This window comes from Protomyctophum bolini (genome assembly GCF_963924005.1).
Source record: "Protomyctophum bolini genome assembly, chromosome: 16".
Classification (NCBI taxonomy): Eukaryota; Metazoa; Chordata; class Actinopteri; order Myctophiformes; family Myctophidae; genus Protomyctophum; species Protomyctophum bolini.
The window spans coordinates 25,816,550-25,874,546 of record NC_137877.1 but is presented as its reverse complement, the minus strand read 5'-3'; the positions used below and the strand labels follow the sequence as shown (position 1 = coordinate 25,874,546).

The window sequence follows — 57,997 nt, the reverse complement described above, 5'->3', positions numbered from 1 at the left end:
ATCACTCCCACTTCTCACACACAGGCATGGACCAGAATTATATGGAGGTCTTCCTGGAGCCCTTTTCCCACTTTCACACATTACTGATTTATAATGAATTTATTAGTGGATTAAAAAATGCACAAATGGGTCTTGCACTGTCAATATCACATGAATATGAATGCAAAGTAGCGGTCCATGTGTGGACAGGCTACCTGTCGCCGTTGTGCATGGTGAGATGTGTGCAAACCGTGTAGTTTATCAGGAGAAGAATACCAAAGGATGCAACATTAATTTATTAGTGAATTCACCTCGCACCCTCACACACCTGCGTCCCTTGGCGACACCTGCATCACAGGCCACCGTTCTCACCGTTACCCCACTGGCATGCTTCCTCTAGCTAGCGCTGCAACACAACAAATTGTGCCCTATACAATTTGGCGCCGCTGACTGTGTGTGTGCGTGTTGCATCGTTTGGTAGTCTTCTCCTGATAAACTACACGGTTTGCACACATCTCACCATGCACCGCGGCGACAGGTAGCCTGTCCACACATGGACCGCTACTTTGCATTCATATTCATGTCATATTTACAGTACTACGGCCTTCACAGTGTGTGTGTGTGTGTGTGTGTGTGTGTGTGTGTGTGTGTGTGTGTGTGTGTGTGTGTGTGTGTGTGCCAGGAGGCGGTGTGTGTGTGTGTGTGTGTGCGCGCGCGCACAAAGTGACCTCACAATCTCCGATCATCTTAATATATTTATATACGCTCCAAAAAGCGTTCATATTTTGCGGGACAGACGGATGAGGAGCAGAAATTAAGTGCCAGCATATCGATCCATTTATCACCACGGAGAGCGCCCTGGATGAGGAGATACGAGTCATTCATGGGAGTCAATGACAAGCTAATAGTTGCACACAGCGTTAGCATACGGCAAGCGAAAAGCGAAATGCCAAAAAAACAAATAGGAATCATTCTGAATATTCTTATCTCGCCCCGTGTCGTTTGGACGTCGCTAGGACGTCCACAGACGAACGCACCTCTCGGTTCCAATCCTTATGACGTTTCCAGACGATTTATGTACTAAATGTGCGCGCGCGTGTGAGAGGCACGCTAAACTGTCAACACTTCCACAATAAGCAACAATATAGCTGACTGTCAAACATCATTGTCCAATGTTCTTTCAGAGCAGTGGTTCTCAAACATTATGCATACAGTATACACAGCACATAACCCAAAGTCTGCAAATACTTTGAGTGTGCATATCCCCGGGTATGGACTAGTACTGAAAAATGAACTAAACACTTGACAAGAAATGTATCACAATGGATGCATTTATTTGAATTACTTACTCTCTTTACCTCCATCTTCAGTGTTTTCTGTTGAACCTGTTACAGATAAAAGAATATATATTTTTAGCATGTGTCCCCAATGCAAGCTGAAGCTAATCAGCACAATCCACACAAATTACCTTTAGAAAAGACTTCTTCATCTTTGCCACGATATCCTGCAGCATTACACAAGAAGGATCAGTTGACATTCACTCATGAACATGACTCATTAATTCACTTTACAATGATGTATCATGATAAATGTACCTCTTCCAGAACCTTCTCTTTCACCTTCTGTTCCACCTAAAAAGACATGTCATGTCATTACACTTACATCAAATTTTTGCAGTTACACTAACATAGAATTAATTCAGGAATACATTTTAATTATTTCTTCCCTTTTCAGGCAAGTAGAGCACAGTTAAAGCACAAAGCTAAAAAATGAAACTGCACACATACAACTATTTTCAAATGCATATTTTTTTTCCCAAAGTGAAAAGAACAAGGAATATTGATTTTAGACAAAATAGAGAAGATTGATGGCAGTGAGCAAACATTGCAGCTGCCTGTTTGCTAGTTGATAGTCAACCATTCCACAACCATCCGCCTCCATAAACTCCTGCACAGGAAGCGCTCATCCGTTCGTAATTTCAGGTCACGAAAATGTTTTTAAATATCTTTTGACATATATTTTTGAATTTCCATTTCTGCTAAGAAGCAAGCTATAGGCTTCAACTAATTTCAATACAGGACTTATTTATGTTGCAATTGTGAATTGAAGTGGCGCAGGTGGGACATCAGAAGCATTTGTCAGTCTGTCTCGAGTCGGTGGTGCAATGCAGACACTTTTTTCCACAGTCAATTTTGATTCTACAAGCTTGTTGTGGAATTTTCCAGATAGAGCTGACTTTAACAAACTTTATACCAATATTTACTAACATTACCAGAGAACTTAAGTTGGATTTTTAATAAAAGTATACCTTGACGGAAGCCACCTCTGCCACCTCTGCCTCCTCTTCCTCCACCTCCAAACCCTGGGAAGAAAAAATAATACAATCAGTTCAATAGCAAATCATTTATGGACAATCCAGTGGCCCAGTTCATCTAGTTTAATCCACCTCTCTCCTTAGTTACCTTCTGTAGATCCTCCATCATCTCCATCACTTCGACCTCCTCTGCTGCCTCCTGTCAAGTACAAATATTACCGTCATAAGCTGTAAGAACCCGATTTTACTGTGTATACTTAACTTCTTCCTTGCTTTATATTTCCTTTCAATTTTCAATGTCTATTTTTGGTTGTGGCTCTTTTGGAGCGGGACGTTTGAGAGGTGGGAGGGGTGACATAAGAACCACTGATTTCAATGGCTGTCTTGTTAAAGCATGTTTTCACATGGATTTCTTTCAATAAGCTACTTCACCAGTATGAATTATATGTAGATCAGCCACAGCCCGTCTCACCTCTGCCTCCTCGTCCTCTTCTCTCTCCTTCTTCACTGTGTCAACAGTCAACACCAATAATACTACGAGTACTTACCATTCCCCTTCTCATCAGCTCCTGCAAAACAAGGGCAAAAGTTTAGCTATATTTAAGCTATCAATGTGTTGTGAAATAATGTCACCGACACATACAGTACACGTACACGTACAGTATGGGCTTCATGAGACTTGAAAATAGAATTCCAGAATAATGTAATCTTGATTCATTCATACATTACAAGCATGTATAAGGGTTTAATGGTTTGAGTAAAACTACCGGTACAATTAGTTAATGTTACTGTATGGTGAAAGCAGAGCTGTTTTGACAGGCTTGCACATAAAAATTTATGTTTAATTGATTAATTCTGAAATACACCTTTCTCTTTTGCATTCATGCGTGCATGAAGAGTTTTCTGCCTTTGGCAGTATCAAGTGAAGAAGGATAGTAAAGAGGGAGAGAGATGGGGAGACACACGCAGCAAAGGTCGTCATGAACGGGACTCGAACACATGACGCCCTGGCAGGCCAGAGCCCATGTAGCATGAGCCTGGGCCACTTGGCCAGCGGGCATCCCTTGGCAACTGTCTTTACTTATCATGCGCAGTAATATCGATAGTATACCACATATTTGTATGCAGCCCAAATGTGTTCTTACCCGAGTCGCTCCTAAATCCTCCTCCTCGTCCTCCTCTGCCTCTTCCTCTTCCTCCACGACCTGTATAAAACACAGGCAACCTCAATTTGGTAAATGACATCTAATGCTGGATGTTTATTGTTGTGCTTAAGTTATTAACTATGTGTGTTATTTGACATATTGTGAAACCTTAGTTAACGAAGCCTAACAGAACTGTAATTTTTATTCATGCGCAAGCGTCCAACGCAATTAACTTGCCCCTTGAGACAGTAGTTCAATGGTTTTGAAATGTGGGACCCCCCCCCCATCTTGCATTTACCATAAAGTCAGAGCAAAGTGTAAGACATTCAACTACCAAAGCAATTGAGCTGATTCAGACATCATGCAACTATTATCAGGCCCAGTACCAGTGGTGGAGAACAAATTTAAGGAATCACATTTCCCATAACATACTTACCTCTGTCATTGTCATCCCCTCCTCCAAATCCTCCTTTCCAGGAGCTCCCTAAAATAAACATACATACATCAGTCACCGTTATGAACATAATTCAACTGATAACAATATTATATTAAGTCTGTTGAGCCCACTGTTACATACATAAAGGTACACCATCAAGTCAATGGTAGCAATGTTCTTTTTTTATGACTACTTTAAACAGTAAATGGCAATATACTATATATGAGTGTTATAGCAAAGGGTTCATTTTCAGTCATAGTTAAAAGAACAGTCAGGATTTTGCTGTGTAGCTATGCATAAACCCAATAAAGTACAGAGGTACAGTTTCATACAAAAGGATGCTAAAAACGTCGATAAACCAAGAAAGCGTTACGCCAGGACTCTACGACTCTGTGTGTGTGTGTGTGTGTGTGTGTGTGGGGGGGGGGGGGGGGGGCGCTACTCCACTGGACTCTGCTCCTCGGCTACTCCACTGGACTCTGCTCCTCTGATGATCCACTGGACTCGGCTCCTCGGCTACTCCACTGGACTCTGCTCCTCCGCTAATCCACTGGACTCTGCTCCTCCGCTAATCCACTGGACTCGGCTCCTCCGCTAATCCACTGGACTCGGCTCCTCCGCTAATCCACTGGACTCGGCTCCTCCGCTAATCCACTGGACTCGGCTGGACTCTGCTAATCCACTGGACTCGGCTGGACTCTGCTAATCCACTGGACTCGGCTGGACTCTGCTAATCCACTGGACTCGGCTGGACTCTGCTAATCCACTGGACTCGGCTCCTCCGCTAATCCACTGGACTCGGCTCCTCCGCTAATCCACTGGACTCGGCTCCTCCGCTAATCCACTGGACTCGGCTCCTCCGCTAATCCACTGGACTCGGCTGGACTCTGCTAATCCACTGGACTCGGCTGGACTCTGCTAATCCACTGGACTCGGCTGGACTCTGCTAATCCACTGGACTCGGCTGGACTCTGCTAATCCACTGGACTCTGCTGGACTCTGCTAATCCACTGGACTCGGCTCCTCCGCTAATCCACTGGACTCGGCTCCTCCGCTAATCCACTGGACTCGGCTCCTCCGCTAATCCACTGGACTCGGCTCCTCCGCTAATCCACTGGACTCGGCTCCTCCGCTAATCCACTGGACTCGGCTGGACTCTGCTAATCCACTGGACTCGGCTGGACTCTGCTAATCCACTGGACTCGGCTGGACTCTGCTAATCCACTGGACTCGGCTGGACTCTGCTAATCCACTGGACTCGGCTCCTCCGCTAATCCACTGGACTCGGCTCCTCCGCTAATCCACTGGACTCGGCTCCTCCGCTAATCCACTGGACTCGGCTCCTCCGCTAATCCACTGGACTCGGCTCCTCCGTTAATCCACTGGACTCGGCTGGACTCTGCTAATCCACTGGACTCGGCTGGACTCTGCTAATCCACTGGACTCGGCTGGACTCTGCTAATCCACTGGACTCGGCTGGACTCTGCTAATCCACTGGACTCGGCTCCTCCGCTAATCCACTGGACTCGGCTCCTCCGCTAATCCACTGGACTCGGCTCCTCCGCTAATCCACTGGACTCGGCTCCTCCGCTAATCCGCTAATCCACTGGACTCGGCTCCTCCGCTAATCCACTGGACTCGGCTCCTCCGCTAATCCACTGGACTCGGCTGGACTCTGCTAATCCACTGGACTCGGCTGGACTCTGCTAATCCACTGGACTCGGCTGGACTCTGCTAATCCACTGGACTCGGCTGGACTCTGCTAATCCACTGGACTCGGCTAAACTCTGCTAATCCACTGGAATCGGCTCCTCCGCTAATCCACTAAGCTCGGCTCCTCCGCTAATCCACTGGACTCGGCTCCTCCGCTAATCCACTGGACTCGGCTCCTCCGCTAATCCACTGGACTCGGCTCCTCCGCTAATCCACTGGACTCGGCTGGACTCCGCTAATCCACTGGACTCGGCTGGACTCCGCTAATCCACTGGACTCGGCTGGACTCCGCTAATCCACTGGACTCGGCTGGACTCCGCTAATCCGATGGACTCGGCTGGACTCCGCTAATCCACTGGACTCGGCTGGACTCCGCTAATCCACTGGACTCGGCTGGACTCCGCTAATCCACTGGACTCGGCTGGACTCTGCTAATCCACTGGACTCGGCTCCTCCGCTAATCCACTGGACTCGGCTCCTCCGCTAATCCACTGGACTCGGCTCCTCCGCTAATCCACTGGACTCGGCTCCTCCGCTAATCCACTGGACTCGGCTCCTCCGCTAATCCACTGGACTCGGCTCCTCCGCTAATCCACTGGACTCGGCTACTCCGCTAATCCACTGGACTCGGCTCCTCCGCTAATCCACTGGACTCGGCTCCTCCGCTAATCCACTGGACTCGGCTGGACTCTGCTAATCCACTGGACTCGGCTGGACTCTGCTAATCCACTGGACTCGGCTCCTCCGCTAATCCACTGGACTCGGCTCCTCCGCTAATCCACTGGACTCGGCTCCTCCGCTAATCCACTGGACTCTGCTAATCCACTGGACTCGGCTGGACTCTGCTAATCCACTGGACTCGGCTGGACTCTGCTAATCCAATGGACTCGGCTGGACTCTGCTAATCCACTGGACTCGGCTGGACTCTGCTAATCCACTGGACTCGGCTCCTCCGCTAATCCACTGGACTCGGCTCCTCCGCTAATCCACTGGACTCGGCTGGACTCTGCTAATCCACTGGACTCGGCTCCTCCGCTAATCCACTGGACTCGGCTCCTCCGCTAATCCACTGGACTCGGCTCCTCCGCTAATCCACTGGACTCGGCTCCTCCGCTAATCCACTGGACTCGGCTCCTCCGCTAATCCACTGGACTCGGCTCCTCCGCTAATCCACTGGACACGGCTCCTCCGCTAATCCACTGGACTCGGCTCCTCCGCTAATCCACTGGACTCGGCTGGACTCTGCTAATCCACTGGACTCGGCTGGACTCTGCTAATCCACTGGACTCGGCTCCTCCGCTAATCCACTGGACTCGGCTCCTCCGCTAATCCACTGGACTCGGCTCCTCCGCTAATCCACTGGACTCGGCTCCTCCGCTAATCCACTGGACTCGGCTGGACTCTGCTAATCCACTGGACTCGGCTGGACTCTGCTAATCCGCTGGACTCTGCTAATCCACTCGATTCGGCTGGACTCTGCTAATCCACTGGACTCGGCTGGACTCTGCTAATCCACTGGACTCGGCTGGACTCTGCTAATCCACTGGACTCGGCTCCTCCGCTAATCCACTGGACTCGGCTCCTCCGCTAATCCACTGGACTCGGCTCCTCCGCTAATCCACTGGACTCGGCTCCTCCGCTAATCCACTGGACTCGGCTGGACTCTGCTAATCCACTGGACTCGGCTGGACTCTGCTAATCCACTGGACTCGGCTGGACTCTGCTAATCCACTGGACTCGGCTGGACTCTGCTAATCCACTGGACTCGGCTGGACTCTGCTAATCCACTGGACTCGGCTCCTCCGCTAATCCACTGGACTCGGCTGGACTCTGCTAATCCACTGGACTCGGCTGGACTCTGCTAATCCACTGGACTCGGCTGGACTCTGCTAATCCACTGGACTCGGCTGGACTCTGCTAATCCACTGGACTCGGCTGGACTCTGCTAATCCACTGGACTCGGCTCCTCCGCTAATCCACTGGACTCGGCTGGACTCTGCTAATTCACTGGACTCGGCTGGACTCTGCTAATCCACTGGACTCGGCTGGACTCTGCTAATCCACTGGACTCGGCTGGACTCTGCTAATCCACTGGACTCGGCTGGACTCTGCTAATCCACTGGACTCTGCTAATCCACTGGACTCGGCTGGACTCTGCTAATCCGCTGGACTCTGCTAATCCACTGGACTCGGCTGGACTCTGCTAATCCACTGGACTCGGCTCCTCCGCTAATCCACTGGACTCGGCTCCTCCGCTAATCCACTGGACTCGGCTCCTCCGCTAATCCACTGGACTCGGCTGGACTCTGCTAATCCACTGGACTCGGCTGGACTCTGCTAATTCACTGGACTCGGCTGGACTCTGCTAATCCACTGGACTCGGCTGGACTCTGCTAATCCACTGGACTCGGCTGGACTCTGCTAATCCACTGGACTCGGCTGGACTCTGCTAATCCACTGGACTCGGCTGGACTCCGCTAATCCACTGGACTCGGCTGGACTCCGCTAATCCACTGGACTCGGCTGGACTCCGCTAATCCACTGGACTCGGCTGGACTCCGCTAATCCACTGGACTCGGCTGGACTCCGCTAATCCACTGGACTCGGCTGGACTCCGCTAATCCACTGGACTCGGCTGGACTCTGCTAATCCACTGGACTCGGCTCCTCCGCTAATCCACTGGACTCGGCTCCTCCGCTAATCCACTGGACTCGGCTCCTCCGCTAATCCACTGGACTCGGCTCCTCCGCTAATCCACTGGACTCGGCTGGACTCTGCTAATCGACTGGACTCGGCTGGACTCTGCTAATCCACTGGACTCGGCTGGACTCTGCTAATCCACTGGACTCGGCTGGACTCTGCTAATCCACTGGACTCGGCTGGACTCTGCTAATCCACTGGACTCGGCTGGACTCTGCTAATCCACTGGACTCGGCTGGACTCTGCTAATCCACTGGACTCGGCTCCTCCGCTAATCCACTGGACTCGGCTCCTCCGCTAATCCACTGGACTCGGCTCCTCCGCTAATTCACTGGACTCGGCTGGACTCTGCTAATCCACTGGACTCGGCTGGACTCTGCTAATTCACTGGACTCGGCTGGACTCTGCTAATCCACTGGACTCGGCTGGACTCTGCTAATCCACTGGACTCGGCTGGACTCTGCTAATCCACTGGACTCGGCTGGACTCTGCTAATCCACTGGACTCGGCTGGACTCTGCTAATCCACTGGACTCGGCTGGACTCTGCTAATCCACTGGACTCGGCTGGACTCTGCTAATCCACTGGACTCGGCTCCTCCGCTAATCCACTGGACTCGGCTCCTCCGCTAATCCACTGGACTCGGCTTCTCCGCTAATCCACTGGACTCGGCTCCTCCGCTAATCCACTGGACTCGGCTCCTCCGCTAATCCACTGGACTCGGCTCCTCCGCTAATCCACTGGACTCGGCTCCTCCGCTAATCCACTGGACTCGGCTCCTCCGCTAATCCACTGGACTCGGCTCCTCCGCTAATCCACTGGACTCGGCTCCTCCGCTAATTCACTGGACTCGGCTGGACTCTGCTAATCCACTGGACTCGGCTGGACTCTGCTGGACTCTGCTAATCCACTGGACTCGGCTGGACTCTGCTAATCCACTGGACTCGGCTGGACTCTGCTAATCCACTGGACTCGGCTGGACTCTGCTAATCCACTGGACTCGGCTGGACTCTGCTAATCCACTGGACTCGGCTCCTCCGCTAATCCACTGGACTCGGCTCCTCCGCTAATCCACTGGACTCGGCTCCTCCGCTAATCCACTGGACTCGGCTCCTCCGCTAATCCACTGGACTCGGCTCCTCCGCTAATCCACTGGACTCGGCTGGACTCTGCTGGACTCTGCTAATCCACTGGACTCGGCTGGACTCTGCTAATCCACTGGACTCGGCTGGACTCTGCTAATCCACTGGACTCGGCTGGACTCTGCTAATCCACTGGACTCGGCTCCTCCGCTAATCCACTGGACTCGGCTGGACTCTGCTAATCCACTGGACTCGGCTGGACTCAGCTAATCCACTGGACTCGGCTGGACTCCGCTAATCCACTGGACTCGGCTGGACTCCGCTAATCCACTGGACTCGGCTCCTCCGCTAATCCACTGGACTCGGCTCCTCCGCTAATCCACTGGACTCGGCTCCTCCGCTAATCCACTGGACTCGGCTCCTCCGCTAATCCACTGGACTCGGCTCCTCCGCTAATCCACTGGACTCGGCTCCTCCGCTAATCCACTGGACTCGGCTGGACTCTGCTAATCCACTGGACTCGGCTGGACTCTGCTAATCCACTAGACTCGGCTGGACTCTGCTAATCCACTGGACTCGGCTGGACTCTGCTAATCCACTGGACTCGGCTGGACTCTGCTAATCCACTGGACTCGGCTGGACTCTGCTAATCCACTGGACTCGGCTGGACTCTGCTAATCCACTGGACTCTGCTCCTCCGCTAATCCACTGGACTCTGCTCCTCCGCTAATCCACTGGACTCTGCTCCTCCGCTAATCCACTGGACTCTGCTCCTCCGCTAATCCACTGGACTCGGCTCCTCCGCTAATCCACTGGACTCGGCTCCTCCGCTAATCCACTAGACTCGGCTCCTCCGCTAATCCACTAGACTCGGCTCCTCCGCTAATCCACTGGACTCGGCTCCTCCGCTAATCCACTGGACTCGGCTCCTCCGCTAATCCACTGGACTCGGCTCCTCCGCTAATCCACTGGACTCGGCTCCTCCGCTAATCCACTGGACTCGGCTCCTCCGCTAATCCACTGGACTCTGCTGATCCACTGGACTCGGCTGGACTCTGCTAATCCACTGGACTCGGCTGGACTCTGCTAATCCACTGGACTCTGCTGGACTCTGCTAATCCACTGGACTCGGCTCCTCCGCTAATCCACTGGACTCGGCTCCTCCGCTAATCCACTGGACTCGGCTCCTCCGCTAATCCACTGGACTCGGCTCCTCCGCTAATCCACTGGACTCTGCTGATCCACTGGACTCGGCTCCTCCGCTAATCCACTGGACTCGGCTCCTCCGCTAATCCACTGGACTCGGCTCCTCCGCTAATCCACTGGACTCGGCTCCTCCGCTAATCCACTGGACTCGGCTCCTCCGCTAATCCACAGGACTCGGCTGGACTCTGCTAATCCACTGGACTCGGCTCCTCCGCTAATCGACTGGACTCGGCTCCTCCGCTAATCCACTGGACTCGGCTCCTCTGCTAATCCACTGGACTCGGCTCCTCTGCTAATCCACTGGACTCGGCTCCTCTGCTAATCCACTGGACTCGGCTCCTCTGCTAATCCACTGGACTCTGCTAATCCACTGGACTCTGCTCCTCTGCTAATCCACTGGACTCTGCTCCTCTGCTAATCCACTGGACTCTGCGACTCTGCTAATCCACTGGACTCTGCTCCTCTGCTAATCCACTGGACTAAAAAACATTATTTAGCACCATGTTCGAATGCCCCCACCCCCATGTAAAAAATAGATAAAAATCACTAAAACGAAAGAACGCAGCAAATGAAAGAAAATGTACACTCATGTTTTACTTTCTCTAATAACCTACTGTAAAACATGAACCTTGGTTGAAAAAAGTTAAAGTAAAAGTATCAATAGTGCTGTATAGAAATACTGTTTCTGTGAATGTCCAGAATTTAAAATGTACTTCAGCAAAACTACAAAAGTATTGCCTATTGAAAAATAGCAGACCTAGAAGCTCGAAGCGCGGCACTCGGTGCCACGCTTCGAGCTTGTAGGTCTGCTATTTTTGAAAAATCATGAAAATGTGGTGCAAATCTTTTAATGTATATTATTTCAGAGCGAACGTTTTTAACTAAAATCTTTGCTTATGGGTGGGGGGGGGTTGTCACTGGAAAAACATATTTTCAGATCGGGGTCGGCGGCCAATTACATATATTTTTGGGGGTCCTTGGCATGAAAATGTTTGAGAACGACTGACATAGAAACATGGGCTTTTCAGAAAACTGTCAGGATTTAGAAGGCATTTGTAGTCCTCAGGTCTATGTGGTTAATGTATGTTTTGTAATAAATAATAAATAATCTGCAAAGTAACTAGTAACTAATGTTTTCAAATAAATGTAGTGGAGGTAAAAGTATAATATTTGGATCCGAGATGTAGTGGTTAGTACTAGTAGAAGTAAAAGATATTGGGGGAAAAACTCAAGTGCAACTACCTCAAAATGACCGGAAGTACTCAAATTCCCTCGAAAACTGTTTTTAACATTGTAGTAACCTTGCAAAAACATTGTAACGCTAATGACATTGTAACACTGTAATAACATGATTGTAACATTGTAACAACACACTCACCGGTCTGCCGGGTCCACAGGCCGGGGAGAGGCAGGGAGCCAAATCTGTACCTCTCCCCCCCGCTGTTCTGAGGAGGGTTCCAAGAGCAGCAGGCATCATTCTCCTGTAAAAACAAACAAAAAAAGTAAATATATTATAAAACTAGAACTGCACTCTGCCGAGTGCATACTTGCTTGTTGCACACTAGTAGGCCATAAATGGCCTACTAGTGCGCAAGCAGAGCACGCAAGTACTTTCGACCGCTGGAAACTATCACATCTCAGTATCTCTGTGAAGGAACGTTTGAAATGTATAATCATTACGTGTAACTATTTGTAACTACTTTTTTACAGAAAAATGAATCATTGATATGTGATGAAAAAAAAGGTATATAAACTGGTATATAAACTAAAATATATTATACAGTATAATTATTTTATTACTTATTGTAAATTGTCAATTGTTTTAAATGTATTTCATTTAGTACTATAGTGATATTAATACTAAATCATGATCAGAGTAATATGTGTCTCTAACTTCAATTTCTGTAATAATACTTTCAAATTTGTTGAAATATACATGATCTAAAATACTTCCGAAATCTGTAGTTGGATTTGTATCTCAGTGATGACGTAAGAGAAATGGTCATCTGTGTAATCTGGTCCCACCAGATACCACATTACGTCATCGTTGAGAGCTGGGACCAGAGTACACGGTGTGTATATGTATGACTAGCTCTCAGTGATGACGTAAGAGATATGGTCATCTGTGTAGTCTGGTCCCAGCAGACCAGGCACAGATTTACAAATTACAAATCACATTACAACTACATACAGAGTATGTAGTTGTAATTTGATTAGCAGTATACTGTGGTTACTTGGTTCCAAAAAGTGAAGCCAAGTTTTTTTCAACCGTAAGTCTGTGCCTGGTTTGCTGGGACCAGTTACAACATTACGTCATCGTTGAGAACTGGGACCAGAGTACATGGTGTGTATATGTATGACTAGCTCTCAGTGATGACGTAAGAGATATGGTCATCTGTGTAGTCTGGTCCCAGCAGACCAGGCACAGATTTACAAATTACAAATCACATTACAACTACATACAGAGTATGTAGTTGTAATTTGATTAGCAGTATACTGTGGTTACTTGGTTCCAAAAAGTGAAGCCAAGTTTTTTTCAACCGTAAGTCTGTGCCTGGTTTGCTGGGACCAGTTACAACATTACGTCATCGTTGAGAACTGGGACCAGAGTACATGGTGTGTATATGACGTAATGTTGTAACTTGTAACTAGTCCCAGCAAACCAGGCACAGACTTACGGTTGAAGAAAACTTGGCTTCACTTCGAAGAGACCAAGCGAAATGATTACTTGCGTGCTCTGCTTGCGCAAGTAAAGATCAGACCCGTCTGAAGTGAGTGGTACTGTACTGTACTGTACTGTACTGTACTGTACTGTACTGTACTGTACTGTACTGTACTGTACTGTACTGTACTGTACTGGGCAAGCACTCCTCCCTTGCCTGTGTGTCTGTGTATTAGGCTGTGCAACAGTGACACTTTGTGGTGAACAAACGCTATAACACTATATCGTGCTCGGACACAGGGATCCAGGAACACAGCCACACACATAGCCGTCTATAAAATCACACCCGTGTGAAGTGAGGGGCGCTCATCATCATCATCATTGTACATCATCAAGACTGGTGGTCCCTTAGTTGATCAAAATAACAATTCTTCTACATTCTCTAATTGTGTGGACTTTAAGTGATGCAGATATTTAACAATAATTTAACTCTTGAGAGCGTAAAATGATATTGGTATCATTTTACGCTCTCAAGAGTTAAAGATCTAATAAGGGTACATTTGGTTACCAACTCATTTAGCTGGGGACCCCCTCAAGGACCACTGGTGGTCCCCGGATCACTGGTTGAGACCTACAGTTTTAGATCATTACTACAAAACAACAACCACATTAAGCCCTATATACACTTCGGCCATTTGAAAATTGCTGATCTACAAGCATGCGATGCGACACATTGTGAGTTTGTAGATCTGCCATTTTTCAAAAATATTTGTATACAATTTATACATTTGATAACTTGTGTGAAATGGGACATTCTGCATAGTAATTGCGACCGTAGATTACTATGAAAACCTGCAAAACCCGTGGCTCCATCATGCCTTGTGACACAAGTAGTGAGGACAGAGCGATACGGAGGCTGCCATGACACTCCATATATAGGCATTGCATTGAGACTGGATTACCCAGAAGCCCTGAGAATTAAGCCATTTTAGACCAGAGGACGATTCTACGAATGCCTTCTAAATCCTGACAGTTTTTTGAAAAACCTATGTTTCTATGTCAGTGGTGTTTAACCTTTTTCACGTCAAGGACCCCCAGAATTATCTGTATTTGGCCGTGGACGCCCATCAGAAAATATGTTGTTCCAGGGACCAGGGACCAGCAAAGATTTGAGTTAAAAACGTTCGCCCGGAAAGAATATATATTCCAAATTTGCGCCACATTTTCAAGATCTTTCAAAAACAGCAGATCTACAAACTCGTAGCACGGCACCAAGTGCCGGGCTATGTGCTTGTAGATCTGCTATTTTTCAATATTTAGCTAAAGAATAACCTAATGCTTAATAACGAGTGCTTCCAAACTAACACTAAAAAAAAAAGAATCGGACACGTCTGAAGTGAGTCTGGCCTGTGTGTGTCTGTGTGTTAGGCTGTGCAACAGTGACACTTTTCTGTGCTCGGACACAGCCAGGGACACAGGGACAGACAGACCCAGGGAACCAGCTACACACAACTGTCTATAGGAGTGGTTGCGCCACTCAAAAATATCACAGCACAGTTTTTCTTGACAGAAAGTAGCTCATAACATGTTTACGGTGGATTTTTGGGAAACAAAAGCTTTTCAGATTGAAAGAGGATAATTCAAGCTTGCCCTACTACAGCTGCAATGTTGGTGAGTTTAACGTCGTTCAATACAAGCAGATCGTAAATGCAATTTGGACCAATGGGAAGTCAATGGAGGGCATTGCAACTCTACAGTCATCGCATGGTATTGTTAAGTGTTGCAAATTGTGGCTAAATGACTCTTAATCATGAAGGAATTTCCAAACTGATTCCACTATATTTCAAAGGCCCAATTAATTCCGAAATGAATTAAAAAAAAAGAATCAGACCCGTCTGAAGTGAGTGGTACGGTACTGTACTGTAAAAGCCATCCTCCCGTTAAACTTTCCGACAAACTCCGGTAAACTCCCGAATTGTACCATCACACCTGTATATTACCGTATATTAACTGTATATGCCTGCTAAATACAGTGCCCATAATTGCACGTTAACTCCTCTTTTCATGCAGTGTGACTCAGGGGGGTGTGTTGGCCGCAATTTGCAACTCAAATTGCAATTTGCAACGATTAATCACATTTGTTTAAATAATGTGATGAATCTAGAGTTGCAATACCCTCCATTGACTCCCCACTACAAATTGCTTTTGTGATCTGCTTGTATTAAAGGACGTTGAACTCAACATCATTGCAGCTGTAGGTTTTTATTAACAGGTCGTGCTGTAGCCCTGGTCCAGGGCTTACAGCGAGTCTCTCTCTGACGCCCTGTGGAAGTCCCTTCCGCAGCCCTCTGGTGATATTCTCACTCCCGTGCGCGGGTTTTCAAATCCCAGCAAATAAACAAAACGACGTAACTACTCACAGAAACAAAGCCTGCTAGACCTTGGTAAAAGTCTATTCTCGTAGCTGGGAAGCGTCTCAGGTCCCCAGTTTCTCTCTAAAATCATGTAAAATGCACTATTTTAATCATTAAATAAAATGAATCCAACCAGATCGGCGCAGGCAAAACCCGGAAATGCCATAGTAGAAGAAATGACTCTGCCCGGTGAATTCAGGGTAGATTGCGTTATTAAAATGTGCATTTTAGAGAGAAACTGGGGACCTGAGACGCTTCCCAGCTACGAGAATAGACTTTTACCAAGGTCTAGCAGGCTTTGTTTCGGTGAGTAGTTATGTCGTTTTGTTTATTTGCTGGGATTTGAAAACCTGCGCACGGGAGTGAGAATATCACCAGAGGGCTGCGGAAGGGACTTCCACAGGGCGTCAGAGAGAGACTCGCTGTAAGCCCTGGACCAGGGCTAGTCGTGCTGCTGCCTCCTGTATTATGTGCAAATGCGAAACAGGTGGTATGCAGGGCCGTTCACTGACTTCAACGAGTGCTTCCAAACACCAACACTTAAAAAAAGAATCACCTGCAGAGAATGTCTTGACAGAAAGTAGCTCATAACATGTTCTACGTCGTTTAATACAAGCAGGTTATTGCAACTCTTGATTCATCCCATTATTTAAAATTGCGAGTGTGTTCGTGCGCGTGTGTGGGCGCACGCATGCGCACGTCTCCAATCCAAATGTTGCACATTAAGCTATATCAACTGTGGACCCAGGGGGGGGGCGATTTGTATGAAATGTATACAAATAGCAGATCTACAAGCTCACAACATAGCCAAACAGCCACACACACACACACAACCAAACACACACAGCCCCACACACACAGCGCCACACACGCACACTAAAGTAACTAATGCAAACTAATGCATGTCAAACTGGGGGGTCCTTGAAATTAGACGGGTTGAGAATCACTATAGAGAGCCGTCAAAATATTCATATGGGGGTCCCTGGCATATCTTTTCAATTGGGGGTCTGCTGGCTAATTAGTGTCAATTTGGGGGTCCTTGGTATGAAAAAGTTTGGGAACCACTGATCTAATTAACTATTTGCGGCTACATCAAAGTGAAATTACACGCAATTCCATCAACTCCTTTAATGGTAGGCCTAAGTAGCTAATTAGCTAAGCCAGTCCACCATGCAGTGGTCCTTGAGGGTGGTTACTTCCAGGTGGTCCCCATGCAGCTATGGCGTTTAACCAAATGGACCCTTATTAGGGGGGACAGCACACTGCAGCTATGACATCTTTTTCACTGAAACAGTGTTTTTGTACATATGACAACTTTTTTTCTATATTTTTTTCTTTAAACTATTTCATGTCAAGGACCCCAAAAATGATATGTAATAGGCCTCCAAACCCAATGTGAAAATATGTTGTTCCAGGGACCCCCCAGAAGCAAATATTTGATTGAAAAATGTAATATATATTCCAAAATTGTGCCACGATTTTAAAAAAATAGCAGACCTACAAGCTCGTAGCGCGGCACCGCGCTATGAGCTTGTAGATCTGCTATTTGTCAATAGCTAAAAGTATAACATAATGCTTTAAACACCAAAAGGGGTTCCCACCCAGAATGGGTTAATCCAATGAATCGATTTAATTGATTATGAATGATTATCTATAATTTATAAAATAATCAATTAGTCCCTATTTTGGTTATGTAATTATCGACAAAAAACTTTAAACTTTGTTAATATAAATGTAAAATAACACTTATGGGGTTACCGGTAATCGATTCATGCATTTAATAAAGTATATATATACGAGTAAGACGCGCAAACGCGGGAAGCGAACGCAGCTCGTACATATTTGGGCTTTGGACGTATAGCTGCTTTGGGGACTCCTTATATGGTGCCCCTTTTTTGCCCATATATGGAGCTGAGTGGACCTGGCCCCTTTTGTGCCCATATATGGAGCTGAGTGGACCTGGCCCCTTTTGTGCCCATATATGGAGCTGAGTGATTGCTGATGCAACACACTCCATATTTGGATAGCGGGACAGACACACAGACAGACAGACAGACAGACACACACACAGACAGACAGACATGATCTGCTAGGTCTCATAGTAAGTGCTCACTGCGTTCGCAATAAACAAAATGCTTCAAATTATTATTATTATTTATTTTTTTACTTACATTTTTATCCCACGATTTTGTAACCCAGTTTTCTTTTTCACCCAGTGCCAATTATCTAATGTAATCCTGGGCGCTATACTTCCTCTGCCAACCTGGGGGGGGGCAGCGGACTGACCTCATGCCTCCTTCTATGCATGAGGAGTCCAAGCTGCTTCTTTTCACCGGACTTAGCGCGTGGAAGGGACACTATAGGAGCCGATCTACTATAGGCCATCACATCATGTATGTGCCATCATGCCATGTCTAACATTCCTGTTAGTGTGCTTTGTCACCAGTGTTGGGTGCGTTACTTTAAAAAAGTAATTAGTTATAGTTACTAGTTACTTCTCCAAAAAAGTAACTGAGTTAGTAACTGAATTACTCTATTGTAAAAGTAACTAGTTACTAGGAAAAGTAACTATTTAAGTAAAACAAAGTTGTGATATGTCTAAGAATTTGGATTGTTTTTGGGAGCAGGTTTCACAAGGTGCATAGAGTAGAACAGCATAGACGGGTACTTACAAGTTACAACTTACACATAGGCCCTAAGACATAACCTTTTGCCATGAGGGAGAAATAAACTTCAACTTCAATATATGTATTGCACTTCAATATAATATATTGAACCTCAACAGTAAACCAGGTGTAATTGCCTACACCAGTGGCTCTCAAACTTTTTGGACCTCAAAAGTCCAACAACTTCAGACAAGACAACTGGTAGACAATACTGTCTAATTAAAGACACAAATTGGCTCAGAACTTAAGACAACTGGTCAGTGGTCAGTCACACACACGCGCACACACACACACACACACACACACACACACACACACACACACACACACACACACACGCACACACACACACACACACACACACACACACACACACACACACACGAGAGGCCCTCCCCTGCATCTCTCTCTCTCTCTCTCTCTCTCTCTCTCTCTCCTGCAAGCATGCATGCAGTCAGGCTGTCAACAATAGCTTTAGCATTAGCATGGTCTGTGTAGCATCCTTAGAGTATGGTAGCATCACGCTTTCACAACTGACTGCTATGTTTGTTTTAAACCGTGTGAAGCCCAACACACACCGACGCGGCGCGTTGCCGCGCGGCACCGTCTGGAAAATATAACTGGTTCTATCGGCGCGCCAGGCGACGCGGCGCGGCGGACGGAGACGGTGTGTGTTTGGCTTCATGTTTGCAGCAGCAGCCCCATTGCGCACACGCACACACACACAGAGTCACAGACACACACACACACACACACACTGTCAGCCGGCCCGTGGTAACAGAAAGCTTGGGGACGCTTAACATAATAACGGAGCACATTTCATTGTCAGTAACGGTAACTGCGTTGTGACGATGACAATTGTAATTAATTAGATTACCCGTTACTGAAAAAAATAACGACGTTAGGTAGCGCCGTTTGTTTAAACGCCGTTATACCCAACACTGTTTGTCACCCCCTACAGACATGGCAGAGAGGACATAAATTACCTGGCCAACAGAGGGCCAGGTGTTGTTGATTGGAGGTTCACAGTTTTTTACGTCTGGTTTTTGTTCTACACCTCCTTCTATTCTAAGTTACAGTTTATATGCTAAAAGTATCTTTATTTTTGTTTTCAACTTGGATCAAATAAACCTTTTGAGTTCAACTTTAACTCTTCGCCTGGACATTCCTCATTTCCCTTTTTTGGTTAAGTTTGCTGCACAAAGCCAGTCAGTTAGAAAAAGGTACTCTCAGTCAACCACCACAAGGACAAAAGGTCTCTACAGACACGTTATTCCGACCAGTTCCTGTCCCCTCCATCAGGCGCCCCGGCTGGCCAGGGGGAGGTAGTTTTAGAGACCAGGATTAAGGCATGTTTTTGTGAGGGTATCTACCCTAGGGGACACGGGGAGAACATGCAAACTCCACACAGAAAGGCCCTATCGCCAACCCCCGCCTCGGGTATGGGCAGTAATTATTATTTTTTTAACAATCAATATAGTAATCGCTAAGAAAATAATTGATAGTTGCAACCACCATTACTGAATTGAAGGCTTCCTTTACCTTTCCTCTTTGAATCATATCCAACAGCCTTCCTGGAGTCCCGCACAACACGTTGCATCCCCTGCAGATGTCTCTGATTTGGTGTCCAGTTGCGATTCCACCATACACCACAACAGGACGCACACATGTCCTACACAGGTCAGATGAGAAAAATGTGTTCATTAATATACTACTATGGCATCATTGGTGTTTTAAGCCCACCACACACCGGCTGCGTCCGCCGCGCGGCGCCGCAAGAAGCAAGCTATAGGCTTCAACTGATTTCAATACAGGACTTATTTATGTTGCAATTGTGAGTCATTGACATGTTGGGATTCTACAAGCTTGTTGTGGAATTTTCCAGATAGAGCTGACTTTAACAAACTTTATACCAATATTTACTAACATTACCAGAGAACTTAAGTTGGATTTTTAATAAAAGTATACCTTGACGGAAGCCACCTCTGCCTCCTCTTCCTCCACCTCCAAACCCTGGGAAGAAAAAAATAATACAATCAGTTCAATAGCAAATCATTTATGGACAATCCAGTGGCCCAGTTCATCTAGTTTAATCCACCTCTCTCCTTAGTTACCTTCTGTAGATCCTCCATCATCTCCATCACTTCGACCTCCTCTGCTGCCTCCTGTCAAGTACAAATATTACCGTCATAAGCTGTAAGAACCCGATACATATTATTTTACTGTGTATACTTAACTTCTTCCTTGCTTTATATTTCCTTTCAATTTTCAATGTCTATTTTTGGTTGTGGCTCTTTTGGAGCGGGACGTTTGAGAGGTGGGAGGGGTGACATAAGAACCACTGATTTCAAGGGCAAAGGTTTAGCTATATTTAAGCTATCAATGTGTTGTGAAAATGTTACCGACACATGTACAGTATGGTAGGGCTTCATGAGACTTGAAAATAGAATTCCAGAATAATGTAATCTTGATTCATTCATACATTACAAGGGTATAAGGGTTTAATGGTTTGAGTAAAACTACCGGTACAATTAGTTAATGTTACTGTATGGTGAAAGCAGAGCTGTTTTGACAGGCTTGCACATTCAATTTACGTTTACTTGATTAATTCTGAAATACACCTTTCTCTTTTGCATTCATGCGTGCATGAAGAGTTTTCTGCCTTTGGCAGTATCAAGTGTAGATGGATAGTAAAGAGGGAGAGAGATGGGGAGACACACGCAGCAAAGGTCGTCATGAACGGGACTCGAACACATGACGCCCTGGCAGGCCAGAGCCCATGTAGCATGAGCCTGGGCCACTTGGCCAGCGGGCATCCCTTGGCAACTGTCTTTACTTATCATGCGCAGTAATATCGATAGTATACCACATATTTGTATGCAGCCCAAATGTGTTCTTACCCGAGTCGCTCCTAAATCCTCCTCCTCGTCCTCCTCTGCCTCTTCCTCTTCCTCCACGACCTGTATAAAACACAGGCAACCTCAATTTGGTAAATGACATCTAATGCTGGATGTTTATTGTTGTGCTTAAGTTATTAACTATGTGTTATTTGACATATCTGCACTGTGAAACTTTAGTTAACGAAGCCTAACAGAACTGTAATTTTTATTCATGCGCAAGCGTCCAACGCAATTAACTTGCCCCTTGAGACAGTAGTTCAATGGTTTTGAAATGTGGGAACCCCCCCCCCCCCCCATCTTGCATTTACCATAAAGTCAGAGCAAAGTGTAAGACATTCAACTACCAAAGCAATTGAGCCGATTCAGACATCATGCAATTATTATCAGGCCCAGTACCAGTGGTGGAGAACAAATTTAAGGAATCACATTTCCCATAACATATACCTCTGTCATTGTCATGTCATCCCCCTCCTCCTTTCCAGGAGCTCCCTAAAATACACATACATACATCACAGTCACCCTTATGAACATAATTCAACTGATAACAATATTGTCTGTTGAGCCCAGTTACATACATAAAGGTACACCATCAAGTCACTGGTAGCAATGTTCTTTTTTATGACTACTTTAAACAGTATATGGCAATATACTGTAAATGAGTGCTATAGCAAAGGGTTCATTTTCAGTCATAGTTAAAAGAACAGTCAGGATTTTGCTGTGTAGCTATGCATAAACCCACCACTGCTTGAAGCCTAGCTGGGGACTGCACCACCGGTGCTGGTTCCCTGTAAACATGGACACAGATTAAACCAAGAAAGCGTTGGGCATAGCTTGTTTCCATTGTGGACGTCCTGTGTCATTTTATCGAAATACTATGCAAAAAAGTTGGACGCAGTCACCCTCGAAGCATGTATTTATTGAACATAACCCAAACTAAAGACTTTTTTTTTTACTAGGGTAAAAGAAAATGTCGTGTAAAAGTCGCCACACGTGGTGCGTTGTCTCATTCAATCAGCCTCAATGATTACCCTACCGGGGCGGCCTCGGCGGTCTACCTAACATGTTCGTCGAAACCACGTTGGTTAGCTCCTCTCGGGACCCTCGCGGTTATACCTTTTCTGTATTTTGGACGGCGTTACCGAGAGCCCCGAAAGGGGCTACCAGTCCACGTTGGTTTGTGTTTAATATTTAGGCCTAAATCCATCCACATCGTATCATGACGACGGGTTCCGACTTTTAAACTTTGAACGTGCCGTGGTCATGGAACCTCTAAACATCGAAGTGTGCTCCTCCCCTCGCCTTACACATTATTATAATGTTAACTTAACATTGTGTTCTCACTCATGTATACATTCAGGTTTATTTTTTATTAAAAGTCGTGTTGCAGGCGGCCGACATTCTGCGGCCTGTCTATCATGACATCAAACAACTTTTACATTCACGTCCAAACAGTCAAACTCCGCACTAAAACCCTGCTGTTTTGTATCTACAGTAAGTATTTCGACACCAAGTCACGCATATTATAACACATACATTGACATAAATAAATTGTGCTCTTCGACTTTTCGCCGACCTTACCTCTTCAAAGTTGAGAAGAAAATGAAGGATGATTAGACTGCGTACCGAGCAGAAGCGATGATTGACAGGCTGATTGACCTGTGACAGGTAGCACAGAGCCTTTAGACCCGCCCTGCCACGCCCCTAAAATCGCGGATAATACTCCCATACCCCGGCCGGTGGGTAGCACCCTGATTGGTTAGAACCATAGAGTTAGAACGTCGCCAGGCAACGGGTGGTCACTTGTTTCGTTTTGTTTGTGAAGGGGGCGGGTGGAGGTTGGGGGTTTGAGGAGTTCGCTACCGACGCCAGGGTAGCGAATGGAGTTATTGGAGTAATGTATAGGTGTAGGTAGGTGTACCAATGCACCATCGTGTTTCTGAACTTTCATCTGTTCTGAAGAATGCACTGGAGCTTCTAGATTATCTTGCTAGGATGAGGATAATGATGATGACACACACGCACGCACATACACACACACACACTAGCAGCTGAGCTGAACCAAAGTAAGTGCAGATGGTGGTTTTGATTATTCAGAGGAAGATGCCTAATGTAAATGATGTAGTGTAGTGGAAAGTTGTTTCATAGACTGAAATCACTGTGGTTATGGTTAAACATCGGTATCTGTTCAGTGTTGGAGAAAATCTAAAATAAAGTTGGAATATTCTTTAGCAGCACTTCACTCCCCCTAGTGTCACAATAGTAGAAGGCATTGTGACCAGCTTGGAGGAGGGTGGATGTGTGAAACTGGAGTCATTAAAGTGAGGGGAGGAAAGTTGTAGCATGATAAATAAATAATGCTCTCATTACATCGCCAAAATACTAGTGTAAAATATAATATAAACCTTCCTTTCAAAATGTAATCTGTTTTTGTGGTAGCTGAAGCAAATGTGCTGCCTTGAAGAGGTCCAGAGTGGAAATGGGAAAGGGGTTTGGTTGATTGTAGTATGTATTAACAGTTTGCAGAATTACAGTACATTTCAACCACAACTCCATACAAAAACTGTTAACTGTGGGACGACACCATAAAGCATTACACTTGTTTAAAATAGGGTCCACCATTTTCAATTCATCAGAACATTTAGAGATGTACAAATATACACTTCTATATAGCCAAAAACAACAAAAATAGACTGAGGCGAAAAAAGGGTGGTGGGGGGGGGTTCAGATTTTACGGGGGGCAGTTTCGAATTGTAGCCGTCCGTAGGTGCCCTTTGAGAGAGGTTTTGAAGGAGTCAAGGGATTCGCAACCCCCTAAACCCTAATACCAGACGCATCAATGCATGTCCATGCATGGAATCTTCTGCACACCTACTATGCATCTGTAGTACACCAGATGCGCAGATATACCTGAATAACATATAACATATTACGGTGATAAATACCTCATTTACACAGATAAATGATCTAAATACCTGCTTCGGTTCTTCCACCAGAATTGTATAATGTTCTGATTTGAAAGTTTGTTTCATCAACAGTTACGTAGTTTGCATCAAAATACTAAAGAATGACTCTGATTCTTTTTTCTTTACCTTTACCAGGTTGTCGCCCAAACCGGTGACTCTTATTGGACACTCAAGTCTGAGTCCTGGAACACAAAACCTTGAGCCTTACCAAAGTGGAGCCATCCTGGACCTGTACCATGCTTTCACAGCCATGTCCCCCTCATCTATTCTGAACTCAAGTACCTGGTGTACTGAGAAGTTCTCCTTGAGAGATAAGTCAGACAACAACCTCAATCTTTCAACCTCTGTCAAACGCATGTTTGTTTTCCACACTTTAGCCAGCATGGGGTGCTTTGCAAAAGTCTAAAAGCCATGTATAAATTATATGATATATATTTTATAGTGTTTATTTTGTGGCAGTTTATTTAAATTTTTATGTTTTGGTAGCTTTTTTCACAGTAGCCATATTTATATTATAATATTTATTATATGTACCGTACTTAGTTTTGATTGATGCTGATTGATTGATTGATTGATTGATTCTTTATTGCAGACTCAGGGGAATCCATATCACAGTACAGAACAACACAATAGATAAAAATAATAATAATATAGAAAGAAATATACAATAAAAAGAGTTCCACCATATTCAGTTTCGAACATACAGACAAGTTCGCCAATGGTTCCACAGTCTGGAGGAGAACCTGACAGAACTACGTACCATGTTAGTGATTGATGTTTGATAAAATGTAATTTACACCATACTAGTCAATGTTGAATAGTCGAAATACACCACAATGTATTGCGCTCAACAAGTTGAAAATAATAAATTGTGAATGAGAAATAAGCCAATAAGTTGGAGATTTTGTAACCGTTTCCTTTTTTTCAGTTCTAGACTAATTCATGTAAACATGTAAATGGGAATATTATTCCAAATGTAGCTTAACCGTAACTACATCTAATATTTTAATAGAGGGTATGCGCGTGACATCATCATCAAACCCGGAAGTTACGCAGGAATGCCTACTGAGTGGCAAAAAACTACTTTCTAGCCTTGACAACCCATGAATCCAAACAGAAAAGGCCTAAAAGGCTATCTGATTGCGTTAAACAATGTTAAACTCACTTTGCATGTTGCTTTGCCACTCGATGTGCCATTCACATCTACTAAAATATACTGCTGTAGAAGTCAATTTTATGCTTTTAATATGTGGCTGAGTTTCACAGTAGCTGAAACCTTCTGAGACAAACTGTGGCTGGTTATTTAGTATTTGTTATTTGTTTGCTGCAACAAATACAGCATTGTATGTTATAAATATTGTAAGTCACCTCAGATACTTACGTTACAATAATAATCTGTCAGCTCAATGTGTTACACATTTATGTGATGATGTGATTTATGTCCCCTGTATGTGACAAATACAAATTATTTTGTATATCTCACCAACAGTTCTCATTACAAAGTACAATTATGTCACCTGTAGTTCAGATATTACTGTCTATTATAATAGGAATTAGGACATTTATTTTTTGTAAAATGTAATCTACTTTTTTTGGTTAGATGATTAACAACATCAAGTTAAGTTTTTCTACAGTTATTCTACAGTTATAGTTTTTCTACAGGTATAGCCTCCAAAGCAGCTTTCAATTCCTGTTTTAACAATACATTAAATTATTTAATTAATTAATTTAATTAATTTGATTGGGTAAAGCGTACAGTGGTTCTCAAACTTTAATTTCAAGGACCCCCATAACTGAGTGTACAAATGGAACCAGATGAACCAAATGAAACCTAACCCGGTCCATTTGGTTCCATTTGTACACTCTCAAGACAAGAAGTTAAAGACCTGTACACAAGGACACTTGGAGACCCTTCCAGTGAGCCAACATGCACAATAGCAGCAGCCTGACTCTGTTCGACCAGAATGGAACAGAGCCTTAATTAGAATCATCAGTGACACCTGAAGGAAGTAGGGAAGGGGCCCAAGTTATTTCCAAAATGGCGTGTGCATTATCAGTCCAACAAGTACAACAGGGACAACATAAACGAGAGGCGAATGCATTCCCAACTTGCATCGTACCCACTGGGTATTGTGGGTAATCTAACAAGAGGTGGCCTAAAACAGCAGTCGCGTTATAGAGGGCCATTTAGAGTCGTTTACAGGCTGTTGTCAGTGGAAGAGGCCAAGACAGCATTGTTCACGTGAAACCAACTTAAGCCTTCACTCTTTCTTTTTTTTTTTTTTACTTTAAATTTTATCCCACGATTTTGTAACCCAGTTTTCTTTTCACCCAGTGCCAATTATCTAATGTAATCCTGGGCGCTACACTTCCTCTGCCAACCTGGGGGGGCAGCGGACTGACCTCATGCCTCCTAAGCCTTCACTCTTTCATGGTGAAATCAAATCCAGATTTATAAAAGGAAAAAAAAGAAAGAAATGAAAGAAAAAAAACACATTAAAAGCATGGTAAGTCAGGGTCTAATAACGGCGTGACACCTCTGTTGATCTTGGACTCAATGACATATGGCTCCATATTTGGGTACGGTTTCAGCCTGATCGAACGCCATTGACCTCCATTTTAAAATGAACGTTAATTAGAAAAACTCTTGTGACAATAAAGATCTTATCTTATCAGGATGTAATAATGATAAATCAAACAGATGAATGACTATAGAGATCATTTGAACCGATTTGCATGATATTTGGATAAAATCTTAAGGAGTAATATCAAAACAATTGTCTGAGCTGCTCAGATACTATGCCACATATAAACTCTTGTCAACTATGCTGGGGATGGGTTTAATGGCTGCTCCTAGTTGCTCCTCAATGCCCTTGAGGTTGAAACGGTCATCATAAGTGATCAGGTTGATGGCAAGACCCAAATGTCCAAAACGGCCAGATCGGCCGATGCGATGAAGGTACGTTTCCCCCAGCTTGGGAAAGTCAAAGTTTATGACAACGTTGACAGATTGAATGTCGATTCCTCTCGTGAAGAGGTCAGTACAGACAAGATTCCGGCACAGGCCATTTCGGAAGTCATGGAACACGCGATTGCGGTGCTCCTGTCTCATTTTTGAATGAATGTAGAAACATGAGTAGCCCAGCTGGGAGATCTTCTTGGCCAAGAGCTCTACTCTGTGAGAGGAGTTGCAGAAGATTATGGACTGGTTTATCTGGAGCTTGGCAAACAAAGTGTTAAGGCAGTGAACCTTTTGCTTTTCAGACACGTAGACATAATATTGAGTTACCCCTTTCAGGGTAAGCTCCTCCATCAGGTTAATCTCATACGGTTTATGCAAATGAGAATTCATAAACCTCTGCGCACTGTTGGGGAAAGTTGCAGAGTAAAGAAGGATCTGTCTCTGTTTAGGCAGGAAGCGCAAAATGTCCTCCATCATCACCACAAAGTCCTGAGACAGGAGCTTGTCTGCCTCATCCAAGATGATCATTTGCACCTGGTTGACTTTGGCCACTCCCTTCTTGATCAGGTCCAAGATCCTCCCAGGGGTGGCGATGACCACATGTATCGTTTTGTCAAGTCTCATAATGTCATCACGTAGGTTGGTTCCACCTGTGGTTGACATGATCTTCACCCCACCCATATGTTTGCTGACCTGGATACAGATTTGGCTCACCTGCAGAGCCAGTTCTCTCGTAGGCACAATGGCCAGAGCCTGTATGCAGTTTTTCGTCAGGTCAATGCGTTCAAGTAAGGGAATAAGGTAGGCTCCGCTCTTTCCTGTGCCATTCTTGGCTCTGGCCATGATGTCCCTTCCTGACAGTGCAATGGGAATGCTCTCCTCCTGGATTGGGGATGGTTCTTCCCAGCCCATCTCAAAGATTCCCATAAGAAGCTCCCTCTTTAGGCAAAGATCTTCAAAATCATTGCCTCTAGTTGCGGTCACATCTGAGGTTTTAATTCTTGTGTCCTTTGGGAGGAGTTTCAAATATTTCTTCCAGTCATCTCTAGCCTTGACGGTGTTAGCTGAGGGGGCTGGCTGGCAGCTATCATTGTTAATTATGTTGGAGCCATTTATTTGTCTTAGTTGCTGGTATTGTGGACCTCCTCTACCTCTGCCTAGTACTCCAACAGGCTTAACGGTATGCTGACCATTCTGATTGGTCAAGCTCCAATTAACTGGGTTCTCAGTTCTGGCATTTACACAACGCATCTCCTCTAAAAGTGAGTTCAGTCCTCGGGAATACACAAGCTTCGACGAATGACCTTCCCTTTGGTAACAATTATCCAAAAGCAATGTATTTATTGTGTTTATTTCACTAATAGTTTTCAAGTACTGGCCAACCACCTAAATAAACAGTCTTGTTTAGTTTAAAGCCACCTTGTATTTCTTTCAGGTTGTTGTTTTTTACCCTCTGACTGCTGGAGTGTGCATTTAACTTTGTGAAGTTTATCAAGTTCAGTGCAATTTCTTTTGCTGACTTCAAAGAGGTCTGTGGAACAAAACTTAACTTATGACTATATCATCAATGATGTCACATGTTAACATCATTGCTGATGTCACTAAGGCCAAACCAACTGCAGGGAATCTTATTATCTCTGTCAGGCCGACAGTGGCTAAAACTGGATAAAACATTATGGCGGAATGGCGTGTGTCCTATGTGGATCTCAGATGTCATGTGGCCAGCCTGTGAGGTCAGTCGACTATGATTGCGAACGCAGTGAGCACTTACTATGAGACCTAGCAGATCATGTCTGTCTGTCTGTCTGTGTGTGTGTGTGTCCGTGTGTCCCCCCTTTGTGCCCATATATGGAGCTGAGTGATGTGTCTGTCTGTCCCGCTTTTGTGCCCATATATGGAGCTGAGTGATTTGTGTCACCATGACTCAGCCATAACCATATTAGGAGTCCCCAAAGCAGCTATACGTCCAAAACCCAAATATGTACGAGCTGCGTTCGCTTCCCGCGTTTGCGCGTCTTACTGGTGTATGTGAGTATGACTCAAACCTTTGCAATGTTTCAGCACAATCAGAGCTCCACTCACTTTCATTATGAAAAGTCAAATTATATATAAAACATGGACCTACAGGATCAAAGGTTTCAAGGCATACAAAGGTGGGTTTTGTGGATTGGTATCTGGTAGGCATCTTGGTTTATTTAATATTTAGTTCTGCTAGTGGAAGAAGTAGTATAAATACATTAAGCCTGGTGCATGTTGCGTTGTTAATCCTCTTGGCAGACAAATCATATCAAATTGTAATGAACTGTACTTTACTGTGCTTAATCAATCAAAACCAATTAAGGAGTAAGTCTTGCGGAAATTCAGTCGCAGAGAAAGTTTTAACGAAAAATTAATAAATGCTTAATAATTCGGTGATCCTTAAACAGATATTTTCGAGTTTCATATTTGTTTGTCATTAATCAGTCATTTGGAGTGCTTTGGCAGCCGTTTCACCATACATTCATGGCATAAAGACCACATGAAGACAATTCTTTACACAAGAACAGTTCTGAATTTAGTCTTCTTTTCCAATGTAGGTGGGATATTTCTTATCCAGAGCTAAATGATCCAGGCTGAAGAAAATGTCTTTCTTTCTTTCGATGGGACAAATAATGCACATTAATACACTGTTTCTGAAAATCACACACGCGAAGTGAGGGGCTCTCTTATTATCATATTCATACATCATCTCATTCCAGCCATTCACAATTAACGTCCTCACTTTTGTCTTCAATGTTTGTGTTTACACAAATACCCCAAACTGGCCATTCATTGTCAATGGCATTCAATGTTTGTGTTTGCACAAACACTCAAAACTGGCCATTCATTGTCAATGCTCAATGGCCTGTATAGCAATGTATGGCAATGTATTCAAACAAGATTATGTTGCTATATCCTACTGTACATAGCAACAAAAAGGCAAAAATTGGTTTCCCGTCTTGTATGGTAAAATCAGACCTGTCTGAAGTAAGTGGTGCAACAGCGCCCCTCTATTGTGTACGTGTACACGTACACAGAGAGACACGTACACAGAGAGACAGACATGTTATGGATAATTATCATCGCAGAGATGTTACTGAACATGATTAATACGTAACTTGATACAATAAAAATAATGCTCAAATAATTTTCTGAAAACATGCTCTACCAAACGGGTAGTGCAAGTTCAGTTTTCTTGCACGGTAAAATGATTTAATCTCCATCTGTTTAAACAGAAAGAAAGATCTATAGACCACCCATTCTTGAGATAAGGGACAAAACTTTTTTCAAACTGGATTTTTTTTTTTTTTAAGATACATTCAAATCAAATAGATGTATTTGTAGACACAGGTCTCAACTACCAATCTTGAGAAGGAACAGGTTTTTCGCATAACATTTCTTTCTAAAATTGGACATTTATGCACTTAATACCTGATTCATGTCAACTCCGTCAGACACACTAAAATCCCTTTTAATTGAATTTTATCATTTCAACAATAATATAAAGTCCTCAGTTATCTTATAATGGCTTTCAGTAATCAAGTTAAGTAATACAAATCTTTTAATATTATTTTGTTCCAATATCACACTATTATGAAATATCCAATTTCTCAAAACCGTCATTTCAACCTTTATTTTCAATATTATAACATGAAAACCATGTAAAAAAAAAAAAAATCATCATTACGTATCATTTCAGTTGGTGTTTCAATACATAAGCACAAAAGATTTGACAGCGAATTTTCTATTTCTTTGGAAATTAACAAAAACATCACGGGACGAACGTCTGACGGAGTTGACGAACATCTGACGGAGTTGACAAGTTTAACTGATTTAGGTTCTAGACCACCTAGGATCTTGATTCTGGTGACTAATCCCACATTTTCAAGGATGAGGAATACAGTGGTACTATTTAGATTTGCCCTGTGAACATGGCAGCCATTTTTCAAAATGGCCGCCAACTTTCTGTTATTTCCCAATTACTCAAGTTCTACACCACCTAGGATCTTGATTCTGGTGACTAATCATACATTTTCAAGGATGTGGGATACATTGGTACTATTTAGATTTGTCCTGTGACCATGGTAGACATTTTTCAAAATGGCCGCCAACTTTCTGTTATTTCCCAATAACTCAAGTTCTACACCACCTAGGATCTTGATTCTGGTGACTAATCATACATTTTAAAGGGTGAGGAATACAGTTGTACTATTTAGATTTATCCTGTGACCATGGATGGTAGACCTTTTCAAAAATGGTGGACCTGCTATTATTTTACCAATTTACTCAGGGAATATTATCAGAATAATATAAAATCTGTGAATACATTTCTTACCAAGAATCTTCTTCACCAATGTTTGTAAAGGTGTCTACTAACATATCCCACATTGGTTTCTATTTGACCACCCTAGGGGCATGTTTGACAGCTGCTGAAAGTTGGGTACCATCAACAACCAATATAAGGCTAAATGTTCTAAATTTCATTATGCTTTAAGTAGCATGTGGCATGTCAAACTAGGGGCTTTTCATGATTCTGGATCCATTCCAAGCATTAGTTTTGCACAAAAAACACTACGTTGGCTAAAAACGGCCATAGCCATCATCACAGATGTGATGAGGTCAGCACATGTCGGCACATTTGGGCAAGTGGCTATGGCCAAACTAGGGGGTCTATGGCCAAACTAGGGGTCAAACTCCTTGGGCTAAATTCGGTGAGGTGAACAGTGAGCAGTGAACAGTGAGCGAAAGACTGAAGACAGAAGATTTGGCTTCAGGACCATCAGGCAGGATGTGCAGACACTGAAGGCATCAGTGTCTTTCTCTGTGTCCCCAGCATGTCAACCAAAGCAATGTTACCAAATCAAAGGAGCCTTCACCTCATGTCACCTGGGGCTGGGTGAGCAATCGTATCCTGTATCTAAACTCACAACTAAATACAGACACTTGGCCAGACTGCCGTTTGAAAGGGTCAAACCCCTCATCCTGATTGGGGAAGACCACCCCACCTAATCACACCAACCGAACAAGTGAGGTTGGGGCCTCCAGGTGGGCCAGCAGCCATCTGCACAAGACTGGGCTGGACCCTGCAGGGAAGCAATCTCCAGCCAAGACAATGTAAGTTGACTATAACAGAGCCCCAGAACACAGAGCTCAGGAGAAGGATGGAGAAACACTGGCAGGAGGCCACCAAGATACAATGCCCCAGAGACCCAGAGTGTGCCACCACTGGCAGTAAGGAGATCAACTGCTGCAGCAAAGATGTCATGAAAGGCAAGTCTCCACCAAAAAAAACCCTGAACCTAATCGGGGTGTCAAGAGACCAAAGTTTCTCCCCCACAGTTCCCTGCAGTGGCCAGTGAAGTCAAACTGTGCATCTGTACCTGAAAGGGGCAAGTCAAAGGCCAGAAAGCCCACCTCCTTTTAATGTCCTGTCAGTAGAAACTCAACCTGCACCTTAAATAAGCCCTTACCTCTCCCAGAGAAAGTTCATCCTTGAAAATGTAATGATTAGTCGCCAGAATCAAGATCCTTGGTGGTCTAAAACTTGAGTTATTGGTAAAATAACAGCAGGTTGGTGGTCATTTTGAAAAACAATGGCTGCCATGGTCACAGGACAAATCTAAATAGTACCACTGTATTTCTCATCTTTTAAAATGTATGATTAGTCGCCAAAATCAAGATCCTAGGTGGTCTAAAACTTGAGTTATTGTAAAATAACAGCAGGTGGCGGCCATTTTGAAAAAAAAAAGGCTGCTATGGTCACAGGACAATTACCAATGTACCCCACATCCTTGAAAATGTATGATTAGTCACCAGAATCAAGATCCTAGGTGGTGTAGAACTTGAGTTATTGTAAAATAACATCAGGTGGCGGCTCTTTTGTAATATGGCTGCCATGGTCACCACGAGACAAATCTGTGATGGCCCCATAGCCAAAAATGTTCCTTAAGGCATGCTCTAACTGTGTGCCAAATTAGAATACTGCCCATTATTCAAAAACAATAATTTTATTGTTTTAGGAACACTTTTGTCAACTCCGTCAGATACACGTCAACTCCGTCAGACACAAAATCTGACGGAGTTGACGTCTGACGGAGTTGACAAAATGGCATTTGTTTTCATCTTAACCCTCTTTAGTACAATGTAGCCATTTTGTTTTTGCTTAATTTTGTTAGCTAAACCTAACCCCTAAACTAAAATAATAAACATTATTTTGGAATTCTTAACAAAGATCATAAAAATGTGCTGACGGAGTTGACATGTAAAAGCTGTGACCACATTGTTATCAACATTGTTTGTTTAAAATATCAAACAATTGAATGCTTGTCAGACCAGGTACTCCACTGTTGCAACAAATATAAATGGGACTTGGAAAAAGAGTCTTCAGGCTAAATCTGTCGACAATATTTTCTGATTAATTTAAGACTTTTAAAAAAACCTGACGGAGTTGACGGAGACGTGGGACGAACATTTGATATGAGATATTTAATAGAAAATATAAATTAAAATTAACTGTGTATATTATTTGCTATGTTGTTGACAATCTACTTTAATTTAGTATGTATATTTATGTGATTGTGACCGTATTAGACACTTTTTTGGCAGTTTGAAATTGTGGCCACTTGCTGGGGACAGGCTAAATACAGGCCTTTTTGGGTACAGGGCCTGCTTTTAACTAATTCAGATGGAATATGAAAACAATTATAATGAAATTAAGGGCATAATAATACACAACTGTATTACACTTAACTTTGCAAGTGCTTTTATTTTTATTAATTAATTTATTTTTTACATAAAATAAGGCTCTTATGTGTGGGACATGTTTTTTCCACTTTTGTCCCTCATCTCAAGAATGAGTGAGGTAATAGCAATAGCGGATGTTCAAAAGTTTTTATTTTGTAAAATAAAATAAACCCAGGCTTGTTTCCATTCCATGCCAGCTTGGAAAATCAACAATGGCAAAGAAAGTGGAAATGTAAGTTTGGAACTGAAGACTGAAGAGAGGGGGGAGGAATTATACAAAGCAGGGTGATACTGATGACATCACGTGTACGACCAAATCAGTTAAGACGTTCCTGAGAGCAATTTCCATAAAAGCCCCTATATATGATGAGAAAGACTGATTGTTCAAAAGTGCGTATTTGTGGGGATAGAAAACACATAAGGGAGGCCATTTTTTAAAGATGATTAGGTCCTTTAATGTTTGTTTGTTTGTTTGTTTAGAGTACTTATGGCGTAAATTGTTTGCCAGCCAAGTCTATGGACTTGTTTTCGATATGTAAATGAGGTGAGCTGTTTTTTAAAACATTTAAATAATGACTTCTTTGCTGTGGCCTCACGCAAACACACCGTTTGCTGCAGAGGTAATACAAACTCAGCTGCTCACGACTGCTCTGATAGACTGGAGTTCTTATCAGTGGGCTGGTCCTTCCACATGGGTTCCAGAATGTGTTCAGGAATCTTCTCCATAGCCGTCTTGGAGACCTCCATGGCAACGCCTTCTGGTAGATTCCTCTGGATGTATTCGAGGTAAACTCGCGCTGTGGAGCCCATTACATGAGACAGCTTGATGCAGCGGAAATGTGTCCTCATCTCATACTGGACCCTGTGCTTCTTGAAGATGTGGATCGACTTCAAAAGGGTAAGCCTCTCAATGTTCTTGGGAGGTTCGAAAACCTCGCGGAGAGTGACGCCAAGCTCCTTGGCTGCCAGCGTAGCAAAGAACTCGTAGCTGTCCAAGACAGACAGCCCTGTCGTGGCCTTTCACCGACACGGACACCGTTTGGAACAGAGAGTCGGGCTCTTCTGTGACTGTGATCGACGACGGAGTCGGCCAAGGTGCAATCCCAGAATGGAAGGTTGCCGAGGGTCGATGCGGTCGCCGGGTTATACACCTCCGATTATCCCCGCAATTGCTCAGGCCTCTAGTTCTCAAAGTTGACGTTCCTGCAAAAATCCTTGATAAAGAGCAAATCTGCCGACTGACAGACATGATGTATTTTATTGTTTATACGTAGGATGAAAGGCATGTCAGTGTCCACACGGCTCTGGGAACCTTCCAGTAGACTAGACGCGCCTTCGGCTGATGGAGATTTCGGTTCCACCAGATCCCGCTCCGGATTTGAGATTTGGTGTGACTCTACAAAGTGACATATGCAGAGATAAAATGATCATCCAGGAACCCCCAAATGTGAAGAGAATTGACATACAGTACTCAAGTCTGACATCATATACTCTCGTGGAACCCCATATATGGACATAACTGTCCTATTCATCCAGACGCCCCCCATATATGGAGATGTGACATACTCAAGCCTGACATCATATAGGCCTACTCTCCAACCCCATATAACAGTTTAGCCAATAAAAGCCAACCTGTTTTACAGTTTTGGTGAAGTTGAACTCTCATCACCAGGTATACGGACCGTTATCCAACACTATGATCCAAACGGATTTCATGTGCATCTTTCCCTAGAACCTTTTGTCTGTCTGTAAAGAAATACACAGTATTGTCAATATATTATTGTCAACATGTGTGTGAGTGAAATAACATTTCCATATTATTTAATTACAATAGTCATAACTCATAATTAGAAAACGTACCCTCCTCTGTTCGGAACCGAAGCTCTGCGATTCCCTGTAGCTCGTCATATTCGACTCGACAGTCGCCACCGTTGGATTTCTTACTTTGGAAGTATTTCACTACTTTGTTTCTCAGTTTGGGGATTTTATTTTCTTCGAACTCGGCTAGCAACACGTACGCGTATGCGTTGTCGGCCATGGCTGTCCAAAAATAAATGAAGTGGGACGCTTAGTAGTTAGTTTCACTTTTATTTCGCTCGAAATGACTGTGATTTTAGCCGATCTACAAGCTGACCGCGCGTAGCGACCGCAGCGCGCTGTGAGCTTGTAGGTCGGCTATTTTCGGTGAGCAACACCCTCGTACGACGAGTTATAAACCAGGCGTTTACGATAGCCTTTATTGTTCCAATGTACTAGGCCATCAGGGTTATCCATCTGATTCTGGCCTCTCTGTCTGTTCACAATCACATGGAGACGAGATAAGACGGTGAAGTGGAATTATAAAACAGATAAAATGCACTTTATCAGCGCTTGGTTGGTAAATATTTGCCTGAGTGATATGAAACTATCATGACGCAATATTGTCCACCCTGTTTTACGCACTTGCTCCATTTGCAACGTTAACGTGACAACGTCCACTACATAAACCTTCCGATTTCAAATATAAAGTGCCCACCCCCAGGCCACGGATTTTAGAATTTTGGTATTAGCACGCGTGCCTTCCGTAATTTTCAATAAAAAACATTTGAATCCGTTCGCCGGCCACTTGCTCATTTTTTTCACCATTCTTTCAACTACGCGACCCTATCGGTTGCGAGGTGTATTGCACTAAAATGCAATATAACTTTTTGAGGAAATGGCCACCGATCGGATCAAATCATTTTTTTATTGAACAATACGGCAGGTACGGGTGCTAATACACACCCGAGAATAATTGTAACATCCGTGGCTCTGGTGTGCGCACTTTATATTTTGAATCTGAACGTTTATGTAGACGTTGTAAATGGAGTAAGTGCGTAAAACAGATTGAAGTTCCGCCATGAATCTTGTGAACCATGGCTACCTGGGTGACCACTGGTGAGGGCGTGTCATCTGAGTCATCTCAGTAGTTTCGTTTTCGCGTTTATTCGGGAGTCGGACTCGGGACAACCAGGGAGCTGCTGCTGGGGAACTCGGATGGGTGGTAAGTGCAAGCAAATCGTTACTATGAATTATTGTAAAGCACGACGGTAAGCACGATTGTAAAGCACAAACTCTGTTAATGTGGGCTTAAACGTCGATCGTTTACAGTCTGAACTTTGGAGTTGAATTCTTTCTTTGTTTACACACACGAACATCCTGTAGTGTACGTAGTTACTGTTATTGAATGCCCCGTTTATGTGCACATTACAGAAAGAGTTGTGGCACTCAACTCGGAGTCGGAATTGGCAAGTCGATTTGGGAAAACTGTGGGGACTGGGTAGATCTGCACTGGACTGTAGTTATAAGTTGAAATTGAAAACATGCAGTCACCATGATGCATTGTTTTTGCTACTAGCTACTCGCCTCAGATGCGGTCTCTGGCGCCATCTACTGGCGTAACAAGGTACCATGTAGCTGCAATCAATTCTTGCCAGTTGCCACTACTGCTATAAAAAGATAAACTTAAAACAATTAATAATTTAGCGTTATGTAGGGCAGGCTACTCCTTATGTTTTAGAATTTGATTGTAATTATAAAAAATAAAATAAAAACTCAACTGTGAACCAAACACAGTAGAGTGTACAGTACAGTGTTAAGAGGATGCTTTTTGTGGATGTGTTTTGAGGTCAACCATACATCATACTGTACATTTTCATATTTCTGATTACCTTATTGATCCATTTCTCCATAGATTGATTGCCTGGATGAAGCCATGGCCAGCCAATTAGATGTACAGCTTCATGGAGACTCAATTAGCATTGTGAAAAAATATGGACCGGTTCTGAGAGATATAGTCCAAAGCAAATTTGGATGTAATGCTGAATTCTATGGTGTGGGTTCAGGCAATAGGAAACCAACCGTGGTCCCTGAGAAGAAGTTTTCTGTTGAGCTGCACAAGGGCCTGAAGGTGTCTGTATGGAAAGCTGATCTCACCAACTTCCGAGTGGATGCTGTGGTCAATGCCGCTAATGACCAACTTCAACATTATGGTGGCCTTGCGCTTGCACTGTCCAGAGCTGGTGGCCCAGTGATCCAGCAAGAGAGTGATAAATACATTCAACAGAATGGTAAATTGCAAACAGGTGACGCAGTTGTCACTAATGCTGGTGGAGCCCTGCCATGCAAAAAGATAATTCATGCCGTGGGCCCATGTCTACCAGCACATCCAACTGATGCCATGGTTTCTCAGGCTGAGCCCAAACTGGCAAAGGCAGTGAAGAGCATCCTTAATCAAGTGGAGAAACATGGTCTGCAATCTGTGGCGATTCCTGCTCTGAGTTCTGGCCTGTTCAACTTCCCCCTGCACCGATGTGCAGACGTAATAGTGTCAACACTGAAAGAATACCATGACAAGACATATCAAACGAAATATCCACTACGTGAGATCCACCTGGTGAACCATGACGATCCTTCTGTCTGTGAAATGCACAGAGCCTGTCAGAACCTTGCCTCCACCACAACTAAATCATACAGCCACGCAGCTGGGAGTCATGGGAAGGGTGCCTCCAACGCCTCAACAACCACTATTCAAGTTAACAATATCAGAATGACCCTGAAGAAGGGTAAAATTGAGGAACAGCAGGTAAGAATTGTATAGGAAGGCAGTTATATTCTATAATGAATATGAACTGTAAATGCATGAAACAAGCATCAACTAATATTGGTGTGGAAGTTTGAGTTTTCCTTTGATATGATGATTTAGTTGAGAACTTGTAGTCAAGTGATATTTTCTTTTGGTTAAAATAAGCGTTAAATAAAGTAATAAGAGTGTTTAGTAACAGGGGTTTCCCCTTCTCTTTACAGGTTTTTAGTAAACTGGGTTGTATCCAATTAGGAGAACTCATACAGGATACAGTAAAAGTTATATTGGAATTGATGGAAAAACAAAAATAAATGAAACAAGCAGGCAAAATTGGATCTGGACACCTATAAAATCGAAGCTACTCTCTCCTGATTAGGATGAAATTGGCAACCCATCTGCATTTTTCCCCTTCTCTTTATTAAAGAGCTAGAGAGACCGCATAGCACTATTACTATCTGTTTTTTAACGAAACTTCTTTTAACCAAAAAATATCACTTTCAATACCTTTTAAAGAGAATCGTCGGCCTGGGCCGTGGCTCAGTGGTCCAGGCACCCTGGCTGGTAGCCCAGTCAGGCCGTGTGACGTGGGTTCGACTCCCGATCTGCATGTCGTCCCCTCCCCATCTCTCCCCATTTCCTGTCTCCCTCTATAAAAAACATAAAATAAAGGCGAAAGCCACAAACATTTACAAGAGGATGACGTTTTTAATAATTCCTCTATTTGTTTTGTCTTCTTTCAGACGGATGTGATCGTGAACACTACTTCAAAATCGCTCAAGCTGTCAGAGGGTCAGATCTCCAACGCTATTTTGCAAAAAGCTGGTCACAAAATGCAAAATGAAATTGAGAAATATAGAAACTCTCACCAGAAATATGTCATGGTGACACAAGCATACAAGCTACATTGTAAAGAGGTGTATCACACATTGTGTGCTAATAGTCACCAAGAATCAGCACAACAGGTACAGCATGAGTGAACATTTCTTTCAGATTATCGCAACTGGCATTTCACATAACATCACATTACTGTGTGCATCATGGCATATATGATTGTCTCCTTGTTTATTAATATAAACTCCATTTCAGATTCTTTCCCAAGCAATATGGGAATGCTTGTCCCAGGCAGCCTCAAAGTCCCACAGATCAATCGCCTTCCCAGCCATTGGTACTGGTATGCTGGGATTCCTTAGTATTGAGGTCGCCACGATCATGACAGATATAATGGAGAAATTTGCCCATAAACACCAACAAGTTATCATGGACATTGACATTGTCATTTTTCCTTCTGACAATGACACATTTAAGGTACGAAGTGTGTTGCCAATATCTGCAGTTAATGGCAAATTGTTCCTTATGAATAATTCAAAAGAATTTGTATGATATTTTTTTAAACGGTCACTAAAGCAATTAACAATAAAAGCTAAGGATGCCATGATGATAATACAGGGTTAAACAGAGCGATATTAAATGCCATTCCATTTAATTGTAAAATATCTACTAGAAAATATATAACCCTCTTTCTAGGCTTTTGAGAATCAGTTGAGATCTCTCCAAGGCAGGACATCTGCTTCTCCCTCTAGCTCTTCACAAGGTAAGAACAAGATTCATTTTTGTTATGTCCTCTTTTTGATTTTATTTCAATTTTGTCTAGTTCTTTTTGTGGGATCACTTCACCACTTTTCAACCTATCTTCATATAATAGGACATAGGTCCTCACTAATAATCATGATAAAATGGCGCAATTTTTTTCTACTCTGTCTGTGTCTCATAGGAGGGCTGTGGGCAGTTCAGAAACTGTCTTCCAGTGACATCATCGATGGGGAATACAAGCTAATAAAAACTGCAGGCTTTCTAGTCCTGAAAAGTTGCAATGTGAAAATGGAAGCCATAACTTCTCACAATAATGAAAATCTAAACATTTTTGTTTAAAAAATAATCTGCCTAATGATGATGTCACTGGAAGACGGTTTCTAAACTGCCCACAGCCCTCCTATGAGACAGACTGAGTAGAAAAAAGTCGTGCCATTGTATCATGATTATTAGTGAGGACCTATTATATGAAGATAGGTTGAAAAGTGGTGAAGTGGTCCTTTAATACTTGTCAGCTTTGTTGCTTCTACTGTTTTGATCACTTTCACCTTTTCACATCTTTCTTGTAAACCTGAAAATGTCAATAAAGAGATGCAGGGGGGGCGGCCGGGCGGGGGATCATATTGTGCCATATTCCATATTGGAAAATAAATAACAATTCCAACATGCAAAAATAATTGTCTTTCTCATACATGCTTTTTTATTAGGATTTGAGCACAACAATGTCAGTCAGGCACATCCAAGTGTGACTCCCAATCCACGGATCAGACTGACCAATGCATCTGATGAAGCGACACAGGAAGCCAAAGAATGGCTGGAACTCCTTCTCTTCTATTCCTCTGGCTCTATCGTTGTGTACAACAACTTCCTCCAGTACTTTGGGGAGCAGGAATTCCAACAGTTGCACCGTGAAGCCAAACAAGGTGTCTCTATTGAGGAGTTCTTTGACAACGGTTGTGCTGGCGTAATAGTAAAAGGGGAATCAATTGAAGATATCAGAGTTGTTGCGTTGCAAGTGGAAGCCATGCTCTGCAAAGTCCAGAAGGACTTTGTCGACGAGGAAGTTGACTTGATGACCCTGACGGCCTCTCCCAAGGTGTCCTATGAAAGAAAGTCATGTGAGAAGTCCGGTCAGGACTTCTGTGACAGAGATAATGAGATGCGCTCTTGTGGGCTGAAAGTGGTCGGGGTAAGAGAGAAGTCAACAAAACATGTTTGTCAGTCTGTATATCATTCCAAATGGACCACCACCATTTAAAAAAAAATAACATAATACTCCACCAAAGATATATTTAATTGATTTACAGTGTAAACAAAATTGCCTGACCAAAAGTTTTATATATATTTTTAATTATATGATGCCGTTAGGTTGACCGAGTGGAGAACTGCGCTCTGAAGGAGCTCTTTGACCTGAAGCGAAAACAGCTACAGTCTACAAACGCTCCTCAACGAATGTACCAACGCATACGCGTGCAGTTCTGCAATATGGTCAGCCATGTTGGATTCCAGAGGGAGTATGCACCACCCGATGGTATGTTAATGAATATTTTACAAAATATGTAACATAGGTGACATAATAATGATCTTCTAATAACAGTAATGGAATGTGTTGTTTGTAATCAGTGATGCAAATAGGTTTTCAATGTAATGGGTCCCGGGACCCAGGGGTGGTCTTTTAGATGGGTCCCAGGGACATTTTACGACTCCTACTTCACCAACGTTAGAATACAGTACTGAGTGCAGTATTGCATCCCAGGACCCCCGGAGGGTGATATGATTGCGTCCTTTCTCAAATTAGTGGGCTATTTGCATTACTGAAGGATGGATAAAAAGATGGGGTACAAATAAAAATACAAATTATTCCATGCACAGACCCACGGTATGGAGATGGCATTTACTTCACTGGCAAAGTGGATGAGGCCATGAAAGTGTGGAAAAGCATGGAAGAGAATCTGTATCTGTACTTTGTGGAGGCCCAGGTGCTGACGGGGAACTCCATCCTTGGTGAACCAGGTTTGATTGTGCCACCTCCTATCGGAGATGATCCACTCTGTCGCTACGACAGTCTACATGGAGGAATGGATATATCTGTCATTTTCAATGGTCACCAAGCTTTGCCAGAGTACATTATCATCTGCAAACTTCTCAGTAACTAAGGAAGAGAATATGTTGGGGATTTATTTCCCCCCCTTTCTTTCGTTAAATGATTAATAATAATCAGATTTCTGTGATCTTGTACTATGTTTCTGTCTGAGGTAGTGATAATTAGATCATCTTTCTGGTTTCTGGCTAAGCATCCTATCTTGAGGAGCCACTGGAGGAAAGGCACTACGTTATATCTTTTATAACCTTGTTATATACACTTATTGTGGGTTTGATTTAGAAGATTGTCCTTGTATGCTGTACAACTAAATTCTTATTAATATGTAAAATCTAGTGATTCATTATTACTCTGTGATAAATAATGCAAATTCCAAGTTTTCTCCATATAAGTGCCTTCAGAGAAAATGTCCAATACCTATTTCCTGAAATAGAAGTGATTTTGGTTTGTTTTTGTTAAGAGTATGACATACTGGGAGTAACAACATAATTTATGCAAGACAATGACTACATTTGTTGTAACAAGTAACAACTGACAATGGCCATGTGTGTACCAGACTGAGTAGTGAAACTGTGAGACACTGAAATCAAAAATAAAACCGGATTGCTGTTTGAATAGTGTCAGGTTTGCTCTTTGTGTAAAGAATGTAGAATAACCAGTCTAAAGGGAATGCAGTGACATCATAACACGGTATTATACTACAATCATTTCAGACGCATCATCACAACTACAAAAAAACCTAGTTTATCCATTAACGCTCAAGGGTGTCAATGAGTGGACTGAAAATGGTTTATCTTATTTAAAATACATGCACTAAACTGGTATTGCAGTCAGATATTTACGCATTGTGATTTGTGAAAAGCTATCAACTGGTCATTGAAGTAATCTGATCTGAGTTCTGTATACCTTTAATAAAATATTTGAAGGTCAACATTATTACAAACAATGTATAATATACATTACGTGTACATGAACATTAAGCACTTGGATATAAATTATTATTAGGTCCATTTATGATCAAGTAAAAGGTCTAGTTTTTTTCCACATATAAACAGCTCCATAAAATAAAAAATACATTTGAATAATTTAACCAACAGAATGCCAAGGATGGACAGGGTGTCTAAATGTGTTTCGAAATGGCAATGGATGCCTTTTTTATTTACCTTGGTGGCGTACAGTATAGGGTGTGTATAGCTGCCATTACTGTCAGAAAGAAACAACTGTAGGACATTTTGACTTAAGCAAGCATCTGTAAAATTACAGTCTATGCACTCCTGAACATGTTTTGATGCACCTACCACATCTGCAGCTGCCTACAAAAAGCTAAATGAATCATAAAAATCACACACGTGTGAACTGAGTGGTGCAATTCCCTCTCTCTCTCTCTCATTAGAGACACAGCACTAACCCTCTCTCTGTTTCTGGCGCCCCCTACTGGTATTAATAAGTCACATAATCGTGCTCATTTACACAGGTACACAGGCATTGCTGGTTGTAGGAGTGGTTGCACCACTCAAAGAATCACACAGTGGTGCAATTCCCCCCCCTCTCTCTCTCATTAGCAGGCAACAGTGCAGCACTATCTCTCTCTGTTTCTGGCACAACAGCGCTTTTGCCCCTACTGGTACTCAGTCACACGGGGTGCGCACGCTTTCCGACACACCGAAGATCCGAAGCGGGGGGACATGCGATGCGAAAAAGCGATGGTCCGACATACGCTGCTCCCGTGCTTGCGGTTAGGGTTAGGATTGAGGTTTCGGATCAATAGTATGTCGTAACTAAAGCCTGCACCCTAGTCACACACATAGGTCACATAGGTTAACACAGACATTGCTGTTCCTTGGAGTGGTTGCACCACTCAAAAATACAACACACGTGTTAACATGGTGCTGTAAAAGGATCACTCCAGTTAAAGAAGTGTAGTTGAACTAGGCTGTCAGATCTGAAACTATAAATTATGTCTGGACCTCATGAAATATGCAGGTCCTGATGTAAACAGTAATAATTCTTTTTTTTAACAGTAGATTATTTTTCACCCTTTTTTCTACCAGTTTAGTTAAATGCCAATTTACCCTCTCCACATTTATTTGCACCCTACTGGTGCACATGCCAGTGAGGAGACCCCCAGAAGGACATGTGCCTCTGTCCTCCATTCAACACTCTGACAAGCACTCCAGCCCGCTGGAGTGTCTAGCCGTCTAGCGCAATGATAAAGATCACCCTACGGCCAATTGTGTTCGTATATACCTGTAGATGCTCAGCCAATCCAGAAGCACCGCAGTGGATTTGATTGAATCCCTAGACTGTGATCATCAGAGCACCAGATACTGGAATATTAAATATAATAGCAACGCTCACTGGTCTATGGATGCCCTTACTTCTGCAGAATACCCATCAAAACAGAAGAGAACAGTCTTCTAGTCAGCTGGTCCTGGTCCCTGATTGAAACGAGGTCTTGAAACGCATACCTACACAAATTACATATTCACACAAACCAGTGTCTCCTTTTGCATGAAGGTAAACATACATGCATGGGCACATGTACGCACTAACGCACACACACACACGCGCAACTGTCACTCTGTGCATTCAGCTATCTCCATGCCATCTACAAGCAGTGTTTGGATGATGCCGTCTCGCCTCTTTCCACTACTGACAGCCTTGATGCAGCAGTCATGATCGCCAAGAGTGAAGTGCGTCTCAGTGCCGTCGTCCACAAACTCCCCCTTTAGAAACAAACCGGTACGAAAAAGTAAGGTTTGACTTCTGATAGTATTCTCCAGAATACCAAGTACTATGGAGTCTTTTATTTCCAGCCTCAGATCAGCAGAGCCTGATTTTGTCGTAACCATTATCCTGTATAGTCCGGCAGCCGACAGGCTTCTTTTGTTTAAAGTGGGAAATTTGGTATATTTTTTATTGGCCTAAAATATTGTCTATATACATACATTCATGAATCCACTTGCTGACCGGCTGTTAGTATTGGGCAATCTTTTTTTATAGGGGTTTCTTGTGACCCTACCGTTGACACCCTATGGCTGGCAAAAATGTCAAATTTTCCTTTTGCTTTAAGTAGCATGTGAAATGTCAAACTATGGGTTTTTCATGATTCTGAATCCATTCAAAGCATTAGTTTTGCACAAAATACACTCCTTGGGCTAAAAGCAGCCATAGCCACTTGCCCAAATGTGCCCAAAATGTGCTGACCCCATCACATTTGTCATGATGTCTATGGCTGTTTTTAGCCCAAGGAGTGTATTTTGTGCAAAACTAATGCTTGGAATGGATTATTTTTTGCCTGCCATAGGATGTAAATGGTAGGGTCACAAGAAACTTCTATAAAAAAGATTCCCAGGTCAGCAAGTGGATTCATGAATGTATGCATATAGACAATACTTTAGGCCAATAAAAAAAGACTATGTACCAAATTTCCCACCCGTCCACCTCGGCTGTCGGACTAGTACGAGTAAAATGTATAAATTCCTAAACTGACAATTACACTGAAATACCAGAAAAACATCAAAGTCACACTCAAGAATCACACTTACGGCAGTCTCCATCTTTTGTCCATTACACCAAATATCCATAGTATCTTTCTCTGTGAAAAGAAAAAGAGAAATTAATTTAATAACAGACAACTGAAAATGAGAACACATTGTGATGATGCTGTTAGTAACAGTAACAAAGCACAACACAGGATGTATAAACAACGGAAATTTCCAAGTGATTGCTGCTCATGCACTGAGACTTTGGCATGTACATAATAGACTTGTACCTCATTCACTTATATTAGTAATATTTTAGCAGCCTATTTCTAAGTGTGGCTTCCCAAGAGACTGAGCACTGATCATAACTCAGAGTGCCATGTAATTACTGTATCTTTAGTAGAGATGTCCCGATACTGTATCGATATCTGCCCTTATTTGTCATATCGGTATTGGCAAATATGCCAGTCTAACCACCGATCCGACACAGGGGTAAGGGGTTGACACTATGGCTGGAGTTTGCTTTGGAGTTGCCAAACTGCAAGTGCACATTTGAGTGAGGAGTCTGCTATAAATATATAGCTAGATAGCTATAAACACAACACAAGATATATAGCTAGATAGCTATAAACACAACACGAGATCACAACACTGGTATTGGTATTCGGTATCGGCTAACACAGAAATTGCTGTTATGTATCTTGTATAACTTGTGGCTTAATTATGCAGAAGAAAGGATTCACAAACACCATCTTTATCACTTGCAAATGAAAATATTTGGAACAGGAACAACATTTAGGTTATGTGGGAGTCCTTTCTTCTGCATTAGACGGCCAATGGTCTTGTCCAATACACTTGTCGATCTGCAGACGTGCAAAAGGTCTGCTCTTTGAGGCATCAACAGACATTAAGAATGTCTCCGGAAGCATTCCCTGACATGCTGTGTGTACAGGCAAGCAATATGTGGATATTCAGGTGCCTGCATGAAAATGAATTCCTGATCGTTTAGGCTGCACTAGCTGTTCTAGTATTTGTCTTTACCCACATCACTGTATTAATTATTATTATTATTATTGATCAAAAATTGCATTGTGAAAATATTTTGTGAAAGCACCAATAGGCATCCTAACAATATTGTGCACTGTTCAAGGTATTTAGTCAAAAATATAGTGATATTTGATTGTATCCATGCGACCCAGACCTATCTTGCCAGTGCATCCTGCAATGTGTTTATCATAGTACTGCACATGCAGGCTACACTGCCATTACACTGTCATTACTGTGGATCAATTTAGTCATAAGTCTTTATATTACTAGCCAGGTGTTATGTGATCCGATCATCTGTATTAATGTCTGTTACTATAAGCAAGGGGTCAAGCAAGGTGAACATGGTACTGTAAAGACCTGGGCTTTAAGATGCTAAAGAGATTAGCCTCAAGCCCTCAACATTGACTTTACATGCATGCCAACACATCAGTGGGTACTGGGTAGTCATCACTTCTCAAGTTCTCTACTCAGTGGTCAGTGGTTCGCAAACATTTTCATGTCAAGGACCCCCAAATTGAAACATTCTTCTAAATCTGTCACAATTTTTCTAAATGTTTAAAAAATTGCCGATCTACAAGATCACAATGCATTGCAAAGTGCTGTAAGCTTGTAGATTAGCTATTTTCTAATAGCTGATCAACAAAATAGGGTTAAAGATTATTTATAAAATAGGGTTAGTGGTTAAACCGTTCCTCATTTTGCTGGAGACCCCCTACCCTGGAACCCCCTCATGGACCACTGGGGGTCCTCGGCTCGGACCCTACTTTGAGAACCACTGCTGTTGTGCTGTACGTTCCAACTCTAATTAATTGGAATGACTAAATCCAGTCACTACAGCGTCAGACTTGAGTAAAAGAAAAACATGTCTCTCCGTAGCTGGAGTTATCCTAGCTCTGTTCCCCATCGGTGGAAAAACAGCTCAGGTGTACATGATGTAGAACAGTGGTTTTCAACATGTGGTCCAAGGACCACTGGTGGTGGTCCTTGATGGCGTTCTTTCTGGCATGGTGTTGTCTTTGTTCGTTGTTCGTATTCATTTGTTATATGTGAAAAAAGAATGGAATGCACACACGCAAATGCCAAAAGAAACAAACTGCTACACAATGGCTAATAAAGGAATCTGAATCTGAATCCTGGTGGTCCCCAGCTAAATGATGGAGCTGGTAACCAAATGGACCCTTATAGATCTTTAACTCTTGAGAGCGTAAAATTAAACCAATTACATTTTACACTCTCAAGAGTTACATTTATTGTTAATATGAATTACTTAATTTACGTCTACACAATTAGAGAATGTAGAAGAAATGTTATTTTGATCAACGTTTGCCTGTTATATCTCATATGGTACCGCCACATCAATACAGCATGGAATTGTGGACAACATTTATCCAACAACAATAAAATATTCAAAGTTTCGGGTCTGAGAGGCTAAATCTCATCAAATTGTTGTCCGTGGCTCAAATGCCCAATAAATAATGGGCCTTGCATTATTGATACAAAAAGGGTTTGAAAATCACTCATGTAGAATCAAATGTGGAAAATCAATGAACCCACAAACCCATACCCAGGACCACCCTACAGTCTTACCCAGGACCACCCTACAGCCTTACCCAGGACCACCCTACAGTCTTACCCAGGACCACCCTACAGTCTTACCCAGGACCACCCTACAGTCTTACCCAGGACCACCCTACAGTCTTACCCAGGACCACCCTACAGTCTTACCCAGGACCACCCTACAGTCTTACCCAGGACCACCCTACAGTCTTACCCAGGACCACCCTACAGTCTTACCCATGAGGACCACCCTACAGTCTTACCCAGGACCACCCTACAGTCTTACCCAGGACCACCCTACAGTCTTACCCAGGACCACCCTACAGTCTTACCCAGGACCACCCTACAGTCTTACCCATGAGGACCACCCTACAGTCTTACCCAGGACCACCCTACAGTCTTACCCATGAGGACCACCCTACAGTCTTACCCAGGACCACCCTACAGTCTTACCCAGGACCACCCTACAGTCCACACCGTCCAAGTTGAGCACCCAGGTGCTGGTGACCTTTGACCGGTTCTCCATGTACTTCTTCAGGCTCTTCCCGTTGATCTCCAAGGTGTATTCGTATGCGAAGCCGCTCACTGCATCTATGTTGATGGTTGCCTTGGTGTCCGAGTTGCCCACGTTAAAGGTCTCCTTTCCCACAAGCTTGAACATCCAGTCCCTCCGAATGAGTTCCTGTTACATGACATCAATGTAGTCCAAAGCTTTTGTTTAAAAAGGTGGCACTTTAACAACAACAGAAATCACACTTGTGTGAAGTGAGTGGGGGCCCAATGTGTCTGCCACTGTGTCACATGGCGTCACAGCAGGGCATGCTAATTGTGGGGGGGGCATGCTGATTAGTCAGTCACACAGTCACACAGTGATGAATTTTGTGTTCATTACTTTAGTGTTTGTTCATTAACATGGGGTCTCCCCTTCTCTCCAGCTGTTTAGTAAATAGAAAATACATCTTCAGGTCACTGGCCCGGGATACCAATTTCATCCAAACAGGAGAGGAGCATAGAGTAAAGAGGAGAGAGAACAGGATACAGGAAGGATAAACAAGTGAAATTGAAACTGATGCCATCAAAATAATGAGCATACAAATTTGGTTCTCTCTCCTGCTCGATTGGATGAGATTGGTGTCACACACCTGAAATGTATTTTCTGTTGTCTACTACAGACTAGAGCTGGAGAGATGGGGAAACCCCTTCTGCTGGAAAATCTTTTAAGCAAAAGAAAAACAACTTTTGTCTTTTAACCGAAATCACAAACAAAACCTTTTACTCAACTCAAGAGACTCATGGTTGGCATGTATAGGCTACTGCACGTGCAGTATGACGAGTGGTGGTGAGGCATGGTTTGAACTTAATGATGTACCTTTCCATCAACATGGATGACCCTCTTCCCCGTGGTCGTGCCATGTTCAAACTGTATCCGATGCACTCCGTCACTCAGTGCCACCTCCCACACGCCAACCAGGTCGTTTGACATCCCGAGACCTCCAACACCTGCTTTTTGGGTAGATACGTACAACAAAGTTGATTAACGATGCTAGACTGGCTAACTTCACGACACGTTATCCACGGTAAGCTGATTTTTTTTTAAACGCAAGTTGTTGTAGTAAATTTGAGTGCCTTTCACAGTTTCACTTTACATCCATCCGCTATCTAGGTCGGTCAAGTAAGTTAAACATCGAATTTATGTTTGAATCGAATAGATTAATGTGCAGAGATTTCGTTGGGTCTGGCAGCATTAGGCACCCTTGGCGCGCGATGCACATTCCGGTGTCCCTGTTTTGCATAAAAATGAAGTAAGTAGCTGTAGATTAGCGCAGTTGTGCTTTTATTTTTGAAAGCCTTGAACCGGACATAGCCGTGTTTACCAAGGTTCTACCTTAGAGTAGGGTTATACTTACTACTATAGCTAATAGTAGCTCAACCTAGCCTTTGGCCGCGCTAGCGGCGCTACCAACTAGTCAACTACACACTGTTAACCATAGCACACAAAGCCAGCATTTCAATATCTTTGCAATTACCTTAATGGATTTCGAAGTCGGTCCACTCGATTAGTTTATAACAAATACGTCGTTAAGAACCACTATCGTCCACTAAAACGTATGTAGCTTTCTTAGCCAAACAACACAGGCTTTACTGTTACTATGGTAACATGAGAGTGCGATTTCTAGCGACGCCCACTGGTGGAGTCATCATGTCAAAGAGTCAAATAGGTCAAACCATGATTATATGGCAGGGGTTTTCAACTGATTGTGAACCAGGGACCACCACCCCGACTAATACGAATCAACATGGGGGCCACTGTTGTGTTCAGATAAGATTAGTGCTTTTGTAACACTTGCTATGTAATGCATCCCATGTCATATCAGTGTTTCTCGACTGATGGTCCACACCTCACAGACTACTAGTGGTCCATCATCCATGGCCTAATAGACCTGCATGTGGTCCATAGGAAAATGTTTTAAAATGTAAATAAAATGCCAGTTTGTTAAATGCATTACAATATATTTAAATAATACAGTATTTCAAAAGTCCATCAAATATAAAACTTATTTGAATTAATAGCTAATAAAAAGATTGAAATTGGCCCGGGCCGGCCTAGTGGTCCGGGCACCTAGGCTGGTAAGTCCTGATCCCGTCGACCATTGTTGCGTGTCTTCCCCCATCTCTTTCCCTGTTCCCTGTCGACCTACTGTACATGTACATGTACATGGTTCTATCAATAAAGGCCCCAATAAAAGTTATACATATACTAAAACTAATAAATCTATAACCTTTGCGTTCCTTTCACAAAAACAACCTAAGATGAAGTGCAAAGGAACTATAGGCATTATTAAATGGAATTAATAAATGTAATGGAATTCCACAACAATGGTATTTTAACGAAACAAAACAATGTCATGGTAAAATACAAAGAGTAACAGGTTTGAAAAATAGCTAATGGTAGGCACCGCAGAACCCCCCCTGAGGCTGAGGTTTTTGTAGAAATTATTGGTTTTATTTTAATTATTATTTATGTTTGGACTGAACAATTCTGTCTTCCCACAACCGTAAAGTCCAGTCAACACCTTAACATACATGTAACTCAGGAAAACGATATCTATGCACCATTTTACACCATAGCAAACCCTAATGTAAAAAACATTTAGAAACGGAAATGTATGCATGCAGCCATTTATGAACATAAGACGTCAACCACTTCCTTGATTTGAGAGATTAAGTAATCTTATTATTAATTGAAAAGAAAGACAAAAAGAAAAACTGTTTTCCACAGTGATACATGACCTGAGTGACATGAACTCATATGTACAGAAAGGTTTTGGGGGACTTATGGCATTTTGACCAGAAGTTATATCTCTGGAATTAATTCATATTTGACAAAAAGCTACCATGGCAATTTCACATTCTTTTAGTTTTCTGTAAATAGATATTTCTAACTCTCTGAGTATAGGAACCTTACACAGCACCTTCAAGTACCTCAATCGTGCTAGAACCAATGTACAAACTTGATCCCGTATCGCTGTTGCTGGTATTCTTTTAGATTCATTATTGTCTTTATTGATTATTATTATTAATAATAATAATAATAATAATAATACAATGTCTGAGGAACCACAACAAAATAATTGTACTCTTATATGTACACAGGATGTAATGATACATACAAATCGTGAATATTGAATGCTCACGTTTTTAAAAGCAAAAATTAGATCAGCATCTTGCAATTTAACACCTGCTAAAGGAGGAGGCAACATATTCCTTTCTTTTAATTGATTTGCACATTCTATCACAATTTCACAGACCAGATCCAGACCCCAGTGCAAAACCAGTTCAGAAAAATCAACATAGTAATTAATGTATTTAACATAATAAAAGCAAGGGTTGAGCAGCAATGGATAACCTAATGTACTAGTAAAAGTTGCCCATAGCTGGTCATTTACTGTGTAACTGATGTGTTCCTTGACCTAGACCTGAGGCTTCCTGTGCTACTCACAGAGCCCTTCGTATAAGCCATCAGTAGCCTGTTGCTGATCAGGCCATGTTTGCAGAGAGCTGCCAGCAGCTGGTTCCGGAATTTCTGGCTGATGAAGGCATACAAAACAGGATTCACTGCACAGTGTGTGTAGGCCATCAGCTGTGTCACGTGCAGGACCACGTCAACTCTGTTCTGAATGTCGCACGACTCCAACCCAAGTGATCCTCCCCGCATGAGTGTGTCTATCAGGATGGTGATGTTGTGTGGGAGCCAGCACAGAACAAACGCCAGCACCACCACTAGAATGACACGCATGGCCTTCTGCTTTTGCATGTTGCGCGTGTGGAGCAGTGTTCCTACCGTGTTGCCGTAGCAGAAAACCATCACCACCAGCGGCAGGAAGAAACCCAGTGTGTGACGCATGACGCGCACACCAATTCGCCACCGGTCGTTGCTTTCACCAGTGAGGTTTTCAGAGCAAGTAAGATGCTCCTCCGTCATAGCCTCCTTCTGAAGTGCCACTGGCAAGGAAAGCATGCCCGCCACCAGCCATACCACACCACAGACCAGTCCCACCCGGTGACGCCTCGAAGACAGGAACTGTGCTGCTTTCACGATGGCAAAGTAGCGGTCCACGCTGATGCAAGCCAGCAAAAAGACACCTCCATAGATCGAAGCTTCCTGTAGGCCCGTCAGGAGCTTGCACAGGACGTTTCCGAAAATCCAGCCAAAACGAACGTAGACGGCCCAGAAAGGGAGCGTTAGGCAGAATAGAAGGTCCGCCAGAGCCAGGTGCATCAGGTAGATATCTGTGGAGGTTCTACGCTTCCCCATGTAGCAGACAACATACACAACCAGACTGTTTCCCAGCATGCTGAGGACAAACACAACAATGTAGGTAATCATCAGGGCCGAGCCGCTCAAACCCCAAATGGACGGGTCACAGGGGCTAGCCAACTCTCCTACCGGTTCATAGGTTGCATTGGACAGTTCAAAGTCGTATTCCTCAGAGTCCATTTTCAGAAACTTCCTTAAAATAAAACAAATGCAATATTTAATGTAGTAGTAGTGGTAACAGCAGTAGAATTATTAACAGTAGATATTATATTAATATTACCGGCATATTGGTATACCAACCTAATATTAGTATTTTGGTACCACTGAGGTCTGACAAAATGCACTTGTTCTGAGCATCATGCATACCTTTTAATACATTTATTTTATATATATAATGTGTACTCCAGTCCATATCTACTATATCCATTCTAATTGAAACAAATATTCTTTCAAGTTCTTACCCGGAGGTCTCAAAACACTGAATGAAGTAAAGGTTATGTCTCCTCTTTTCTTGAAATGAATACTGATGGAATTAAAAGCGAGCCACTTCAATGTGGTCACAGGAAATATTGTTGGGGGAGATATGTGCAGAAGAGCAGAGCAATGTTATCAATCATTGTGACACAGGATGTTTGCTAAACCCTGGATATTATCTATCTGTAGGGCCGTGACAACAGGTGTTTTTCATCCTCAAAAATTGAACTAAAGCTACATCCCACTAGCCCAGGATTCCCAAATGCATAACACGGCACAACCACACCTTTTCGGAAGCTTAGCCGTCTCTCCAGGTTGACTTAAAATTCAAACGAGTGATCGCCATCTTCAAACTCATTATCACACACGGTTACATTGTGAAAGAGTGTGTGAAATGTTTCTTTATGTGAGCTCTCAATACTTTAACCGTGAAGAGAGAATAGAAAAGAGAGGTTGGAACACAAAAGAATGCATAGAAAATATCGGCAGGGTTATGGGACTGCCATGAAGACAAGTAATGATGGGTGTACTGAGATGTAGATAACACTAAAAACTGTCTGGTGTCATGTCTTCTGGTAGCCTATATCTTGCCTGGCTGTGGTCAGAGAAGCAGTGTGAAAAGATTGTGGTGATTGTCTCAGTCACATTTGAAAGGTTATCAAGTTGCAAATCACAAGATGCATTATGACATTTTGTAGTTGAATGTTTAGCGACAGCTTTGCGAGCCAGCTTTACGTAAGCCTACTGTATGTCTGTTTGAGAGACCTGTGGCAAAAGAGTTAGGCCTGATTTATACGTTGTCATATCATATGATGCTGTCACACACACATAGTTGAAAGCTTGCTGTTTCCAGCGACAGAACATAAATTAAGCATTAGGAGTAGCTCAGTTGATGACTCTGAGTATCACAGCGTAGGTTTGGCAACTTGTGTGGTATGTACTGTGTGCTGTAGGTGTTGCGCTCCACCTCAGCAATCCATCTCCCTCTCCCAGGGGCCTAGCACATTGAAATGGGATCCGATGGTAATTCCGACGGAGCATTAGTCCGACATGCGGGAACAACGGTCGGACTAGCGCTCGAACATGTGCTGCTCCCGTGCTTGCGGTTATGGTTAGGTTAGGGTTTGAGGTAGGTTGTCGGTCTAATGACTGTCGGACAATAATAGTGTCTGAACTAAAGCGGTCTTGGCCGATACAGACAATACGCTACTCTAGCCTTCTTATAATTAGAAAATTAGAAACCTTATTATAGTTCCTTCTTTTTCTGTTTCATCGTCTGATCCCACTCTCTCATTGGATGAACGCTTATTTCTTACCCTATTGCATTTGTTCTTTTTTATATTATTAATAAGACTCGCCCTGAGCCTGTTTTTAAACTGAAAAGATAATTAAACTAATTATGTAAATTATGAAAAGTGTATATGCTCAAGGACAATCTGTGAACCTGTTTGGTAATATTTGATCAATATAATTATGATAATAATAAATTAATAATGTATTATTATTATTATTATTAAACATTGCATAGTCTCATTTCAGCTCTCATTACAGATACACCTTGAGTTATCAAATTTCATGCAATGTTCATGAGTCATAACATATTTGCTCACCAGAGGGCAGCAGTCACAGGTTATATTAAGTGACTTGTATTTCTCAAGGCAGGGAAAGGAAAGGTGCATCACAACAATTATGGACAATAATAAAAACATAGTCATAGTTATGAACACAATAAAAAGATCATGTTTGTAAGAATCATCACAAATTAGATCAAACGTCAACATATCTGACTCAAGAGTCATGGTAGTCCACATTTGTTGATGGCTCACATGTCTTCATGGGTAAACAATTATTTGACATGTGATTCGTTTGCATTTCCAGTCATGATGACGAATTTGCTTTGCCGTAAAAAAGAACTTTCATCTTCTAAAATTTTCAGTTTAGATTATTAAATTATCTTCCAGTCTCTGTCTCTCTGACTGTCTCTTTCACTCACTCTTTTTGCCTGTTTTAGACATGGATAAAAGAATGTCTATAGGAGCAGACAATACAAGTTCAGCAACCTTGTATGCAGCTTGGACAGGGAGGGCAATGAGTGTCATATTAAAATGTTAAATGTGTGCGTGTGTGTGTGTGTGTGTGTGTGTGTGTGTGTGTGTGTGTGTGTGTGTGTGCGTGCGTGCGTGATTCACCTATAGTGACTTCACTATATTATAACTCACTCACTGCACTACTTAACCCATTCTGGGCGGGAACCCCTTTTGGTGTTTTACACCAAAATGTGATGCTGCCATATAAATATTTGAAGTTTTTCAGAAACCTTAGGTCAGGATTTAGAGGCGTTTTAAGAATCGGCATCAGGCCTAAATGGGTTAAGTTGTGAACTTGTGATACTGACTCTAAAGGGTAGGCTACTTCAGGGCTGTCATTTCTGATCAGCTTGTTGATGTGCCGTTATATGATTGAACAGTGACATTAGAGAATGTCACCCCTTTACGTGACACAATGTGACACGTTCTGAGCTTGTAGATATGCTATTTTTGGTGAAGAGAAAAGTGGGGTTTACTGAGAGGTTGTCAAATGGGAACCTCCCATCACAGATGTTGCATTGGATTTGCCCTTCCAGAAGGCTCCTTAATGAATCTAGTGTCCCAGAGCCGATGCCTGCCATTGACACTAAAGCATAATTTACACTTGATAGTACAAAAATAACATGTGAAAAACACGACACAATGAAAACTCTACTAGCTCAATGCTATTTTCACTATACATAAGTAGGCCTACATAGGTTTTACAGGCCTGCTGTCATTTTCTTTTCATAGAATTGTGGGCTGCAAGTTCAAGCCAAAAAGACCAGGCATTTACCAGATGGTAAAGGTTCTCTGCCCTAACTCCCAAACCCAGTCACGTGACTCACGTATTCTCCCCTTTTCATTAGAATCAGAAACACTTACCAGGAGACTGATACAATGCAAGATATCCATGCTTTCCTATGGTGTTTGTGTAAATCGATTCATGAGACAAAATCAAAACAAATTAAACTAAAGGAAAGCATGAGACTGAACACTGAAGTCCATTTTTTACCAACTGCAAACTCTATTTTATTGGATGTCTCCACAATGCATTATGGAATATTTGGGTGACTCTGTTGTACAATAATTGTCATGGTGACGCAGAAACATTTCAACCTCTGTAATCATCACAGTCTAGCCAGAATCTCATCCTCTCATTGTGGGCGTTCCTTTGTAATACATGTATTTATAGAGCAAGATAAATGTGATTAACAGCTGCATGTTCCAAATTCACAATGATAAGACAAAATTACATTAGTAGATTTTTATTATGTTTAGTTTAGTAAGTAGTACTTTCTGAAATGTTTAAAAAATAAAATAATGTATGCGTTGGTACAAAATGGTTATACAGTACATGAACATGCTTGATTGAACATTAGACATTTAAAGGCCTAATATTTCTACAGTTTCTACAAATTGCTACCAAACCTGTGTATAGTCATATGGCATGAACAATAACTTGAAGGGTAAATGTTAGGTCAATGACAATGTACCGGTGCATGCCATGTTCACATCATGTATACTTTACATTAGTTCAGATAGACCATCTTCCAAAGCATAGCCTACTTTTATCCTCTACTATTTTCACATTTTGGAAAAGAATACACAGACTTCTCAGGTGCCCACTCTTCCTGTAGTCATAGGACTATACACAGTATAGCTGTATGTAACTATCACTGTCTTAAGTCAAGTGATCAGACATTTTAGATTCCCATATTTCAGAAACAGAGGCTTGTATTGTATGTGTAGTGTGTCTGTGTCTGTGTCTACCTTAGTAATGGCCTGAACCTAACAAAGAAGGTTTTGTGAAGGTAAAGGGGTCAACGGTAGCCATGTTTAGTAACCTCATCTATAAATCACCATGACTAGCAGTAGTCCACACAAAATAGCTGTGCCTTGTCATTAGTCTGCTCAATAAACTCTCTAAAGTCTCTTTAAGTACATACGATACTCTGTGGTCCATAAAGTTCATCAGCCACTTTGTCTCCTTCTCTTATCTCATGAGTTACACTATGTGGCCAAACAGGGGTTACAGTTATTGCAATCTTCAACTATGGAATAAAAGGAGGGCAGACCAACAATCGAATTAGTCGATTTCAAAGTTGCAAGATTAAATAAATAAGTAAACATGATCAGTGACAATTTAACATTATGTAATAAAAACATGTACCACGGCCACGGGGCGAGCGGCAGAGTGCAGCGCACCTTGGCAGAAAGCTGTTTCACTTTAAAGGAGTAGTTCGCACAACACATTACTTATTTTCCATCAAATACACACCCCAGGAAGACTTTAATTCATGGGAAAAAATGGTTTTGTTTGTTTGTCCCATTCAAAAGCCAGTAATCGTA

The 57,997-nt window shown here is 43.0% G+C and overlaps 4 protein-coding genes and 1 pseudogene across 8 annotated transcripts; 1 reads left to right on the top strand and 4 right to left on the bottom strand.

Moving 5' to 3' along the window:
- Nucleotides 1-26,976: 26,976 nt before the first annotated feature.
- LOC308330582 (putative ATP-dependent RNA helicase ddx6) lies at nucleotides 26,977-28,068 on the bottom strand (the record flags this gene model as incomplete). The annotated part of the gene is made up of 1 exon (XM_080785510.1): nucleotides 26,977-28,068. The coding sequence occupies one exon, from the start codon at nucleotides 28,066-28,068 to the stop codon at nucleotides 26,977-26,979; it is 1,092 nt and encodes a 363-aa protein (XP_080641636.1).
- A 6,474-nt stretch (nucleotides 28,069-34,542) lies between these two features.
- On the bottom strand, nucleotides 34,543-35,941 carry LOC308330887 (small ribosomal subunit protein uS10m-like; annotated as a pseudogene). Its single transcript has 2 exons — nucleotides 35,764-35,941; nucleotides 34,543-35,106 (listed from the first exon to the last, which is right to left on the bottom strand). The product of its transcript is annotated as a small ribosomal subunit protein uS10m-like (transcript).
- A 914-nt stretch (nucleotides 35,942-36,855) lies between these two features.
- parp9 (poly(ADP-ribose) polymerase family member 9) lies at nucleotides 36,856-42,812 on the top strand. Of its 2 annotated transcripts, none has more exons than XM_080785009.1 (8): nucleotides 36,856-36,925; nucleotides 37,616-38,506; nucleotides 39,247-39,468; nucleotides 39,593-39,811; nucleotides 40,031-40,097; nucleotides 40,804-41,285; nucleotides 41,465-41,627; nucleotides 41,969-42,812. In XM_080785009.1, exons 2-8 carry the CDS (start codon nucleotides 37,637-37,639, stop codon nucleotides 42,250-42,252), a joined length of 2,307 nt encoding a protein of 768 aa, XP_080641135.1. In that variant the 5' UTR covers nucleotides 36,856-36,925; nucleotides 37,616-37,636; the 3' UTR covers nucleotides 42,253-42,812. The 2 variants fall into 2 exon arrangements, with proteins under 2 accessions (XP_080641135.1, XP_080641136.1); XM_080785010.1 differs by lacking the exon at nucleotides 36,856-36,925 and adding an exon at nucleotides 37,285-37,327.
- Nucleotides 42,813-43,208: 396 nt separating this feature from the next.
- On the bottom strand, nucleotides 43,209-50,435 carry LOC308330609 (fas apoptotic inhibitory molecule 1-like). Of its 3 annotated transcripts, XR_013965505.1 has the most exons (6): nucleotides 50,314-50,431; nucleotides 49,656-49,789; nucleotides 48,740-48,968; nucleotides 45,746-45,795; nucleotides 43,989-44,923; nucleotides 43,209-43,824 (listed from the first exon to the last, which is right to left on the bottom strand). XR_013965505.1 is itself a non-coding variant. In XM_080785550.1 (5 exons), exons 2-5 carry the CDS (start codon nucleotides 49,767-49,769, stop codon nucleotides 44,774-44,776), a joined length of 543 nt encoding a protein of 180 aa, XP_080641676.1. In that variant the 5' UTR covers nucleotides 49,770-49,786; nucleotides 50,314-50,435; the 3' UTR covers nucleotides 43,850-44,773. The 3 variants fall into 3 exon arrangements, 2 of the variants coding, with proteins under 2 accessions (XP_080641676.1, XP_080641675.1); XM_080785550.1 differs by lacking the exon at nucleotides 43,209-43,824 and having other exon boundaries at nucleotides 43,850-44,923; nucleotides 49,656-49,786; nucleotides 50,314-50,435; XM_080785549.1 differs by lacking the exon at nucleotides 43,209-43,824 and having other exon boundaries at nucleotides 43,850-44,923.
- A 1,794-nt stretch (nucleotides 50,436-52,229) lies between these two features.
- On the bottom strand, nucleotides 52,230-53,285 carry cxcr2 (chemokine (C-X-C motif) receptor 2; the record flags this gene model as incomplete). The annotated part of the gene is made up of 1 exon (XM_080785960.1): nucleotides 52,230-53,285. One exon carries the CDS (start codon nucleotides 53,283-53,285, stop codon nucleotides 52,230-52,232), a length of 1,056 nt encoding a protein of 351 aa, XP_080642086.1.
- Nucleotides 53,286-57,997: the final 4,712 nt, after the last annotated feature.

What these genes read in the sequence shown, in the direction of transcription:
- parp9 (XM_080785009.1), top strand. Translation starts at nt 37,637, where the DNA reads ATGGCCAGCCAATTAGATGTACAGCTTCATGGAGACTCAATTAGCATT. An exon ending in CTGACAATGACACATTTAAG is followed by an intron (nt 39,812 to 40,030) that starts GTACGAAGTGTG and finishes CCCTCTTTCTAG; the next exon opens with GCTTTTGAGAATCAGTTGAG. An exon ending in GTGGGCTGAAAGTGGTCGGG is followed by an intron (nt 41,286 to 41,464) that starts GTAAGAGAGAAG and finishes TGATGCCGTTAG; the next exon opens with GTTGACCGAGTGGAGAACTG.
- LOC308330609 (XM_080785550.1), bottom strand. Translation starts at nt 49,769, where the DNA reads ATGTCAAACGACCTGGTTGGCGTGTGGGAGGTGGCACTGAGTGACGGA. An exon ending in GGACTGTAGGGTGGTCCTGG is followed by an intron (nt 45,796 to 48,739) that starts GTAAGACTGTAG and finishes TTCTTTTCACAG; the next exon opens with AGAAAGATACTATGGATATT. An exon ending in GACAAAAGATGGAGACTGCC is followed by an intron (nt 44,924 to 45,745) that starts GTAAGTGTGATT and finishes TTGTTTCTAAAG; the next exon opens with GGGGAGTTTGTGGACGACGG.